Source organism: Misgurnus anguillicaudatus, chromosome 15 (genome assembly GCF_027580225.2).
Source record: "Misgurnus anguillicaudatus chromosome 15, ASM2758022v2, whole genome shotgun sequence".
Taxonomy (NCBI): Eukaryota; Metazoa; Chordata; class Actinopteri; order Cypriniformes; family Cobitidae; genus Misgurnus; species Misgurnus anguillicaudatus.
Genome location: NC_073351.2, coordinates 7116658 through 7188746, shown reverse-complemented (window position 1 = coordinate 7188746; position 72089 = coordinate 7116658). Strand labels below are relative to the sequence as shown.

Sequence of the window (72089 nt, the reverse complement as noted above, 5' to 3'; positions counted from 1 at the left end):
AAATAAACAATTAGCAGGGTAACATTGCAGGAGCCATATACATTATAATATATTTCCTACGATGTGATTTCCATATTATAGACGAGAGTAGGCTATTCAACGGCAATAAACGTCTCATATGGCAATAATATCCTCTTCACAAACATTATTATTTCTCAAAACTTTGACAAAAATTATTTTCAGAGGAACTGCATTCTTACAGTTATTCAAAGATGCAAACATTATTCCGCATATGATTCGAATATTAGACGAGAGTATAGCCTATTCATATAGCTAACGGCAGTAAATGTCTTGCAATAAATAACTTCACGAATATTAAACGAATAACGAAATTAATTAATTAATAAAATGAATAAACAGACAAGGAAGCAGGATTGACATGTAAATTGTATTATTATTACCGGAAAAACAGCAATATAACTGAAATAAAGGTAAATGCGCCAAACATGCCCTTACAAAAATTAACCATGGTTTTACTAAATAAGCAATAAAAGTGGAAAAAACATGATCTCTTAAACTTTATATCACAAAAATTATATTTAAAGGAAATGTATTCTTACAGTTATTCAAAGATGCACAAATTATTCCATATATTAATTCCTGTTTAAGAGCACGTTCATCTCTGGCCTCGCTCTGTTATGTAATAGCTGATTAAAGAGTAACTAAACCCCTGGTCAGAGCCTGACTCGCCCACTGGCAATATTTGAAAAATGCAAGAAAAGTGGGAAGATCCCAACGGAGATTTAGGGGACGAACTAAGCTCGTACCAAGTGTGTGGTGAGATCGTAACATGGTGAGCTTGAACCTGCTTACGTCACGAGTCATTTTTTGGACCCAACATCCAATAGGAAAATTCAACTGCAGTAGCCACCGTTCAACCTGAAGAGGCCAGCACTCAGACGTTTTTACACCATATATTGCAGTATTGAAACACTTTATATCCAAATGTCAAAAAACTTACTAAAATCAATGAACAGCACTAATAAAGCATCATTCTTACAGATCATTAACTTAAAAAAGTTGGTTTAGGGTTTAGTTACTCTTTAACAGTTACCATTTTGTAAAGTTACTCCCTTAGGAAAATTAGTCGTGATTTTATTATTGTGAAAATATATATTTTTTTTGGCAGATTGATTACGATTTTTATTACCCTAGTTTTACTACAAATACCATGGTTATGTATTTTTTTTACCATCGTCGGTGGTCTACGAAATTTCCCAGTAGATTTTTTGGTTCCACTCCGCCCCTGCTCCCGAAAGAAAGATTTTAAGGCAATAGTTATTTTAGAACGTTCCTCCTGAATGTTTCCATGGCAATGCGTCATATTTTTCACGTGAAACACCGCAGCCACAATAATAACAACTGTATGACAGAATCAGATGTAGGCTATTCTTTTATTTCGTTTTTCCTTTTTTATTCAAAATTCACAAACTTACCTACCATGTCATCAACTATCTGATATTCCGATTCTAAAATATGTGTGAGTGTGTTTGGTCGTTTAAAAACCTTTATAACAATACAGTAAACTTTATAGTTACTTGTTTGTCTGATATGAATAACACACGTCGGCAAATTATATTTGAATACATTTTTATTGCTGCTTCCACAGACATCAGTGTGTATTTTACAAACTAAATGTAGGGCTAGGCTATTGTTTTACCAGTGCTTATGTGTATTTAAACGTCTGAAATCTAAAACAAACATTATGAGCCTGAAAACACTGTTGATATATGACAGCGCTGAGCTCGTCCGATCTGGCTCAGCGCCAGCCGCCAATCAGCTCGAAAAACGTTTGAATTTGGCAGTAATGTCACGTCACTGAACATTCTAAATCCCATATGGGTGAGGTTAAATTATTATTTAACTCAAAAGATTGAACATTTTATTTTTTAACCATGAATGCAAAAATGAAACAGAGCGGGCACAAATCAGATCTGAGGGGGCAATGCCCCCTTTTGCCCCCTCGTGGCGCCGGGACTGGTTACACACCCGGTTACAACTCACGAGTAATGGCCTATCAACACTTGCGAGATGGTTTTGGAGCTGTGTGTCGAAACGAAGGAAGGCAGCATATTCAGCAGCATATTATTCAGCATATTAATAAAGCAGGAATAAACATCACAATCTGATTATCTGTTTATGATGACAAGCAGAGTTAGTGTCCCAGTCACACCAAGAATGGCCGAGGTTACCCATTATGATAAACCCCAACGAGGCGTTTAGCGAGGCGCGGGCGCATCCAGTTCGTGACTAACGCAATGCGTGTATTTTCTATCATTTCACTGTAGCACAGTATCGCAGTGTAACTTAAAGTTAACGTTATTACTTTAAAAGCAGCAGTAAAACTGTTTCTACTGTAATGGTTTGACTTTGCAACCAATCCATTGTTCATATTTATGTTTAAATTGACACTACGTTGTGCCATATAGTTTTGCCATTCAAGATTTAATTCTTGCGTGTTTTTTCGTTGTGAATGATCACAGTTCATATGTGTGGGGAAAGAAAAGCTATTAGAGTAAAAATATTGCATTAGGCTGCTTCATGAGTTAATAAGAAAACAGATTTTACAATTCCTGCAAATGCAGTGATGAAGTTCATGTTCTCATTATTTATTTTTATGAATTAAAATGTTTTGAAATGTGCTGTGGACAGAGACGCATTCATTCGTGCAGGTTATGTTTGGAAAGAAGAAGTCCTAGCTCAGGCACAGGCACAGGCCCACCTAAAACCTTTTTTTCCCAAAAAACAACTTTTACTATATTCTAATTTTGTCAAGAATTATAAAAAAAAATGTTTAGTTTTAAAACCATTTTAAAAAGCTGTTTATATTTTGATGTTTCTGCACAAGTTCAGCAGACAGTGATGTTCGGGTTTGTTCCGATCAGAGCTCGTGAGCTGAGAGCACATGTCTGAATATTAAAAATATTTTAATTAGAAATATAATTTTTTTTAAATTATAATGGATTTTTGTTAGGTCGGACAATGATTACCAAAATTCTCTCTCATGCTCCTCATAACCACTGAAAACAGTCAAAATTATTATGGACGGAAGTTAAAAGTGGTGGGTACAAAATGACTCGTGACGAAATGTCACTGAAAGACGCCTATGAAAACATTCCCCCCTCGGTTTTTTTCACAAATCGCACCCTGTATATAGCAACAAATAAAATACCACTGCAGAGTAGTATATATACAGTGGAATTAAATAATGCAAACAACAGTGCAAAATCAAGTTTAACCAAGCATCAGTCATTTAGCAGCAACGCTTATAAACCTACAATAATATTCCTGTTAAAGAAACAGGAAAACAGAGCATTAATAGAAATAGCCTACATCACTTAATAGTAACTCCTAAATGTGCAAAAAATAGTGATATATAGCAGGGGCGTAGGCAGAAATTGTATTTTGGGCGGGCCGGGGCAAAAGTGAGTGGGCCAATAGTTTATCCTAGAATAAAATGACTTAAATAATAATTAAACCTTAGAGTAGAAAAAAGAATAGACAATCTGCAAAAACAGGCACATCTTTCCTTTGCAATTTTTGGCGAAGGAAATAATAAAACACTGTCTAAACATGTTCAACCAACACATAGCTCAATAAAGGCTGGACAAACCAGGCCAGGCAGTCTTAGGCTAGTCAGTAGTGCAAAAACAGTTCACCTGAAATAAAGTAGGCTAAAAGTAACAGGAAATTTAAATAATGAAAACTCTCAGCAGAGCACGGTTTGAAATAAATAACAACACACTGCCTAATTTATATTAAATCAACCATATACAGTGCAATCAGCCTGGTGGAAATTAAGCTTTTGTGCCAAAAAATAGCAACTCGTTTTATATTAAACAATGTACCTTAACCTATAAGGCATACATCTATACACAACACACCACTTAGTTAAATCACTTCCCGAGCAAAAATTAAGGAAATGAGTTAAACAACAGGCTTACCTTTGTTGTTTTCATTCTACAAAACAAGACGCAAACGCCTGGGTTTAATGTTGAAAACAGAAATGATCTCATTATAGTCCAAATTATAGTCACAGAGTTATTTTTCAAAAGGCACAGGTTTTTGAGGCGAGTAGTACTCGTGGATTCAAATTAGGTTGTAGCCTACGTGGTTCATCAATTGCCGTTAGATCGGCGGGTCAACCTGTGTCAGTCTGACCGGAGAGCGCACTGGAACTGCCGCCAGGGAGCAAGCGGCAACCGGCGCCACCAGCGCGCCTGACTAGCCGCCTTGGGGGTTGATGAGTTTGAAGAACTGGGCTGGTAGGACTCCGCAGATGGAGGCAGTGGCGTATCGTCTTCCTCAACTCTTGCTTTTTTAAATAACACATTAAAGAAACTTAAGCCATTATTGTGGCAATTTTAATATTAGCTAAAAAAGCAGTTAGCAACGTTAGCTGGCTGGCTGCCAGAGCCCGTCGCTCCCCACAAAGTCTACCTGTCAGAACCCCTAGCAACCAATTACGTTCCGGAGGCTTCCTACAACTTGCTTTAACAACTCAATTTTATTTAGAAAGCAAATTATACACACACCGGTCAACAATAAATCAAGATTATATTAATATATTTTCTTAAATACATTTGAATAATAAAAATAAACAAAAAATGTATTTTGATTAAACTTGCCTGGGCGGGCCAGGGAGTTATGTGGGCGGGCCAGTGCCGCCCTGGCCCATTACTGGCTACGCCCCTGATATATAGGCTAGCCAATTATATTTAAAATATGTTTTTGAATAGATGTATTTAAATTTAAATAAATCTTGCATAAGGATTAGACTTGCCTGCATAACACATTCTTAAAACGTATCATGATCGTTGCATCATAAACAAGAGCTGAGGAGGAGAAATCACCTAGGTTTCAAATAGAAAGCTGCTAGCAAATGTAAATATTTAAAAAGAAATCATAAAAAATGTGTCATAATCTTCATTCCTTTGTAACCTCTTCTCCTGACGTGACATGAAGTGCTTTCTCTGGCAAGATAATCTTAATAATATCCTGTAGTGTGTGATGCACTAGGATTTTAAAATCCTGTATAGTGTGAGTATGTTTAGGATTTGAGAGAAGAATATCTCCTTATGACAAGATTCTCCTTATGTGTCTGCTGCAACCAGATTTCATAATCTGCCAGGATTTTAAAAATCCTTTAGTGTGAGCCAGGCATAATACACGATGTAACAACTCGTTGGAACTCAACATATGACATGTTAGAACGTTATGTGGAGCAACAGGCTGCCATCTATTCTGCCCTGATCGACAAGGATATGAAAAAGAAAGTCAAGGACATTTCCCTGTTAACTGACAGTGAAACAAAACTCGCAGAGGACCTCATTAATATTCTCAAACCACTGAAGCATGTAACCACCGTTATGAGCACAGAAACATCCCCCTCAGTTTCAATGATTATCCCACTGCAGATGAGGATACTCAAAGCCATGACATCAAGTGCAGAGGACAGTACCACCATCAAAGAAGCTAAGGTAGCCATCACTTAAGACCTTAAAGCCAGATACAATGACCCTATTGTTCAGGATTATCTACACAGAGCCACAGCACTGGATCCAAGGTTCAAGTCTCTGCCTTACCTGGAAGTACCTGAAAATATATGATGATCTCACCATGGACATTGAAAAGCAGGTATTGTGGTTTTCTTTTGTATATCTATTATCTAAAGTAGGCTGACATGTAGTTTATCAGCAATTATCCCAATTATAACTATTGTTTTCTTTTTTTTAGACTAAGCCAAGCATATTTAATCTGTTTGTGCCTTTTGTAATATTTTTCTATTTCCCACTGCCCAGTAGAGAATTATTGATTGCTGCCATGAGAGCTATTTATTATTATTAACATTTCCAAAATTGCTATTTTGTCTTATATTCGTCAGGTTCAACACAGTGAAGCCCATGCGGCCTGGGCAGCGGAGCCAGGGCCATCAGTGACTTCTCCTCCTCAGAAAAAATCTGCCATGGCAATGGTATTTGCAGATTTTTTTACAACAGAGGAAAGAAGCACAAAGTCTTTGTCCGACATAATTCGTGAAGAGGTCACCTCATACAAAGCCACAGGCTGCATCTCTGTGGATGAAGACCCACTAGCATGATGGAAGTGCAATGAGCATAAGTTCCCACACATTTCTAAGTTGGCACAACGTAACCTGGCTGTCCCAGGTACATCTGTGCCAAGTGAGCGTGTTTTTTCAACGGCAGGGGACATCGTCACTGCAAGTAGGTCTCGTCTCTTGCCAGAAAATGTAGACAAACTAATATTCTTGCAGAAAAATATGAAAATAAAGTGAACAGAACAGTGTTGTTTGATTTGTATGCAACATTTTATACTGATAGCCTGCATTTTTGTTTTAAATATTAAAAATATTACAGTGGCACTTTAGGTTTACATAAGGACTCCAGCTATGTTTCCAAATACTGCACTTTAATTTCAAGTTTAAAAAAAATGTATCCTTACTCTCAGGGAAATGAGGGAATAGAAGCATTGTTGATACTGTACTGTTTTTGTGTTGAGCTGGTTGAACTTATGCTTCACTTTATGTTTATGGCATTTGCTATGGTTATAGCCTCATTATAGGCAATTATGTTTAATATATTCTGACTTATTTAAAAGTCTGAGCTTTAAGAGTTAAATTCTTTTTCTTAAATTATACCATTTTGTAAGAGCTACACTGAAGTTTACACTTTGTGTGCTAAAAAGGCACATAAGTTCATGATGGCACATTTTGATTTTTTGCCAAATAAATGAAAAGCATGTTGAAATTATCAATGTCTTCCCTCTTTCTGTATCAAAATCTTACCTGGCATTCCTCAGAGATGGTCACAATAATGTGCTTAAACTTCTTAACTCGCACCGGCCCGGCGGCGGGCCCTAGGGGGCGTTTTTACGTGTTTTTGTACTTTGTGTAACATCAAATATTCAATCAACAATCATAAACTTTGCATTATTTGAAAGTTTAAACACTCCAAATTCATGTTCTGAGCTTATTTTTGCAATCAATACACTGGTGTGGAAAGGGTTAAATGAAATGCAGACGGAATGCATATAAAAATGGTTGTGGGTACTCACATGGCTTGCCATATGGTTCTGATAATTTCTGACAATTCCCAAAAACTTCAACGTACATTGCAACGTAAGGGTCCACTCTTCAAAAAGCATCCCACGTTTTAATGCAAAACCATGAAAAATAGTGAGAAATCCAGCAATATCCTCCTTTGTTAACATCCGCGCGTCCGCTAAGTATGATCGATCATGTTTATTTTCTATCAAATATCGATTTTTATCAGTGAAAATCCATCTCTTCCTCCTTCGTCAGACTGTTCCGATAAATATCCCGCCCTATTTTTCTGTTTTGTCCAATCAGAAAAGGTTAACCAACTCAAAATGCCATGCGATACCCGATTTGCTGAGTCAGATGTCCTTCAGCTCACCATAGGCTTTTGACTGGATTACGCCAAAACGAAGCCAGCCAATGCATAGCAAGCAAAGTTTGAAGGGCAGGGGTACTAACCAATCATGAAACGATTACAAGGATTCAACTTACGTCAGTAAAGTGTACTTCTGCGCAAATCTACAGAAGTGCATGGAGAGAAATGCCCACGCCCCCTCCGTGCGCGTTTGTTTGTTTGGGTAGCATAGCAGCTGGCTAGGCTCTCTGGAGCCGCTGAGGAACCTCTCCAAAGGTTAGATATAACAACGACTTTTTTGTGTTGAGAGTGTTTTGGAGAAGTTGATAAAGAGCATGATCGCGGAGCAAAAATGCAAGACCGGATATAAACAAAACCGCGTCGTCGAGGAGAGATGGACCGGACTATGAGCTCAGCTGCACTCGCTTGGATAAAGTAAGTTTGGATTCTTTTGTTCATTATTTATTTTACGTTATATTTCTTGTTTCTTGTTAGCTGTTTTGTTTATAAAGTAACATTGGAGATGACTAAGATACGAGTTTTACATGGTTTCATTTTTCTATGACATGTTATATAAATGCATCAAATGTATAGCTATATGAGTCCAATGCACAGTATATACAAACTAAAAACTAGAAAATAAGATATGTGGTGGAAAATATGAGTATTACCAGCTGAGAAATATAGGTTATTTGGCAAACATAAGACATTTGTAATTATAAATAAATATATTCATGTAGTGTGTGTGTGTGTGTGTGTGTGTATTATGTTCATGTATATTACATCATAGTTTCTCATACAAATAGTTGTATGTCTCTAACTTTTGACTCAAACTAAAATCCTCTCTTTGTGTGTGTGTTGTAACAGGGCTTCAGCTGACACAGAGGATGACTGGAATCTGGAGTGCATTCATGAGCGTCCACATTCAAAATAACAAGTATTTTGTTATAATGTGCAAATGGTTTTTTCTGAAATAGTTTTTTCTATGTGCTTTGGTGGGCAGAGAAGTTCTGAATTGATATACATCATGTAATATGTAGTCCTGACTCATTTTCTTTTGATAATCATGTAATTTTGTTATCATGTGTATATTTGGAGTTTCCAAGTGCACTTTTTCTGAAAGGACGCCTGGAATTTTTTGAAATAAAAGCTCACAGAAACAAAATTTTTTTGGAGTATCATTCTCAAATTTGAATCACAGCATGGTCAGACATTCAGTTCACCTATATGGTGTCCCCAGGTGTCTTACATGACCATTTCATACCTTTTTTGCTAAGTGAATGTTAATTAAAGAAAAACGGAAGTCATTTAATGTATATTTTACCTTGTTTTACTCTGTTTCTTTACTACTCTGAGTTGTTATGACTATTACGCAACAATATGTCAAGTGTCTAGTTTCAAACAAGACCAGAATTATGAATATAGACCATAGGGTTTAAGAGCTGCAGATGTTTTAGTTTGGAGTTGGCGTTTTTCAGAAAATGCTCAAAAATAGAAGTGCTGGCTAACAGGTTAAAGTCAAATTCAGTTTGTGCATGATTACATGATATAACTTTTTTAATACTGTATCCTAAATTGCGAATAATTAATTAAGGTATATATCATATGTTGAAGTACATTTCTGGAGTGTTAAAAATTAAAATTAAAAAATAACACGAACCGTACAGAACCGAAAACCGTGACCCTAGAACCGTGATACGAACCGAACCGAGGGTTTTGTGAACCGTGCCACCCCTAATACACGAGTGATTTTTGTAGGGTTGAAGCTGTCCCCACGGATCTTGATTTAACACTGAGCCCGTACCGCAGTATCTACAGGATTGAAAACGTATCTCTGTGTTATTATAATGTGACGAATGGGAACAAAACAATGTAATGCTGACTTTTTCTCCCGTTCGAAAGCCAGTCAAATTTCACTCATTCTACTTACCAAGGTTAGCTAGATGCTGTCATTTGCAGTGCGTAAACGCTTAGACCGGAAATACTGATGCGTACACTCAAATCACAGAAGTTAATACACGCCATCTTGTGCACCTAGTCAAATACAGATGTTACTGTAATAAATAAACTGTAGCCATATATGGCCTCCTAGTCCACACGCATTCTTCACATCCTCAATGAGGTCTTCCACAGCATCGGGAATGTGCAGCTCAATTCTCATGCAATCATTTTCACTGATGCTGACCAGCAAGCGCACAGGTGTTAGTTTCGCCATGGTGTCCTGAGAGAAATTAGTAATGACAGTAGATGGACAGAGTAGAGACAGAAAACCAGAATGGGAGAGAGAGAGAGAGAGAGAGAGAGAGGAAAATAGGGGGAGAAAGACCATAACATTTTTAGACAGTTAGCAATGTAAAGCCTAAACTTATAGGCCTATTCAAATAAAAAACGTGGCAACATGCTACAATAGAATGATGAAATACTAGAGCACATGCAAGGACAGTGATTTCCCAATTAGGCAGATAGACACATGAATCTTATTGTCGTCAGTACAAGACTAATATCATACATGCATGAAACTTAAATATTTAATTACCTTTTGGACTCATAGACTGTAAAAATAGATGGACGACGCCCATTCGCTCTCTTCCATTGGTGAAAAGTGAAGCCACCAGTGTCCCGATATGGCACTGACATCTTGGGTCTTGAGTCTGCGCAGTAGCGATTTCGGGACTAGTCCTGCGCAGTAGTGAGCAGGAAGTAAAGCCGCGAAATCAAGACCCGCCCACGTTCTCGCAGTATGCGCATATCACATGATATCACAGCTGTCAATCATGACGTGACACCACCTTTTTTATATCATTAAATAACTAACTAAAAACAAACTTATTTTAAAATCAAACATTGGAATTTACATCAGCGTGATAAAAACTACAGTAAATGACAGAAACCAGCTTCAGAAAAAAGATAATTGAAGTGTAATACATTTTTTTAGTTGGTCTCAAGTCCCATTGAATAACATGGGGAGGCGGGCTTTATGACCTATACTGGGACCAGTCACTGGGGGGCAATCGAGATGTTTTGGCTTCACTTTTCAGGGCTTGTGCGGCACACTTGTATGGACTCAAGAATTTTGTGTTGCATTTTAAGGGACACACGCAAAGACATAATACAGTACCATTCGATAAATTCTGACCTTAAAGGGGCTACATGTAGGTTATTACTTAAAAAAACTTTAAGATAGAGTTTTCATTTGTACATTTATGAGCCAACCATAATGTAATAGAAAAAATGACACCTTGACTGTCCAAAACAGTTGTCTCTATCAGTCTGTAGGCTCAATGTGTGTGTGGAGGAGTCGGGTCCGAATTGGCGCGAAAATTCACAGAATGTGACGTCATGCGCGTTCTCGTCTACTTGGGTTTACAAGCGTACGTCAGCGGCTGCGATTAGCAAGCAGCGGAAATCGATAGCACATTTGAAATGGACTTTACGGACGGAAAAAAAGCGACCAGGCTCCAGCAAAAACCAGACACCCACGGGAACTCCTCGTAAGTAAAAAAAAAAAAAACATCTTTATCTAGTGCGGCCAAATTAGAAAGTGACCGGCGTCGGGCGAAGACAAGAGTAAATTTAGGACTGGCGTTTGATTCTTGGAGGGAGCTCCGGTCAGCGCTGGGTATGAAAACGGACCCCGAGCTGGCTTTCTTTTTACTGCAAAGGTAAGACATAGTTACATACAGGCCATTTGCAATATATTATTTTTATTGTTTTTGTGGTGTAAGGCTAACGATAGCATGCTAACCAAGTGTGGATGCTAGGTAGCCAGCCACAGGACCGTTTCAAAAGTTACTGTATTATATGAATTATCTTTATTCAGAGTACGAGTGCATTAAGATACTCCATAGAAGTAATAAAACGGCCAAAGAAGTACTTGTTGGATTGTTATATATGTTGGCTTTTTTGCTAAATGTATTTATTAACTAGTAAGGCTAGGCATGACACAAACTTTGTAACTATATTAGGGCTGTCAATAGATTTAAAAAATTAATCTAGATTAATTGCATGATTTCATGAGTTAACTCGCGATTAATCGCAAATTTTTATCCTTTATAAATTTACCCTAGTTTAACACTTTTCAGGTTTTTAATACTCTAATCATATATACATATATAGATGCTTTATGCAAATGTATGTTAACAACAGACTGTTTACATTTTTAACAGAACCATCAAGCCATTGTTTTGTATATGAATTTTCCTTTCAGAATAATTTTCTTTCTCTATTTTTGTTTGCTGCTGCATAATTTGTGACCTGTGCTGGGAAGTTATGTCGGAATTAGCAAATGTTCAAAAAATAGTTGTTCATATTTTGACATTCTCTATTAAAAGATAGAACAATGCATGATTTGTTGGAATATAACAAAATAAGACAGAACTACACCTGTTTGAAGTTGAAAGAGTCAGCAAAATTACCACATCCATACATTAAAATCACTGGTAAAACGAATAAATTTAGCACACACAAAGCAAAAACACCATCAATATATGATAAACTTTTTTTCTTTTGTTTGATTGACATTGAGACTGCTTAAAATCTAAGTGATCTAATATAATCTTACACATCAGATATTTTTACCCAACAGTTAACCAAACATTTACTTAAGACATAACAGATTATAGATCCTACCTGCGTGAATTCTTATCAAAACAGATATTTTTAAAACTGTAATTTTGTGTAGATGTCTCCGGGTCGCGCACTCGCGCGTCTGTGTGCACGCGCTTCAGATGTCAGTTGTTAGCGGGAGGAAGATTGCTTTTGAGTCTTGTCGCTCTTAATAACTCTTTAACATTAATCAGGTACCGAACCTTATCTCTCTTAATGACTCTTTTAACATCAAGGAAGTCCTGCAGTCTATTTTCTAAGTCATGCATAAAAGGGAAACCAAAATGAATTGAGACGCATCTTTGTATTAGATTAAGCATTAGGAGGTAGGTAACGTTACACCTCTCAGACGTATACATAAAGATCATTTTCAGATGTCCAACAAGCATTTAAGAGCATTGGATTTGCTAGACGATTTGCTTAATGTTCTTATTTCTATGAAAACCTTTGACTCATTTAGACAGGGTCACATTTGTCTGTGTATCTGTTTATTCAACTATGGGCTGGACCAAGGGTCAAACAGAAATTGCGCGTTGCGTTAATCGTCGTTAGTAAAATTAGTGGCGTTAAAATGAATTTGCGTTAACGCGTTATTAGCGCGTCAATTTTGACAACCCTAAACTATATATATAAAAACAAACAAAAGTAATACTTGTAAATGCCGTATGTACTACCAGCTTTCTAAAAATGACTATTCGTTTACAGCTATGAGAAAACAACACTGTCAGGAGGAAAGGGCCCATCTACATCGACACGACACCTATTAAGGTGTTAGCATTGCCAGACCTTCCAAATTCCATAACTACAGGGGAATCAGACAGGAATGTTTTATTTTATCCTCCCCTTACTCTATCGAGAATGCACTTTAGAAATTAGAATTACTACTATGCATTATGGCAGTGTCACAATGTAATTTGACTGTTGATGACATTCTGTTCAATTCTGTTAATATGTGTGGTTTGGCTATGGCACAATGTGTTAGTTTGTAATACCAACTTTCTATTTAAACAGGGATGACTTCCAAATAGCAGGAGTACAACCGCTGACAGAAGATCCAGCATTGGGGCTATTGAATGAAAGGTAAACATCTGTGTCATTATGAATAAAATGCATATCTTTTCATTTTTCTATACTGTGACATTGGAAATTTTGTGTTCCACGTATTTATACTGTGTTTCTGTAGCATCAGATCACTGGAGTTGCTGGATAACTCGGTTCTCATAGATGAAAAGCAAGTCAACAGAGTTAAGCATTTGACAGTAATATAAATATTACAGCAATGTATCCAAATATAAATTGTTCGAAAATGAACAAAAATAACACAAAATTATATAATTTAAAATGAAAATAAAGATATTGTTGCTAGGGGGGAAACAAAATATTATATAAAAATATGAAAATAATTACATGCCTTAAAAATCTGACAGGCTTTCTGGTTTTTTGAGGATAATATTAGATCAACATAGTGTACAATTTCTTATTTTCCTACTGGATGTTGGGTCCCAAAAATGACTTGTGACGTACAGGTTAAAGCTTACCACGCCCTTGTTACAAGCTTAGTTTGTCCCCTCTATCTCCGTTGGGATCTGCCTACTTTTCTTGCATTTTTCAAATATTGCCAGTGGGTGGAGTCAGGCTCTGACCAGGGGTTTAGTTACGCTTTAAGTTATGTAAATTTTCTACACTAGTTCTCAATCACAAGTTTACAACAATGGAAGTAAACACATGCTTTTGATGGCGTCGTAAAGTTGCAAAGTGTGTTGCAAAGTGTATATGTCAAATCAGTAAATAAACTCCCTTTGCAATTGTGACAGTGGTGTCATTTTTGTTTAATGTAGAACCTCTTTAATACATTTTATCAGTTTTTTGAAGGTCCCAGAGTGGAGACATGTAGGCACTCTCAGACTTGAATACGGGACTTGAGACTCGACTCGGACTCGAACTTGGGTAATGGTGACTCGACTTGGACTCGACTCTGACTCTTCTTTGGTGACTCGGACTTGGACTCGAACACTGGGACTCGAGACTCGACTCGGACTCAACAGTTGGTGACTCGACTACAACACTGCTTCCATGGTATTATTTTTCTCCCTACTATGGAAGTCAATGGGGGTCCATGAACGGTTTGGTTACAAACATTTCTCAAAATATCTTCTTTTGTGTTCATCAGAACAAAGATATTTATGTAACAACAACACGAGAGTGAGTAAATGATGACAGAATTTTCATTTTTTAGGTGACCTATCATGAAAGTTGCACTAATACTTTTTTTAAACTTTGATATTGTGTGGGAACTGTTTTATAAAAGCAATAAGGTACTCGAGGCAAGTGCTGTATCGTGAATACGTAACTGCTGAATAAGTAACGGACTCCGCTTCACGTCTTGCCTAACAACCACCTTCAGCCAAAACAGCAGAGCCTCTCGTACCCTATTGCTTACTTCTAGCATGTCAATATTACAGTTTGTGTGTAGTAATGAATTATTTTTCCCTGGTTTTGCTTTCACAGGATAGAATTGCTGGACGAACTGGCCTCAGACCCATCTGATGCAGACTATGTCCCACCTATTTATGTGCGGTATGTATTGTGGCAATGTCACAAGCTCGCGAACTATCAATCAATGTTAATCAAGTTTTTTATATAGTTCTCTGGAAAATAGTCTATATTCATATTTTCACATGTGTTTTTTATGATTGTTTTATTTTTACACAGTGCTAGTGGGACATTACAGAAAAACATTGACAGCCTCCCAATCATTGGCCTTGAAGAGGCTGTCCTGGACATGTATGACCGCAAGGAGACAGTTCAAGAGCCAGACCTTTCGGCAGATTTTTATCATCCAACAACAGACATTCCCACTTTCCCTACCTTTGCTCGAGTCGATGCAGAAACTGACCTCATTAACCAGCCTGCAAGCATAGCTTACCACAAAAACCTTATCCAACTGGTCTCTTTTCTGAAACTGCCAATCAACAAATGTTTTTACATTGACCGAACCACGGGAGTGGAATGTGATGGGCTCCCACCTTTTCAGGTCAACTTGCAACCACGAGGCACTGCAGATGTTCTGGAATGGGTGAATTTACATTATCAGTTGTAACTAGCATAGTATCAAATTATTTGTAACAGAGAACAGCTGTCAAAAGAACCTGTAAAAAAAGCTGGAGTTTTTTATAAAATATTTCTGTTCTCTTCTCTATACAGCATTGCCCACATGGACATAAACTGTGGATGTGGAACAGCCAGCAATTACTAAAGCATAATATGCAAGGGGGAGACTTCATGTTATCCACAAACATTCTTCTGTCAACAATTATTCCAAAATCGCCCTCCTCTTCCAGTTTATGAACATGAAAATGGTGTCATCCACCACTTTCTACGCTATACAAGATGCCTACTGTGGAGATCCAATAAAGGAGTTTTGGGAGGAGAAGAGGAAGGCCATTATTGAAAAATTTGCCTCAAAAGACTGTTGTTGCCCTTGGTAAGTACTAAACTCTTAATTTGATTAACAAGGCGTCAGATGTTTGAAACAACAGTGTCAAGTAATTTACTACACTGTTTAACTAATTGAACCTTGATAATACATGTTCAGCTTCAGTTTAGACAATAAACTGAAAACAGTCAGAGTTTGGTGCAGGTTTACAAGGTTCTTTATTTCTTTTCTAGCTGAATGGGTCAGGGAATTTTGTCTCTTATTCGCCACATGCAGCAGCTTGGCATTACTAAACGATTCCCTGGGTCCAGACGTCCATGCTGCCAAATCGTAGTTTGGCGATAAGCAGAATATCGATATTCTCGGTTATCTGCCCCAGGGTCTTGGCTGTCATGGAGTGCAAGGATGTCGTTCCATGTCTGGCGAGCTAAGCGGAGGATGTCTTCATCCAGACAGTACAGTTCCATGTGGGCGCTCCTGCTGAGACAATCTTCTGGATTCTGTCTGCAGCATTTGTTCTCCAGATCAGTAGGCATTATTCTGCAGTTAAGACAGGTGCACCATGCTGGCTGACCTCTGTTTGGTGTGGCTGGTCCTGGTGTGGCCTGTCTGTATTCCATTACATCTAGAAAAACACGTGGCAGATGAGTGACCACCCTCTGAAGTACCTCATCCTTCTCCTCCAGGGATAGCTCCTGTAACTGTGCCTGAAAGTGTAACAGCAGTCATTATTTATTTTACATATGTCTATTTGGGTGTGTGCTGTTTTCTAGATGTGACCATTATGACAAACCTGTATCTCTGCTGTCCTGGCAGCAGTCAGCTCCTCCACTCTGAGTCTGTCCTATTCACTGACAGCTCCTGCTCTTCTTCTGCCCCTCCCCCGTCCTCTTCCCCTGCCTCTTTCTCTACTTGCACCTCTGCCTCGCCCCCTCCCTCTCACTCTTGCTCTCCCCTCCCCCTTCCAGAGTCACTGCTCTTCTCAGAACTCTCCTCCACGGGAACTTGAAAGTCTTCAGAGCTGTCCTAACAGAAAAAAACAACTTATTATTTACAATGACAAGTGTTTAAGTAAAAAAGTTGATGTGGTATTCTGAATGAAAATAAAGTATGACAATTTCATACATAAAGGTTAGAGTTCCTTTTAGGGCTGGGTGATATATATCAGGGGATTCTCATGCGTGTTTCATCAGTAAAGCCGGTTCTTTGATTAGAAGTAAATCGCCATCAGCTGCTTTCAGACGGACAAGCTGGGCCATATCACATTAATTATCGCAGGCAATACGTCCTCGATAATTAATGCAAAATTGCCCCGATTGTCAGGGAAGTAAGTCTCGGTGTAGTAAATGCTGCACCACCTGAAAGCAGCTGATGGCGATTTACTTCTAATCAAAGAACCGGCTTTACTGATAAATGTCATGGTCTTGTCAGACATCTGTGCTAGATTTAGGTCTGAGTGCATCTGACAGGACCATGACAGTATTATGTTCTGTGTGGGGACATGTGGAATCACATTGTGTGTGTGGCTTCCACATGTTCCCAGTGTCTTGTTGCTGTCGTGATCTTGCCAGACCTTAGTATAGGTTCAGGTCTATGTTCTGAGGGCAAGGTCATGGCAGCATTGTGGTCTGTGTGGGAACACGTGTTTTCACATCATGTATCTGTGTCACGTGTTCCCAATGTCTCGTCACTTTTACCTTGCTCCCTTATGTACTCGTGTCTTACGTAATTAATTATGTTCACCTGTTCCCCATTGATGTGGTGTCTTTATAATCCTCTCTTGTTCTCTGTCGTGTGCGCGTTCGTTTTGGAAAACTCTGTGTTCATGTTGAGATCTGTTCCTGTTGTTCCTGTGTTTTGTGTTTCATCACAGTATTGTATTTATCCTCTGTTTTACCCCTACGTGGGTGTTTATGTTCTGTTTCATTAAATACATAGTTTATTTTTACACATCTCTTGCGTTTGGGTTCGTCTTTAAGTTTTTCCTTTTTCGGTGTATAACACACCGTGACAATAAAACACACACGAGAATCTCCTGATATATATCACCCAGCCCTAGTTTACCTTACCATAGTGTTATTGCTATTCTACAAATAGTGTGGTAGTACAACTACAATAGTAATTGTACTGTATCTAAAAGTAAGCATAACGTCTTCAACTCATCTTCAACATGTTCAACTATATAATTTATTGTTACTCTACAGTAGTCAAAATAAGTAGACTTCAGTTGACAATATAAAGTACTGTTGCAACATTTTACTAAAATATGGTCTGTCAAACAATAACCTTACAGTACTGTAAATTTTCTTACCTCAGTAAACATGCCAGTGAATCTCGATGAGCCATCTGTGGTTGCTACAGCAACGCTGGTTGCTGTGGTCGTGCTCGTATGAGCATGCGCACCGAGAACGAGCATAAGACTGGCTGCAGTTTCTCTAACAGCCACTGGTGTCAGTAACTGTTAAAAAAATTTCAGAACCTATGTAGAGCTCCTTTAAACATTTATGTAATGAGCCTCATTCCTGCAACTGTGTAGTCCACCAATGGGTATGGATCGTTCAGTTCATTTGGAAGGAGTTTTATCTGCTTTTTGGGACATCGCTTCAGTTCATAAGCTCTATAGGGTTCCCAGAGCCATGCAGCCAGCTTCTTGACAATGAAAAACAGTGTATCCTGGACAACAACCATTTGTATAATTTCAGCAAATTCAGGCATCCCTGCCAATGAGCCATGTGGGACAATCATCCCGTTCCTGTAGTTGAGGCTGTTGTAAGATCCATTTTGAGTCAAGAACACTGCATCTAAGAGTCTGCGTATCTCCAACTGGCGGATACAATGAGCTCTTTCAAAACATCAAGGGGAACTGATGAACCATGTGTTACTTGTAAAGGCGATTTAGGTATACTGTAGATGTTAAGCTGATGCGCCATGGCAAATTGATGCCTTTCTGCTAAAGAAAGCAGCACATTTTTTGAAGCATCCTGTCAGGGAAAACTCCTTAAATCAGACTTGGTGTTCCGTGATCTTAAAGCTTAAGTATGAAAGGGATTCCTCAGTTTGCACGGGAGAAACAACAAAGTCAACAATGTCCTTCAAATCTGAGAGTAGTTGCTGGTTCTCCTGCAGGCACAGTCTGTCCGATTAATAGAGGAAGAAATCTGATTAAACTCAAATTTTCATGGCAGTTACCCCCAACTGTGCACCCATGCTGTTCCAGTGACGTTTGCTTCCAATTTGTTTTATCAGTCCATTGGTAAGGAAAATTACCCACATTTAACCTCAACACCAGAATAGCTGTTCAAACCATTGTCTTTAATGGTCTTAAGATGCCCTGTGTGAGTGTCTTCAGTTCTAAGAGGGAAACTAACAGCTCCAACTTTCTGACAGTCTAACCTGCTAGCTGTACAAAATCTGCAAAAGTAACTGCAAGAAAAGCTCTCCTCAAACCCAGTAATACCATGCGCCCCAAGATTGTCTGCAACAACACCCTGCACTGTACCCTTCAAACTTTTCCCCAACTTATTAAATAAAAACTCTGTGCTGTTCTAAGGTTATGAGATCATTGATCAAAGGATTTAAGACTTTGTCAAAACCATAATCATTGTTGTTAATCAGAGCAGCTAAATAAATGCTGGAAAAAGAGAAGTGGTAGCCATGGGGCAGATCGCCTAGAGTCCAATACAATGCACACACTGTTTTTTTTTGTAAAGTCCCAATGGGGTTACAAATTTCAAAATCATCAGTAAAAACACCAGGGAAGGAAAGAAGGAATGTGAGCGGTGCTAAATAAAAGAAATAAACAAAACCAAACAAATCTAACTCACGTTTAATTCTCTAAACTGCTTAAACCCAAAAACAAAGAGAGAAAATACAAGATCAGCGAAATTGCACATTCTTTGGAGAGAATACTATTTTTTTACACAGTTATTTGACTCCCAAAATGATCTGTAAAAACGTTCCCCCCCCATTGTGTTTGAAATGTTTCTTTTAAATGTACAGCCTTACTGAGTATTATTTTACAATTTAGCAGTTGCTGCAGGGATTTTAGTATAGGGACATACTGAAAAGACTTTTCTGTTCTGATGATCTTATATTCTACTGGTTCTACAACCTTAAAAAGTTTTTCTTGTAGTATGCCTTGCGTTTTCAGGCGCTTGACAGTGGAACATGGTTTTCTATTGCAGCCTGAATGGGATTCTCAGTGCAAAGAACAGTAGCCAACTCCTTTACAACTGATCCCTGAACTTCCTAATTTTGTTTTTGCAAAAAGTCGCAAATAGTCTTTTGAGTGAAAGATACTGAGTCTGTGTTACGTTATTGATAGTGTGTAAGTGGTATATGTAACACTATTTATTAAAAATATTATTTAGTGTGTCAGTCAATACAGAGAAACAAGGGTGGGATGCAAAAACAAGTGGTTTATTTATACAGTAAAAACACCAGGGAAGGAGAGAAGGAACGTGAGCGGTGCTAAATAAAAGAAATAAACAAAACCAAACAAATCTAACTCACGTTTAATTACCTAAACTGCTTAAAGGGCGTTTTGCAGGTAAAATTTTTCAACGAATTTGTGCAATTTGCTTGTTGATAATAAACATTTAAACTGTTATCCATTGTATTTTATGTTGTTGGGTATCACAAAACCTGAAAAAGTATGAAAAAGTACAGCAATTTGCAATGATTCTCCTTTCCCCCACAACGCACTGTATGACGTCACGCTGGGGAGAGAATTTACCAAAGCCGCCTTGAGAGCATTGAGAATGACTATAGAAAGACGAGTAAAGTACAGTTCTGATAGCGCAGATAATAGATAAATACATAGATAGATAGATAGACAGACAGATAGATAGACAGACAGATAGACAGACAGATAGATAGACAGATGGAAAGGCTAGTATAGAGAGATAGGCAGACAGCCAGATAGCATAACGTTAGCATATCTTCGTGTAGAAAGTAAACAAACAATTAACATACTAGTGCATGCTGGCTTGGGGGGGTCCATGATCCTGCCTGAAATGGTTGTAACTTTATGCGATCTTCAGCACAAACGGTTTTGGCAGCATGTCTCTAATCCTGGAAGGTGAGTGAAGCACGTCACATCTGTTCGCGGGGACCAGCGACCCAAACGCACTCACTTTCTTACAGCCAGTAGCGGAATGGCAATTAGGAGAGTTGGGACTTTCCCGGGCCGATCTGATAATAGTTATACATTTCGAGTTATATTAGCAACACCGTCTGGCGGCGTGATGTGCGGCCGGTTCCCGCAGCCCGCTGGTCAAACTGTGCAGCCTCTGCTCAACAAAGTATATAAAAGTGCTTAACCTGTTCGGCAGGTCCAAACATGTACAGGATTTATAAAAATACGGTGATCAATGAGCGGTTCCTCCTCAAATGGCATAGTCTGTCGTGATGTAAAAAGCCGCCGAACGCCTGTTTATTACAGTATGTATGCGGTCGGATCCGAGTATGCTGCAGCTGCTGACTGCTGCTCCATATAAAATGATCGTGTGATTCGTTATAATCGCATAAACAATATAACAAAGCATCTTTTTATTTCACAAAACAATATATTTGAGATATTATTTGATAGACTAGTAAGTGTGGATTAAGGATGTTTAAAAATCTCTAGCCTGGTGGTCAGGACATGAATGGATCAAATCAGCAGATTTGCGAAGTTTAATTTATCTCCACATACATCATAAATAATAATTAGCAAGGTAACTTTGCAGTATAACACATTATATATTTCCTACGATGTATATATGATTTCCAAATTATATACGTAAGTCTTAAACAGCAATAAATGTCTCATCTATCTCTATGGCTCTGGCTGAGTCTTTCTCCACTTCTCCCCAACGTGACGTCATCGCAGAATTGCGTTAAAAAAAACGTTAATACCAAAAACGTAAAAAAAGTGGTCTTTAAGACCATTTTTGAGACATTTTAAAAATTATACACATATCTTGAGTGATTTATGTACCTATTAATCGACAGTGGTGGTTAACCTGCAACACGCACTTTAATCCCCAAAAACAAATAGAGAAAATAAAATATCTTCGGCATCCAAGACGCCCTACCTAAACTACACTCTCTAACCAAAAAGTCAGGGAAAACATACAATGGGTGGCACTCGCTCCTTACCTGGTGTACTAATTCAATAAATACAGAAAAACCTACATGTTGCAAAATGTACATCAGTTGACAATCTTACCTGTTCACTCCTCTCCAAACATACAAAAGGGATTAACATGTAAACAGATTAACAAGGCAACGTACACACAAGATTACAAGCAAAAGTAATGTAATGTAACAATGAAGTATTAAAATGAGACTGGGTCTAGGGCGGCCGGTCTGTAGCACACTTTTATTGGGCGGAGCAATTGTGGGTTGGTGGACGTCAGCGGCAGAGGTGGAAACTGACAGGGATGTTAGCCAATGGCGGCTTCTGGGAAACATTAAAGGGGAGAGAGAGAGAGACGGAGGGAACACACTACCAGACGACATACGGACGTAACAGTCTGTACTGATTATATGCTGCAGCTCCTACAGAAGTTCATTCACAGCTGCACTTAGCACAAGATAAGAATGTTCTTATTTAAGCAATACTGAGGCAAATTCAGTTCAATGACTTTTGGGAATCTGTTTCTTCTGGTACAACAGTATGCTCCTCAAATGTTAAATCTTCATATGGTACATCATCTAGCTCAGCATCACCTTTTTCCAGAGACTCCAAAAGAGGGCTTTCAGATCCATGAATAGCTTCAGGTTTAAAACCTCTAATTGTGAAGGGAGTGTGTTTTCTCCATCTCTGCGTGTAGAAAGCTCCATACCCAGATAGCACACGTACGTTGCGGAGACGTCTGCTAAATATCGCTTCATCTTCTGTAGATCGGCTGCGAACATTAAAAAGTAAGACTTCTGCAATATCTCTGCAAGATGTCTTGGTGATGTCTTGAAACATTCGAAATCTTTACGAGCTGCATGCATCTTCTGGAGATCTTGAATCTGAGCAAACGCAGACGAATCAGCTGACCTCAATGCTCAACTAATTTTATCATGTACACTTATTTCTTTTTTAATTGTATTGAACACAAACAAGATTTAAAAAAAAACTCAGCTGCATATAATTTGCCAGTTTTTAAGAGTTTGGCATTTATTTTGCATTCATAAAATATTATTTTTATATACCCTACCTCGTATCACGTGTAATATAGAAACATGAAATCATACCCGTATGTATACTGTATGCGTTTAGTCCAGTTTCACTTGCATATTTTGCAGTAAGGACGAGGGGACTCCTGCATTTAAATTGCGTTTATGCTTCAAGTGCAGAATAAAACACATAAAGGTACTCAATGAAAGTACCTTGTACACAGAAATAATCTTACTGGCAACATTTTAACAAATATACTGTAACCAATAATGGACAGCAGTCGCACCGTTCTTTAACAGATGTCTATATAGATGAAGAAACCTTATACAATGTTAAAACACATTATACATGTATTCATTTGACCAGGTATTATCCAGCATCACAGCATTAATTGTTCTAACAAGTTTGTTTACCAAATTAAATTTATGAAACCTATGTGCTGAATGTTCTTTACATCCAGAGCCTACCCAATATACTGCAAAGCTATGACACTTACCACCTGTTCATTTAATCACTGCACAAGACCCAGAGCAGATCATGACACTTTACATTTTAGACTTTGCATGTTCTACATAAAGAAGGAATTCATTAAAAATGAATGAATTTATAATAAACCTAAAAGTTAAAGCATTAAAACTGATGTAGTAAGTGCTGAAAGTACCATGTGACACTGTGAATATAATCACAAATAATGGAGACTGTTACACAAGACTTAGATGCAACTTTAATTACAATACAACATTCAGTACACCAGGGGATTTTAAACTGTGGGTCAGGAGGACCCACTTGTCGATCACACAGTAGGTTAAGGTGTGTTGCACACCGTAATGATGCAACAAGAGTTTGGCCAAATTAATAATTAACAATGACAATGGTTTTGAAAGAATATAGCATAAAATATTTGGTTTTGCAAATAAACTTATATTTACTTTACATCAGTGGTTCTTAACGGTATTCCTTGAGGCCCATATCCTGCACATTTTGTATGTCTCCCTTATTAAACCCACCTGATTCAAATCATCAGCTCATTAGAAGAGATCTCAATGAACTGAACTGAGTTTGTTAGATAAGGGAGACATGCGGGGTGTGCAGGGCGGTGGGCCTCGAGGAGTGACGTTAAGAACCACTGCTTTACATTATGAAATATTATTAAAGTAAAATGACTCCACTGAAAGAGAACAAATGTGTTTTACCCCATTAAAAAAATGTATATTTAAAAATATTTTAGTGGGTCTAGAATAGATTACACTTGTCTAATAGGTTTTGAAATGAAAAGTTTGGAAACCCCAGCTTTACACAATACTAGTCGTCTCAATTAAAGTTAACATTAAGTTGTAATATAACTGAAATAAATAGCATTCGGCGGGTGAGGTGTGGGGATGATGCTGGGCCAGAGTTGAATCTGTGCATCTTAGTAGATCAGGGTGGTTCATCCTTAAGTGCTGCCTTAAAAAGAGAAAGGGTCTAAAAAGAAAAAAAAATTAAATATTTCTCTCAAATCAACATTGGACTATCAACCCCAAATTAATAATAATGCAATTACATGCAAACAAACCTGTCAACCGTCAATATGTAAGGAATAATTGACGACGGGCCATTGAATTATAAGAAAATAATGCACACCCAAGGTGCAATGTGGCACAACGCGAAGCGGACAGGAGTCAATTATTTATCTTATACCACGGTTACACGGTTACAAACATTGCTCTGGTGCCTATTTTTAAGACATTTGACAAGTTAGGTGTGCGGTTATCAGAAATTAATGCATACCCACTGAACATTTCTCAGCCAATCAGAATACAGCATTCAACAGACCTGTGGCCAATACATCAAGATTCTCACAACATTTTAGGGCTAGCTTATTACCACAGTTCTGGCTATTCTTCATATTCTGTGTGGTTGTGTTAGTTTGCAACTGTGACAAAAATCAACTTTTCATTAACATTACCATTTGTTCACTTAAGCTGACTTCCAAGAGCACAGTTATCTAACACAGTCTACTGTAAGTGTTTTTTAACATTAAATATAGATTTATTTTTTTTATTTTTTTTGGAGAGAAACAAAAGACAAATGTCTCTGCTTGCTGCCTTCATCCGTGTGACCAATCAATGGTTGTGTTAAAAACATGGGAGGATAATCAGGTGGTGACAATTAGGTGAAATATTGTGCAGTGTTACAGACAACTCGGATTTCTGATGTTATGTCATTAAATATCCTACCTCCGACCTCAATGCATTCCAGTCAATCACGTATCACATTTGCGTGTTTACCACATAATGAGACGCCAGGAGAAGTTTGTGCTCTGTGCCAATTATGGCAGAAAACGGTAACTGGATAATTTAACATTCATGTTCATAAATATTATGTGCTGTAAAAATTGTTTAAAGTTTGTTTGCGGCTCATGTAAGGCTGTGAAACGCTAGCCACCACCTTGTCTGATATGTCAAATGATGCATCTCGTTGAGGTCGGTGTTGATGGATCTGTCCCAAGTTGAGAGGTCGGATACTCAACTTTGTTTGCTGTTCCAGACTTACGGGTTTGAGGTCAATAATATCCAACATCCAAGTTGTCTCGAACACAGCATTAGTTCACAGACTCCAGTTCAGTTCTATCTGTAACAACAGAACACAATGAGAACATCACATCTGACAAAGTATTTCATTTATATAAATTGCACCCAAAGAAAAACCAAAATATTAAAAACATGAAAGATCAAAATCTTCATTTAAATCCAAAGGGGACTAGCCTGGTAATACCATTCTCTGCTACTTTGCTTGAGCGAAAGTACAAAGTCTGACGTAGTCAGGCTAAAAGGGGACATGGTCTTTAAATAAAACACCCAAAATGACTCTCTTTGTAAGAGTTTTCAATATCTCCACCACGGTAAGAATTCATTTCTTTCTCAATACTTAAACATTAAAGGTCACGTTTTTCCTGATCCCATATTTCAAACTTTAGTTAGTGTGTAATGTTGCTGTAATATCATAAATAATACCTGTAAATGATAAAGCTCAAAGTTCACTGCCAGACAGGCATTGTATTTTCTTTAACAGAAGTCCCCTTTCAATACAGCGAACGGCCGGTTTGGACTACAGCCCTCTACTTCCCGGTTGAATGATTTCAAAGCAAGTGTGTTTGACTAAACTCTGCCCCGGCTAAGCTGCTGTCAAATCACAACACACTAAACAAGCTACACAATCAGAACTCATTACGTATTTCTGAAGGAGGGACTTCATAGGACAAAGACGACATCAGCCCGTTTTTAGGACAGTGAAAGCACTATATAGATAAGTAGATTGTGTGAAAAATACTGCATGTGAAACATGAACACGTTATATTGCGCACTGTAAACACAATCGAAGCTTCAAAAAACAGGAAAAACGGGACCTTTAAAGTGGTTCAGTATTATGGTTGTAATCAATAAAATGATTTTATTTAGGGATCATATCCCCTTTGGGTTTAAATGCAGATTTTAATCTTTCATGCCATGAAGGCAATAACGCCGAAACATCTGTTCTCGTATTGTTTGATTAGAAAAACAGGTTTAAGCACCTAAAGCTGGGAGAGCATGGTGAGGGTGTTGATTGAACTAGATCTATTGACCCCTCATTGATCTCATAGACTATGGGTGTTTTCACACATACATCGTTTAGGTCGGCCCAAATGACGTGTCGCTCCGAGTACGGTTCGTTTGGGTCAGTGTGAACACAACAGCCGCACTCTGGTGCGCACTAAACAGCCGCTACGAGATAGCTCTAAACAGGTGGTCTCGGAGCAGCTCTCGCTGAACTCTGGAGCGACCCATCTGTGGTGTGAACGCTGCTCGACCTCGGGCCGAACCAAATACAGGAAGTTCTTCTCATGTCACTGGACTTCCGTCGTGACGTGAGCCGGATGTTGTATTGAGGGAAACAACAACAAACATGGCAGGGAGTAGCAATCGTGGACAATCTTGGTCAGCTGCTGAGATTCCCTGTCTACTGGATATTTGGGCCGATGATTTTATTAGTACACAGCTGTCTTCCACTCACAAAAACAGTGATGTTTACGGGGTGTTTAGCAAACGGCTCCGCGAGAAAGGGTTTAATAGGACGGTTGCGCAATGCCGCATTAAAGCCAAAAAACTTCGCACCAAGTACATCAAAATACGTGATGCACTCAATAAAACTGGAAGTGATGGGACAGAAAAAGAAAAATTTCCCTGGTTTGATGAGCTGCACCAAATACTTGGTACGAAACCCATCGTTGACCCAGTGATTGTCGTGGAGTCCATTGATAGTCCTGCTTCCTCCACTGTTAGCACGACTGACCTCTTGCCCACTGACACGAGTTTTGATGGTAAGTGAAAAACATTTTTGTCCTGCATATAGTAGCAAATGTTGACAGGCGGAGACGTTGTGTACAAATAACTGCATTAGATTTTGTTTTTGTATTAATATGCTGTAAGTAACAGTGTTCAATACACAGGGGGAATAGCTCATCCAGTAACGTTACTATTATACGGATAAAATATGCTACCCATAATGTATGGAATATGATAAATATAGCCTACTAAATACATTTTCTTATCTATCAAAAAGGGCTCTTCAGTGACTTCACAAATTACACATATAGTTTTAACAAAACGTAATAGTTATAACTTTATTCTTTATCAATACCATGGCCGTAACCTACCTGGCATTTCGGGATCGTGGTCTGACGAAGCACATGAGGGTACCTAACCCTAACCCTAACATAACCCTAAAATTTGGCATTGCGTCCTGTAATGCATCAGCACGTTCCTCTCCCGACACAGACGGGTCTCATTTTCAAACTGAACAATTTGCCAAAAGTTTGATAAACAAATTATATAAAAACTAATAGCCAGTGCCAGGGTCAACAGACGTGCTTTGTTTATCTCCATCTCGCTAGCTTCCTCGTGTCAGGCTGGTTGTCACGGAAACGTGGGGGGGGTGGTCATGAGGGTCAGAGCTGTCAGAGACCAATGACAGCACTGACAGTTGTCACATGGGTGTAAGGTGCGGCGTTTCGAGTACGGTAAAAACAACATATGTGAACACGGACCGCACTAACTGAAAAATGATACAATGTATTTTGGTGCGGTCCGAGGCCGCACCACAGTGCGCACCAACATATGTGAAAACACCCTTACACTGTCAGTTTAAATCTGATTTTTGTGTATATCCAATTTGAATGACTGACTGTACACACTGTGTATGACAACTCTTCGTGTTTGATTTGTGTGACCTGAGGCGCATTATCTTTTATCCAAAATAGCTGCATTGGTTTATAGCAATGATGTTGCGTTGATGTGTTTGAAATAAATGTGCTTGAGTTCATGCAGCAACAACCAGTTTTCATGAATGAAAAATAAAATAATGTCTTTTTATCCAATTCATCCGAGAAATCATTTGGTAATTAAAATAATGTACCCTAAAAAAAACTTTCATTTGTGAGACCGCATTCATTACTTTACTAAATGTGGGAAGAGACTCACAGGTGGAGGTAGAAGTTTGGTCTGCACTTTCCATAGCTGGTGCACAGGGATTGTGGTAGGCTAGTGACACAATTGAAGAAGACTGGTTCAAAATCTGCTTCACAACCAGAGGTTGAATTAAACTTTCTTATTGGCTGTCATTTTGACAGATAAGGCTGTAATAAATCTGTCATAATCAATTAGGACTAAAATATCAACAAAACACTGAACAAATGAACAAAACCAACTATCTGAATCTGTTCAAACTCTAACCTTGATGTCTGGATAGACAAAGTGAGTGTTTATCTGTGTAAAAGTTAAACCATCATTGAAGACTGATGCAGTTGTCATTAAGGCTGATTTAGTCAGACCTACCCCAATGCCTCTACACAGTAGGCTATGCGCCACTTTTCATTTACACATTTGCGTCGTTGTTCGCATCGATGTGCATTTACACATGCAGAACGCTAGTAGCCAATGTCCATAGGCATTTACCAATGTAAAATACAATATCAAGGCAAAAGCTGAAAAAATAAAAAGCAGCAGAAAAAAACCCTTGTTGGGGGCCAATCACACCAAATGCGTTTTAAAGACATGGAAACACAAGGTGCACCTTGATTTGGTCACTTTATAAAAAGCAGTGCAGCGCAGCTTTTTATATTGCTATGCAAGCACTGAGGCAGCTGTCCTGTCAATCAAATATTGAAGCGTGAGCGCTCTTTTTCTGTTAACTGTCATATAAGCAGAAACTTTAAAAAGAGGACCCTTGCACTGACGTTGTGTTTATGCACCTCTCACCTTCGATCACAGGAGACAGTAAGTGACTGAAGTACGGTTGTTTCAAATAACTGTAAACATCGGCCCCTACAACGGAAGGCCCACCTCTCCCCATATTCAATTGGACAATGGAAAGACACAAATGACGTCGGGTGCTTTTCCGCTCTTAGCGCTCCTTCAAAAACGCATGTTGCAGTAGGGGGCAAAAATGCAAGGCGTTTTGTGTGCATAAACAGCGCACATAACGCTCAATGCTGCAGTTAAAAAAGATTTACCTGATAGTAAAGACAACTGGACCTGTAGAGTAATGATGGTCTTCAGAAGGCCTCTCATGGTGGTCTTGATTCAGAGGTTTGAGAAGACTAGCTATCACCAGAGCCAGCTTAAAAGGTTGACGATACATCAAGCCAGAATTCTGCATGAGTCAGGTAAGCAGAATAAAAGACACTGTAAATAAACAATAATAAAAGATGGTCAGTAATGACTTAATGCTTTCATATCTATGTTAATGCTTTGAAAATTATCTTATTTCTTTCAGAATCTTTTGATAATATTGCCAAATGCAACCAGAGATGTATAAAGTACTAGTGACCCAGACTTGAGTAAAAGTACAAGTGCTCTATCAAAAAAGTGACTTGAGTAGAAGTTGAAGTGCTCTTTAAGCACAGTACTTGAGTGGAAGTACTAAAGTATTAAACATGTTTTGTACTTAAGTATTGCAAGTAGTTTTCAAAAAAATATACTACTCAAGTACTGAAAGTAAAAGTACAAGTATTGTGTAATGTAGTTATTAAAGAAAACAGTCAAAAGTTTGAATATAATATTGTTTATATAATTTCAAATGTTTAAGCTAAAGGACACTCACAATTCCTTTGGCTGTAGCAGGAGTACAAGGACATGAATGTTCAGATAATTCGGATTAATTTAACTGATATGGAGATAGAGAATTCAGAATTAATGAAATATTAGTCGATATAATTGTAATAGGTAAAAGTAAAAGGTGTTTCAATGTATTTAGGTTTCCTTCTTTCGCGCACACTCGCCCTTTCTCGCGCACTCTCTCTCTCTCTCTCGGTCTCTCTCGCGCACTTTGGTTCTCTCTTCGCTTCACATTTTGTCCACAACCCCGGCTCATATTTGTGAGTGAGAGGGAGGGAGGGGTCCGCCCTTCACTTTCTCTGATAGGTTTAGACCACGATCTGTGTGTGTTTCTAATGTGTATCACCGCTCCGGCAGTGATAATGTGGGTTTGGAATGATTCGTAACATTTGAGTGTAACGAGTAACTATGCAGCACATAAAAAATGTATCGGAGTAAAAGTATTAAACTCATCGAAAATATGTACTGAAGTAAAAGTTGAAGTAGGAGAAAAAAATAATACTTCAGTAGAGTACAGATACTGTCTTTTAGTACTTAAGTACAGTAGTGAAGTAGTTCTACTTCGTTACTATACATCTCTGAATGCAACAAATGGAAAAAAACATGCTCTATACCTCAGCAGCAGAACCCATGACTTTCTCCTGGGTAGACGAGAAAAAAATGTTTGGTATTAACACCCATCTAACAATTAAGGTAAAAGATAAAGTTTTATGATCCCTTCATTCAGGTTAGAGTATGGGGTAATTTGACCGTTCTATGGGTTTCTCAAATGCAAGGTTGCATCCAATGGAGGCTGCGTCCATCTTAGACCTGTCCTTCTGGGATTTTGAGGTTAGAAAAAAGCCAGAATGAGATGGTTTAGTTTGATGTCCAAGGCAACGTCATAATGGTTTCCGCCCCAGTGGTCATGGCATGAATTAGCCTAGAAATCTAGACGCACCCTAGCGGCCGCAAAATATATTTGCTGCCAGGGTTTAGTCTAGGCACTCACAATACACTTAACAGCTCCAAAAACCAAAATTTGGTTAGGCCAATCACATCGTGTGTAGCGTCTGTGGGGCGGGCTTAACATGATGACGACAGAGCTGCCTGCGACGGTTCCTACTTGAAAACAAAGAATGGCTGCTGCTGCTGGCGAACAGCTTTCTTTTGAAGCGGCTTTGGCCGCGACTCTGGAGGACTTAGACTTATGTTTTTCTTTGAGTGAAGAGCAAATAACCCTACTGAAGTCCTTTTTAAGCAAGAAAGATGTGTTTGGAGTTTTGCCGACTGGTTACGGTAAAAGTTTGATATACCAATTAGCTCCACTGGTGGGGAAACGCATGGGACTCATACGTCACCTTCTTCGTTGCTCTGATTGGTCATAGCGCTATCCTATTGCGTGCAGAGGCATTTTGAGGGACAACCTTATATCCCGCCCCTTGCATTGAGCCGTTTGTGTGAAGAGTTGCCAGACCTTACATCTTGATGTAGGTCTGGCTAACCAGGCTAGGCATGAATACTTTAAAGAGAGAAGTTGAAAATTAGCAATGCATCACCCAAAAAAAATCCAATACTGTAGTACAGTGAATAAAAGTCATGTATCAACTGTCTTTACAACATGGACAGTCAAAGATTTTGTAATTAAATTAAAACAACAAAAGAGAAAACAAGCAGATTGAGATGTCCTTCGACGATGCTTGATGACGTGGCAGCCGAGACATGCAGCCTTCTAGGACGGAGCCTTATTTATTTTTATTTTATATATTTATAATGTACCCCCTGACTGAACTATTGTATTGTAACTATTGTATTTGTATTTAAAAAAAAATATTAAAAATAATTTTAAAAGGACGCAGCTGTGCATTTGAGAAACGACCGGAAACGACTTATGTCGCGAGGCCATCACGTGACCACAATATTTACCAGAAGACCGTTATTTGCTCGATTACCCTTAACTTTTTTGTCGCAAATAACATCATTAATAACCTGTAAATAATAAAATTTGTACACATAACGTTCCTCTTCACTTTGTAATAGTATGTTTTTAGTTTAATAGTCGGCTTTAAGTTAGTTTTTCTGTCAGTTTGATCGTCAAAATCTTGTTAAGTATAGCTTGTCATTCCTGGGTTTTAATTGCTAGAAATACGAATTAAAGAACAGATATAGCTAATATAACTGAAACAATTAACGTTAATAAATACAACGTTAACGGTTTTGAGTGGTTTCTAGGAAAAGGTCTGACTGACAGTAACATTATCCGTATAAGGGCCATTTTAATGTAATGTGAAAGGTTTGAGACATAATAACTCTATTAAACTGGCTGGTTTGTCCCCACCAGTGCGTAACATGTAAAGTTAACGTTACAACGTGGCTTCGGGACTTTGCAGACCCCGGTCAAGTGAGCCGTCATCTGCAGATGCACGGTCAAGCCAGCCGCCGCCTAAACTGTGATGCACGTCGTTTCCTGAAATTACGGTACGGAAAAAACTGAGACCGACCTAGACGATTCGACTTCGTGCGACGCGGAAAGAACTGACGACCGGATGACGTCAAAGTAACGCGAGAGGGAGTCGAGAAACAATACAGAGGCTAATGTCTATTCGTTCTCGCGGTATTTGACGTCATCCGTCTTTCTTTTTTTCGGCGCACATCAAGTCAAACGCACCTCCTGTGTATTCTATCACAAGTTAAACGTATTAACAACTCTTTTTATATTAATCATTACGAAACATAGTGTAATCACAGTCGAAGACATTTCACTTACTTTCAATGTTGGACAAAAAAGATCACAAAGTGTTTGTAATTGTAACATTCCTGTATTGCTTTCCCTGCAGGGTTTACATTAACCTTTTAATGGATTGTTCTTCAGGATGACCCTCACTCTGTTCCTTTCAATTATTAAAACTGTTTTACTGGACATTTACAAAGAAAACTATAGGTAAAGTCTGTCAACCATACACATGAACATACTGTACATCATTTTGGCATTGGTATTATTTAGAATCCTTATCATCTGACATGAACATTTTAAGAATAACTTCTTCAGGAGGACCCTCTCTGTGTTCTTGTCAATTATTAAAACTGTTTTACTGGACATTTACAAAGAAAACTATAAGTAAAGTCTGTCAACTATACATAAACATCATTTTGGTATTGGTATTATTCAAAATCCTTATCATCTGACATGAACATTTTAAGAATAACTTCTTCAGGAGGACCCTCTCTGTGTTCTTGTCAATTATTAAAACTGTTTTACTGGACATTTACAAAGAAAACTATAAGTAAAGTCTGTCAACTATACATAAACATACATCATTTTGGCATTGGTATTATTTAGAATCGTATACAGAGGTGTATAGTACTTAAGTATTTTTACTTTCTACATAAAAGTAAATTTTCAAGTATTCGTATTTTATTAGTGTTTTTCTTTGGAAAACATACATTCCAAAGCATATTATCAAAATTTTTACTCCACTACATTTCATATTTTCAGGTTTTTGGTTTATATTTAATATTTAAGTACATTAAACATCTAGTGCATTTTTTTTTGTTTTTCTTAAGTAAAAAGTACTTTTCGTACTTTTACTCAAAAAGTAAAAGTACACAATATTTATGTAATTGGGGTTTAAATGAATTTTAATATGCAATATAAAAGGAATACACAGTATGATTCTATGCTTTAGAATGTAGTGAAAGTTTTTTAGTAAAGTAAATTTTTTCCCAAGACAAACACTCTGATAAAGCACAGATGCTTAGAAAAAGTAACTAAAATACTTAAGTAGAATACACCTCCGCTTGCATAAATAAAAAGTTTAATATATATATTATGGGTCAACATAAAACATAAGTCAACATCCTGTGTCTCATATAAATTAAAATCATTCACCGTGCCTATTATGCAAAGTGTAAACTTTCAAAAATGTACCCTGATGTTGATGATGAGGTGTGTGATCGATATAAATGTGAAAAAGCAGACATGGTCCACATGTTTTGGCCTTGTCAAAGCTGCCTAGTCTCGCATAGCCAGACCTTTAATACTGAAGGCCAACATTAGATGGAATGAAAATGCTTTAAGCAAGATAAATATAAATAACACTAATAAATGAAAAAATGTATACACAATGTTATAAATGAAGGACATTGATAATAGTAATAATAGTAAATACTCAAATAATCAAGCATATGGATATCTAATGCTTAGAAAATGATTATGTAAATAAATGATTTGGAATAAATAAAAAGGAAAAAACATTCTGCATGTAAGAATATAAGGTAGGATCCATCACTTAGATTTTGTATAACCTCCTAAGACCAGAGATTTGGTTTGTCTTTTTCAGATTTCTACCAGCTATTTTGCGGTTAGTAAGAACCACTGATCTATATAAATGACTGGATTGCACATAGAACGCTTAACGTAACAGCGTGAGGTGAAGCCAGCGCAGACTTCGAGCCGCCATCTTGGTATACCCAACCGGCAGACGGCGTCATTGACTTCCATTCAAAATTCATGTTCATGTTTTAAATTCACCCGCTTTACAGCGTATCAGTCACGCAAGATTATTTTTATGATATGTGTACGTAAATTAACTGTTAATTCTGGTGTTATTTGCAATGTTTATGCTTTGATCGGGCAGTTAAATGAATTTATAAAAAAAACGTTAAGGTGAGTGTGTCTGCTGCATTCTGTTAATGACACGGGTATAAATAAAGTTTTTTTTGACATTCAGCTATACGGTCAGCGTTATCTCTCTAAATAAGTTTAGGTAACTTGTAAGTTTAGGTAATATAAAACCAGCAAATAATTGCATGCACATACGGTACAAAGTATGATTATTTATTTAGATTTCAGAATGAGCACGTTTGTCATTAATACTAAATATGTTGCAGTCTGTCTGCTGATCTGATACTGTAATGAAGATGAATGTATAATAACTGATTAAAACCTAAAATGTACAACTTTCAGTAAATAACTATGTACATGCTTAGGACATTTGTGTTGTAATAATGTACAGGGTAACTTCAGATATAAAAACGAAGAGTAGTAAAGTGATGTTTTATCATTAAAATCTGATCGCGTCCATTGATTTAATAGAATGTTTGGGTATACCAACATGGCGGCGCGGTGGCTTCACAGTTGTGACATCATGCGCAATCCAGTCATTTATATAGATCAGTGGTAAGAACAAGTTAGTATAATAACAAAATATTTTTCTTAGAACATGAAGCAGTGTATTTGTCCATGTTTGTGTACAACAGGTTCCAGTTGCACAGAATTAAGTATTATGATGCAAAAAAGTGATCTACATATGTGGACACACCAGGTCTTCAATTCAATTTTATTTATATAGTGATTTTCACAATTGTTAATTGTTTCAAAGCAGCTTTACATAAGTAGATGTAGGTGAAAACACAGAATAATCAATAGATAATATAAGTAGAATACAGCGGCTAAGAATAAACCGTACAAGCGAGCGTAGTAATAATGTAAAGTATACAGTAAAGTGCTAAATTAAAGCCAATGTTGGCTGACTCTCCCGGGGATGAAAAACCCCATAGGAGAAAAATCCTGTGGGAAAATTCATAGGACAAAAACCTGGTAGCCAATGAAGATGCCAGAATTGGACTTATGTGGTCACTCTTGCAGCGGCTTAGGAGGATAACATTGACTATATTCAAAGGGATTAAACTATACACAAGTCAGTGTATGAAACGTGCTATCCAACTGAACTTGCCTTGCTTGGCTCACTTTTTACACAAACAACAATTCCAAGTGGTCTCCTTCATTTCCTCAATTTGGGTTGTGTTCATATTCACGCACTGCCCATGGAACCATCTGCCACAGCTGTCACACTGAATCTGAAAAGACATTGAAGACCAAATATTGTCAAACTACTTCACAAAAACGGTTTTGCTCCCCTCATTGTACTATTATTCCTCTAAATGTTGCATTGTTATAGTCTGACTGGTTTTCCTTTGTAAGAATAGTTATATACAATCAATGCAACAGTTATTTAGACCTTAACATCTGCCAGAGAGTGCAAGTGATTTATTAATGTAGGGTAGAAATTGCTCAATGTGGGCTGCTGTAAATGAGCGTAATACCTCAAGGTAGTGTAATGTACTTAGTTCTCCTAAGATAATCTTGTGTACAACATTGTATTACACACAAGCCATGTATTAAATACATTACACCTTTCAGTATGACAGCAAATGTTTTCATTTTGTGGCATGCATGTCATGAGCAATATCTGCATTCTTTTTTTCTTGCAGATATGAAATGTATATACACAAGGCACAAAATGCAAACACTTAATTTAACAAACCCAAAAACCGCTGCTGCTGCTAATAATAATATTCCTCCTTACCCAGTCAGTCAGGGAAGGACTTGGTGTTTTGGATGCCAGACTTGGTGGTTTGGATGACGAACACATGGCATAGTTACTCTGTGTATCAAACACTATGGAAAATGAAGAAAAAACATGTTGCTTCAGAAATATGTATTGTATATAAAATCTGTGACACAAATTGGTTACACCAATCACAGAAAGTAATTGAAATCTTATCCTATAAGGATTTCAAACCAGAAAATCTTTATTTGATACTTGGCCAAATAAAGAGCATATTAAACATAACTTATTTTGGCCTGGAAATTATTGGAAGTTATAATACACTGAAATTGAGTTGCATTCAGACGGAAGTGCAAATATTATAATTTTTGAGGCTTATGTGGCCATAAAAATACACATGACACAGAGTCACAGACCTGAAGATTCCAATATTTTTAATGCCCATATCATGCGTTCCTGGGCCATCTCTTCTTTTGTGGTGCCAAACTCCATTGTAGGCATTTTTGGAAAAGCCTCCATGATTGCTTTTGCCATCTGAGAAAACAGGACATGTGAGGTGCTCTTATGTAAAAGTCTGTAAATAGTGCATCTGACAAAACCGATATAACAATATAAAAGGTGCAGTGTGCACATTTTTGCAACATCACTATGCTGCCAATCGCAACCAACAGCTCAGTCCACAGCTCACACCTCGCTTCTGAACGCATAGAGAAGCTACCGTTGCCGCCACTGGACAAACATGTCATTGTCGAAGACAACTAAGTAAACAAAGTTTGTCCGTTAAGGGCTTCTGTAGAAACATGGTGGCACAAAATGCCGATCCATGTAAGGGGACCTCTGGTGTATGTAATGGTACATTATGAAAGGTCTTTATACACCCCTGATAAAATAGTTATGTACATTAAGTTACATATTAATTGCATATCTGTCAATAGATTTTTAAAAATTACACCCTGCACCTTTAACCAAATGCTCTTGACTTGTAATACAACAAAAGTTTTGGTTCAAATCAAGGGCTTAGGCTACTCAGAAACACAGCTTTGTTGACTACATTCAATAAGAGGATGCAAACAATTTTTACAAGATAACATGTACTGTAGGATGCACTTAAAAGACGTTGCCTCCAAGCTTTTATGTAGACTTTACCAATGTTGCATATTAATGCAAGTACTCCAAGTAGATCACAACATACTATATGGTTCACACGCACAGGAAATACATAGTCAAAAACATTGAATTAAATATTGTTATTATACCATGAGAACCATCACACCACAACTACAGCCATCTTGTTGAATTGGGTGTTGCATTATAGCCCCTCTAAATTGAATGTCCACCCAGTCCCTTGGAAGGTGGTGGATTGTCCTGGTCTGAAAGTATTCACTGTAAGACAATACAATGACATTACAAACATTTTATTTTGTATTAGTTCAGATGATGCCCATGTTTGCTATAGCCTGATCTTTAAAATATTCAAGGCCTATAGGCCAGGACAACTTCACTAATCTTATATAAATAAACAGTTAGAACATAGATGGAATGCATTGGCTATGATTAGCATTGATAGCTAAAATTGTACCAGAATTTAGTGGCAGCAACATCTGACTCCTCCTGTTCTGCAAAGGTGGTTAATGGATCAAGTATAAACACAGATCCTTCAGCTGCATTAATGTACTGTAAGAACAACAAATAAATTCAACACCTCTCTCAACCACAACATTAACAACAGGAATGACCAAATTGTATTTTAAACCACACCAACCAGAAGCTTCCATTGGTTGAGGTCTACGTTAAAGAATGAAATAATGGCCATGTAGTCATTAAATTTGACCTAAAATACATCAATAACAAATAGAATTATGTGATAAACACAGAATAAGTATACCAGTTTAGTAAGTCAAAGTTTAACAAAATTAAAACTGTCACAGTGTACCTTGGACAAACTCTGTCTCCTTACTGTTGTTCTGTCCTTAAACAGAATTACACTAGATGTGTAGTGGTTCATTATGTAAACATTCTTCTCCAAATGAAGAGCAGTCACAGTTTGATATAGGAGACATTCAATAGTCTGACATAATCGCACATTTGTACAGGGAGCACAAAAAACTCATTACAATACAAAATTTTGTATGTAGTACAAACATGTGTACCTACTGTTTATTGAGCATCGTGCATCAGAGCTCCGTCAGAGCTCCGTCGAGTTTATCATCCAAATCCTATTTTCTGACTACCTTGTTCCTATTTATATAATATAACATATTCGTTTATCTCAAGAATACTTTACCGTGTCGACTATTGAGCAGTACTACCACGTGAAACGATTTATCACTGCTAAACACCCAGTGTTAGCATATAGCCCGCTAGCATCAACAAACAGGTGCCGGTTTTAGTTACCATTTTGCCGATCTAATGGCGGACTCATCCACTGTATGATATTCAGACCTGTCCTCACCTGAGCGGGAAGCTGTGGAGCAGTTGATACCCGGTTATCGCAGATCCTACGCGATGTACAGCGCCCAGTTCACCCAGGCTCCAGACATCCACAAGCGACCGAGAAGTGCAAAAAGCGAACACCCTACGCGGTGCAGCTTCACGGACCGCGCTCGAGGGAACGGAGACGCAATCGCCCAGAATGAAAGCGATCAGGAAGCCGTGGAGGAGCCGCTGCCCGGCCGTCACAGATTCAGCGTGCCTCACATCACACTGGCTACAGACGTCCGCAGGCGATCGGGGCGTGCTGCAAGTGAGCTTCCCTCGCGATGTAGCTTCACGGACCGCGTCCAGGCGACCGAAGACGCCATCACCCAACATGAAAGCGGTAAGACTGCGCTTGTTATTGTAATCTGCATTACTTGCCACATGTACAGTTTAGCTTCTTCCATCAGCACAGAGGGGTTTACTTGTGCTAAGTGTATTGAAGTAGTAAGGCTGACGGAGAAGATTGCAGAACTAGAAGCACGCATCCAAACGCTAGTTGATGACAGCAATACCGCTAATGCTACGAACGCTAATACCGCTAATGCTACAAACGATAATACCGCTAATGCTACAAACGTTAATACCGCTAATGCTACAAACGTTAATACCGCTAATGCTACAAACACTGTTTCGGGTGTGCCTAGTGTTAAACGTAATACACATAGCTCGGTTCCATCATCTGAGTCAAGGGGGCCGACTAACTGGGTGATTGTCAGGCGGCAAAGTCGTTTCCGGTGCCCACCCAAGACCCCCCCTGGTAATTTCAAACAGGTTCGATATCCTAAGCAATACACCAACTAAGACGTCTGTTAAAAGTGCCTTAGTCATTGGAGATTCGATACTTAGGAACGCGAACATTGAGGCACCAGCCACCATAGTCGATTGTATACCGGGAGCCAGGTCTTCAGACATTAGATCAAAACTTAAAGTGCTGGCTAATGCTAAGCGTAAGTTTTCTAAAATTGTTATTCACGCCGGCACGAATGACACCAGACTCCGCCAGTCGGAGATCACCAAAGATAATATTAAAGAGATATGTGAAATCGCTAAAACAATGTCAGACAATGTAATATGCTCTGGTCCCCTCCCCGCCTACCGGGGGGATGAAACTTACAGTAGATTATTGTCTTTTCACGACTGGATGTCAAAATGGTGCCCTCAGCATAACGTAGGGTTTATAGACAATTGGAAGCATTTTCGGGGGAGACCTGACCTGCTAAAGAGAGATGGCCTCCATCCATCTCAGGAAGGAAGTGCGATTCTCTCTATAAATCCGACCAATAGTCTTACTTCGAATACAGTCTGACTATCCAGGGTACAAGTCAGGCAACAGACGGATCGGCTTAACCGTCCATCTGTTAGCTGCCGTGATATGTCAAGATCACTTATATCCCAGCACTTCGAGTCAATCTTACCAGAATATCAACACATTTCAACTGTATCTGTTCCCCGAAAAAATAAATACAGAGCACCGCTTGCCACATCTGGTACAAATCTGATTAATATAAAATTAGAAAACAATTACATTAACAGATGAACCTCGAATGTTAAAATTCGGCCTTCTGAACATTAGATCGCTTACCAATAAAGAACCTATTGTCAATGAAATAGTTACAGACCAAAACTTAGATGCACTCTGTTTAACAGAAACCTGGCTTAAAGTAGACGACTACATTAGTTTAAATGAATCCACCCCACAAGACTATTATTATAAACACGAACCTCGATTAAAGGGGAGAGGGGGTGGTGTAGCTACAATATACAACAAAATTTTTAAAGTAAACCAAAAATCTGAAGTAAAATTTAAATCATTCGAACTAATGTTGTTAAATATGGATAACTGATCGTAACCACAAACAGCTCTCTTTTGCCTTAGCTACAATCTATAGACCTCCGGGCCACCATGCAGATTTCCTTAAAGAAATAGCAGATTTCCTGTCTGAGCTTGTAGTCACTGTAGATAAAGCTCTTATCGTTGGTGATTTTAATATTCATGTGGATAACCCAAAAGATGCACTAGGACGTGCATTTATGGATGTTCTAAATTCTCTCAATATTAGACAAAACGGGACAGGGCCAAAGCATACTCGTAAGCACACATTAGACTTAATTCTGTCACTCGGGCTCAATATTAATGACATCAAAATATCACCTCAGAGTGATGCAGTTTCTGACCATTACCTTGTGTCATACACTGTACTTCTAGATAGGATCACTCAATCCACAACATGCTACAGATTAGCCAGAACAATAATTTCCACCACTAAAGATAGATTTATTAGCACTCTTCCAGACCTGTCCCAAATTAAACATGTACCAGATAACTGTGACGATCTAGATATTGTAATAGAAAACCTAAACAATGTCTGTTCTAACACATTGGATGCCGTTGCTCCCATTCGAAAAAAGAGAATCAAAGAAAAACCGCCAGCTCCATGGTATGATCATCACACCGCAGCACTCAAAAAGGCAACTAGGAAAATGGAAAGAAATTATAGAAGCACAAAGTTAGAGGTATGGCGTGCAGCATGGAAAGAGAGTGTTAAACAATACAGACAGGCTATTAAAACCGCCAGATCTACCTATCTTAGCAAGCTTATAAATGAGAATCATAATAACCCTCGTTTCCTCTTCAGCACCGTTGCAAAACTGACTAGAAATAAAGAACAAACAGAAACCAATAGTAAACTTCAACACAATAGTAACGACTTCATGAACTTCTTTTCTAACAAAATTACGGCTATAAGGGACAACATCGTATCTACCCAGGCAGCCACCACTCTACCCGTTAGTTCACTTAACACTAGACTACCATACGAACATCTTGATTCATTTAAACCTACTACAATAGATGAGCTCTCTAGACTAGTTACATCATCCAAATCATCATCCTGTATATTAGACCCTGTTCCCACAAAACTGCTTAAAGAGGTATTCCCTGTAGTGTCAACCCCGGTTCTAAATATCTTTAACTCATCGCTTGAAATAGGATACGTTCCAACAGCTTTCAAACTAGCAGTTATTAAACCGCTGATTAAAAAACCGCAGCTTGACCAGGGAGAGCTTAATAACTTTAGACCAGTCTCAAATCTCCCTTTTCTTTCGAAAATATTAGAAAAGGTAGTGGCAAGCCAGTTACGCACATTCTTGACAAATAATAGTACATATTAAAAGTTCCAATCAGGATTCAGGCCCCACCATAGCACAGAGACAGCGTTGCTTAGAGTTACAAATGACCTCCTATTAACATCCGATCGTGGTGAAATCTCAATTCATATATTATTAGACCTTAGTGCAGCCTTTGACACAATAGATCATACAATCTTACTCAATAGACTAGAAAACTATGTTGGTATCAGTGGTCAGGCGCTAGCCTGGTTTAGGTCGTATCTAACCAATCGCTATCACTTTGTTTATGTAAACGAGGAAGAGTCATATCACTCCCTGGTTAAATACGGTGTACCGCAGGGTTCGGTTTTAGGTCCTATCCTGTTCTCGTTATACATGTTACCTCTGGGAGACATTATCAGGAAACATAACATAAGTTTTCACTGCTATGCGGATGATACCCAGCTTTACATCTCCTCACATCCCAGCGAAACACACACGTTTTCTAAGCTAACAGACTGCCTTAGCGATGTTAGTGACTGGATGGCACATAACTTTCTTAAGCTGAACTCCAATAAGACAGAGATACTTATTATTGAACCGAATCGCTACAAACATAATATGTCAGATTACAAGTTGCACATAGATGGCTGCACTGTGGTGCCATCTTCCACGGTTAGGAACTTAGGTGTGATGTTTGACAGCAACTTATCCTTCGATAGTCATATCGCCAACGTCTGCCGCACAGCATTCTTCCATCTTAGAAATATCTCGAAAATACGCCATATACTGTCTACATCTGATGCAGAGAAGCTTATCCATGCTTTTATGACCTCTAGAATAGACTGTTGTAACTTGCTACTCAGGGGATGCCATGCAAATCAAGTAAACAAGCTTCAGCTAGTTCAAAACGCTTCCGAAAGGGTACTTACTCGATCTAAAAAGTATGACCACATAAGCCCAATTCTGGCATCTTTACACTGGCTACCAGTTAAATATCGCATACAATTTAAAATATCACTAATCACCTACAAAGCTTTAAATGGCCTAGCACCCTCATATCTTAGAGAATTACTATCAGAATACAATCCATCACGCACACTACGGTCGCAAAATTCTGGTCTCTTGATTATCCCTAGACTATCAAAAGTGTCTAAAAGTGGAAGGTCATTTTCCTACTTAGCCCCTAAGCTCTGGAATGATTTACCAACCGATGTCCGAGAATCAGACACAGTCGATAATTTTAAATCTAGACTTAAAACTTTTCTCTTCAACAAAGCATTCGCATAATTTGTCTAGTAAAAGTACTTAACTCGAAATAGTTATCTGTACGGAACAAAGCACTCGCGGTCATAACACAGACCAACCAAATAAATAAATAAAAACCTTATCTTAACCTATAGTCGGATTGCGATTTTGGAACTTTTGTGTTCTTGAGAATAGTATGCCATACAAACCCGTTTGCCACTGAACCTGCATTAACGACAACAGTGGGGCCTCCAGCCTTAGTCAAACGGGTTGGCACATATGGTTGGGTTGTGATTTTGGCGCTTTCTTTGTATTGCAAATAGTATGCCATACAGACCCGTTTGCCACTGAACCTGCATTAACGACGACAGTGGGGCTTTTGGCCTTGGTCAAACGGGTTGGCACGTATGGTTGGGTTGTGATTTTGGCGCTTTCTTTCTATTGCGAATAGTATGCCATACAGACCCGTTTGCCACTGAACCTGCATTAACGACGACAGTGGGGCTTCCGGCCTTAGTCAAACGGGTTGGCACGTATGGTCGGGTTGCGATTTTGGTGCTTTCTTGTGTCTTGTGAATAGTATGCCATACAGACACGTTTGCCACTGAACCTGCATTAACGACGACAGTGGGGCCTCCAGCCTTAGTCAAACGGGTTGACACGTATGGTCAGGTTGCGATGTTGGGCGTTTTCTCGTGATCTTGTAAATAGTATGCAATATAGACCCGTTTGCCACTGAACCTGCATTAACGACGACAGTGGGGCTACAGGCCTTAGTCAAACGGGTCAACAGGTTTAATTTTCTCTTAAAAATCGGAAGGTGACCCTTAGTTACCATATATACCGTCGCAGTGGGCCCCCAATTTGCAAAATCCTCAACTGTGGATAAAACAATTATGCCTCAATAGTTAGTCTGTCTGAAACTAAGCTGATTAAACCACATCACTGTGTGACACTTGCATTACATGTGAACGGCCCCTACGCTAATATGATTTTGTTTTTCTCTCCCTGTCTCGTCCCTGGGTCCCATTGACCCTGAGGACAATGGGACAAACAGACCCAGTTCCGGTAGATGTGAAAGTCGGCACACCTCTGATCTACTGGTCGTCCTTCAATGTGATGCCCAGCTGATGCCTGACCAACGACCACCGGCAAGACCCGCTTAATATCCGCTTAATCTCTGCTTAATCTCCACTTAATCTCCGCTTAAGCTCCTTATCCGTTTATATGTGTGTATATACATGTATATCTCCCAAGGGTTTTTCCCTCCTAGGACTTTTATTTTTATTTTCTCGGCTAAACAACCCGGGGTTTTTGTTTTTTTTCTCCTAGGGGGTTTTTTACCCCGGGGAGGTAGCCTGCTTGGGCTTAACTTAGCTTCTTCTTCTAGACGTTATATTAGTAATATGCTCGCTCATAATGTCGCGTCATAGCCGCAGCAAATTTGACTGCTTATGCTATTGTGTATTATGTTATGCTTTCTGTCGTTTTTCTGTGCTTTTACTGCTTCTATTAATGTAAAGCTGCTTTGAAACAATTGAGTATTGTGAAAAGCGCTATATAAATAAAATTGAATTGAATTGAATTGAATTTTAATTTCATAATTTCACACCTCGCCTGCAAGCCAGTTGTGCGATTTAAGAGGTAGTAGCTCACTGTGATGAACTAGAAAGCTGTTCCCTTTTATTTGAGAGGGAATCACTGAAACAAACACTTCCGTTTCATCCTTTTCCCACAAGGCTTTTAGCTGAGAGTGAAGACTCCAACATATTAAACACATACATGCATGCACGTGCGCCACACACACACTTTAAATTGCTATCTCACATACGATTCTACATTATACACAACTGAAACAATTTCACCAAGTAACTGTTGGATTTGTTTGATTCGTCAGCACCTGTGATAAAGCGTCATTGAAGGTGTTCTTTGTGTCCTGTTGCTCAGTCAAAGTGGATGTGGTTTGAGCAGATGATTGAATAATTTCTTCTGAATCCTATTAAGAAATGATAAGATTCACATGATCTCTCCATCATATATGTTAACACTACAAAAACAATGTAATACATTAATTAGGACTACATTTAATAAGTAGAACACAATAAGAGTGCAATATTGCATTACAATTTAGTTAGGAAAATTGGTAATGGTTAAACAAATAACACTATACTAGTAACTTAAATAACCTGTGTTTGGATGACTGCGGGTTCCTCATCTTGTAAATTTAAGTTTGGCCATGTTTTTGGCAAGCTGGTGGTTGTCTAGGAAAAAATTGACACCGTATCAAACCTTAAACCATAACTGCAAATTATCTTCCCAATTTCTACTACTGTTGATGTAAGCTATTGTCAGTGCCCCAGAAAATGAAAAGACTATGAATGTACGAAGTCAAATTCAAGACAAGTTTGTCTGTTGGCATCATTTTAATTATACCTTTAATGACAGGTCCAATGGAGAAACATAGAAAACTTTACGCTTCCGGTCTCTTCGACCTTTCCTCCACACATCCATGTCCACTTTAAATGACTGCAAGAATAAAACACAAATGTAATACAGTATTGTGTTAACAGCGTGATTAAAAGAAATCAGTTACTTTTCCTGTACTTTTTTCCGACATCTTTCCATGTCTGTGTGTTCCAGCACCAGGGCATCATGCATTTTTTGGTTTGTTTGCACAAAGTCATCAAGTCTTGTGACTCGGCGTCTTTGGAATCGTATCTTCTTTAGGTCCCATTGACTTTTTTCCATAATGCCTTGGGTCTGGTTATCTTGAGTAAAGTTCTGAAATGGGACAGTTTTAAGTGAGGTCTGGAAAAGTCAAAGTACATCTTACCTGTCGACAGTAATTACAGGAAAAATGTATTAACAGACAGAGATCTTAGGTTGGTAGTAATACATTACCTGTTTCTTGGACTGTCTCACTTTGTTGTAAAGCTTGCTCAAATGCTGATACACTGGACCTGACCCATGCGGTCCCAGGTCCCCTGAAGACCATTTAATTTGGTCAAAACACTTGAAAAACTGCATTACAGATTAATTAACAATATCAAAGCAATGAACATCATTCCAGACCACAGTGTGGCATGTGGGAGGGCATATTTGGTGGAAAGAGTACTGAAAATTTGTACTCAAGTACAAGTACAAGTAGTTGCTAAAATAATACTCAATTACAAGTAAAAGTACTGGTGTTAAAAATGTACTTAAGTAAAAGTACAAAGTACCCCTCTTAAAAACTACTCAAGTACAAATTACTTTTTAGCCGGTGATATTTATTGAATAAACATTAAATCCATTGAATGAAATCAGAAATATGAATGGATTAAAAACAGGCAATTTGTGTTTTATACGAATAAACACATAGTACAGGAATTTTGTCTGTTTAAAGAATGTTAAATGATTTTAACAGCAGCTATATTATTTCATATTGTTTCTTCATATAATTTTTATCAAGTTATAAAAATGGTCTAATGTTATTATTATTAATGAATTATGATGCAACATAAATAAGCTTGTTGTGTTATTTTATTTAAAAACAGATTTTTTTACATAAACTCATTTCCTGCCAGCCATTTTTCGAAAAGTTGCCCGCCAGCATTTTTTATGATTTTCACAAAAGTTTTACAAAATGCCTTCCAGGAAAATTTTCTTCTAAAAATATATAAACATACAAATTTATCAAATGAAAGAACAGACCCTCTACTTTCAAACAAACAATAAAAAAGTGAAAAACTGTTTCATCCTATTTTTTCCCTGCGTATAAACTCTTAAATATTGGTATTTTTCTTTACAAATATGTCACAGGGTGACTTCAGGCGGAACCAAAAATGGAGAGGAGAGGTTCCGCCCGGACATTTTTTTTAATGCACCAGTTTACTTCCTGGTTTCCAGGGCAACGCTATCAGGGCTTTACGAGCCACAGGTGTGAAGCATCCATGAAGCAAACTGTGATTGGAGGCTGGGGGTCGATGAGACACATAAATAGCTCTAAAGGAACACAAGTAAAGCAGCGATGTACACGAGAGGCGATTGACACGGGGGAGCTCCTTTGCCAAAGGCAAAACAAAGACACGCACCTTTTGAAGAGCCCGAAGGCTCTGTTGATCCGGGGATCGCTGAAGCGAGCGGAAAGAGGACAGAGCCACAGGAGGCGAAAGGAAGGCGAGCCGTGGATCTTTAAAAAGGAGCACCCCGAAATAGTTCATGTTGTTCCTGTTGTTGGTGTGTATCGTAGCACTGAGTTGGGCTCGCCTGTTACACTTATTGAATCGCTGTACTTGCTCTCTCTCTCGTCTTGCATCGTGGACTTATGCTGATGGAGATACCGAAAACCTTATAGGTCGAAGAGCACACGGATATTGACATTTGGATGAGAGAAACAAAGGAAGAAGAAACGTACCATTGTGAGACGAAGAAAGTGCAGTAGTCGTGAGTAACAAAACCCATTTATGGAAGCGAATTGCATGTACTTGACCTGTATGTCTTTTTGAGTGTTTCCAAGAGAGAGTGGGTGGCCCTACCCCTGAGTCAGTGTGGTGGGTGAGCCGAAGGGTCCTTGTATTGAAACAGCTACAGTGATGAAAACAAACACTAGGCCGTGTTACCATCTCCATATTCTCGCACAGAGCGAAGTGAAGGAAGACGGGTGTCTATTGTGTGCACTGAGCGTGGTGGGTGAGTCTTTGGATGTAGAAATTTTCACTTGAAGTGGTGCTGTGTAATGCTGTGTATCGCAGTGAGATTGCTGTGTCTTGTCAGACGTAACCCCGCCTCCAGTCACTCATCCTGGGACGACGAAGAGGAAAGCGGTCCTAGAGTAAAACCTGTATATGATTATGCTGTGAGTGTGTTTCAGTCTTAAAAATCACGGAGTGGCATCTCGAAGTATTTCTCGCAGCCAACGCTTGGCAGACTTGTGTTTTGGAGTGGCGGTGAAGAACTGTGCGATTGGCGGTGTGTGAGTATCACATATAATATTGTTACCTTACCTGTGTCTTTTCATCATCACAGAGCTAGAGGCGAAAGAGATCCGCCGCCCCGAGGTCTCGACGAAAGGGCGCCCCGGTCCAGTTTTCGATTGACCAACGGGTCTCGAGTAAAGGGCAGCGCTCGACCCGGCGTGCCGGCGTGACGTTCTCGCCCCTCTGTAAACCAACGAGCGCCGAGAGGGTCTTGGTCCCCGGCGTCCCATAGAAACCACTGTCCAGTCGACGCACTGCGTAGCCAGCCAGCGTAAGTCCGCCACCCTGCAAAATACCACATAACCTGTTAAGTCTGCTGATTAGCAGGGAAGAGGAGTGTGTCGTGAGAGCTGTGCAGAGAGCCATACCTACCCAGGAGCTGTAACCAGCGCAGAGGTGAGAGAAACCATTGGAAACGATTCACTGTGTCCCTGTGTCCCAGCAGTCGTCTGTGGAGAGAAAGAGAGCTAGCGTGAACGCTGAGATACTGAGCTGTGAAGAGAGTCATACCTACCCAGAAGCTGTAACCAGCGCAGAGGTGAGAGAAACCATTGAAAACGATCCACTGTGTCCCTGTGTCCCAGCAGTGGTCTGTGGAGAGAAAGAGAGCTAGCGTGAACGCGGAGATACTGAGCTGTGAAGAGAGCCATACCTACCCAGAAGCTGTAACCAGCGCAGAGGTGAGAGAAACCATTGAAAACGATTCACTGTGTCCCAGCAGTCGTCTGTGGAGAGAAAGAGCGCTAGCGTGAATGCTGAGATACTGAGCTGTGAAGAGAGCCATACCTACCCAGAAGCTGTAACCAGCGACGAGGTGAGAGAACCACTGAAAGTCGATTCACTGTGCCTTTTGTGTCCCAGCTGTCACCTGTGAAGGAATAGAGAGAACAAGTGTGAGTGCTAAAGGAACGAGTTAGGAAGGAGAACCATACTTACCAAGGAGCTGCAGTCGGTGGAGAGGTGAGCGAACCCTTTGAGACCGATCCACCGTGCCCTCGTGTTCCAGCTGTAGTCTGTGGAGAGAGAGAGAACAGGGAAGGAGAGTGAGTCGACAAGCAAGGAGCTGTGTGAGATAGGCGGTGAACCGCCGGGAGCTACAGACAGGTACACGGATAGGAGAAATCTATGCCAACACTGATTTTGATTTATTCTGCCTCCAGGAAGGAAGAGGAGCGCGCCACGGGCAGAGGGAACCAGAGGCGGGAGCCTGTTCCTCAACGAAACCCCCCCACCCTATGTCATTCATTCGGCCGTGGCCCCCTGGAGGGCAGAGCCTGGCATTAGTTTTAATTTCCCCTTCCCCAAGCCCCAGTACATTTTAAATATTTAAATAAATAAAGAATATTGTTTTATACTTACCTGTCCTCGTTGTTGTCTGGTCATTGGGTTGGTTTTGGGGACCTCCTCGAGGTGGAAGTTGAGAAGGGGCGTGGCTTAACCACTAGCAGCCAGCCCCTGGCTTGTGACAAATACACTTTTTTTTAGCAAAAAGCTGAAACAATTGCATTTTTGTGAAGGAATTTAGTTAGAGATCAGATTCAGAACGAATATCAAACATAAAATTAGTAAATAACGTTTTGGCTTCAGTTTATCCATAAATTGGGTAAGTCCCCTCTCTAGTGGACAATCGCGGTATTGCACATTAACATATTCTTCAGAAACACGTTTTTTATTCAAATGTTTCTTTCTGAAGATAACTCGTCAATGGCGGGGAAAAGAGTTAAAAAAATATTATTGGACAAGAAAGCTTTGAAAAAGTACCCTACTAATATTTCAAAAGTTATCAGCATTTAGCACTGACATATGTGTAATTTAGACAGGCTGTCAGTGCAGTTGCTACGCCAGTGGGACGCGGCAACAGACGAATTTGATAAAAGAGTCCTTATTAGACTGTTTATTATTATAAGCTTAAAACACTGATTCAATATGAATAATACAATGTTGACAATGACATGAAATTTAACTTTGAGCGCCATTTTGCAATGCTAAATCTTTTTTACGGTCTATGTGCTCGTCACCTAGGTAACTGAAGCTCATGTTTCAAGTGATGTTTTCAGTCAAATTATCGTGAGGTCTACCCAACATTAAAAACGAAAACGATCACGTAAATATGGTTATAAGTCTTCTTACCATAATGTGCTTTTTGAGATTAGAGGCTGAAGTATTGTAAACCGAAATCACTGCAGATGGCAAACAAATTTTGCATTACATTTGCACGCTGTCTCCTTTCCTTCCTCTGTTTGTGAACAACTCCCAGGTGCGGCAATGGGCACTCATCATCCGATATTTCTTCGGATTTTTTTATTATTAATTCAGCGTCCATAACGCCAAAGTTCTTTGACAATAAAATACTAAATACAACGTCACAGTGAAGGACGCGCGAGGATCTATTGAATAGCTTTCCAGAGACCGAGCTTTTTTCCCGGTCCAAATACAAGGGTTTTTATGGGTCCGCCCACGATCAATTATTTCTATTGGATATCCAAATGCTGTCAAAGATTTGAATATTAATTTAATTAAAATTCTACAAGTACTTAGTAACGAATGTGATTTTCAAAGTAGTGAAGTACATTACTTACCTTAATTTGTACTTAAGTACAAGGGAAATTACAGACTTAAAAATTGACTGAATAAAAGTACAAGTACACGAAAAAACTACTTAATTACAGTAACGTGAGTAGTTGTAATTCGTTACTTCCACCTCTGTATTTGGCTAAGCTGGAAATGAATGCTGGTGCATAAAAAATGTTTCCTTGACCATTACGATCAAGCACTGCACTTTCTATAATTTCCTGGAAATGCTTTGTGAGTGGGGTGCTTGGTACATCATGCTGAAAATATTCAACAAATGTTAATGCATTTACAAAAAAAAGGTAATACTAATTATTTATTCTCTTTTACACTAATGTCACTCAGCGAAGCATGCCAGAAATTAACTCATACATAAAGCTGAAACTATTACTTCATTTTCTGATTGATGTGAGGGACTGCTTTATTGCATGTTTGGTCTGCCCAGAGTCACAGAATATTGCCTTTTAATACCTGGTAGTCTTCAGCAATGATTTTATCCACAAAGATGTTCCTCTTTGTTGAAAAAGCAACTGGAGATGGTTGTAGTGCTTAGCCACATTTTCTCCACTGCAAGGACTGCAAAAGAGAACTGATGAAATGTGCAGCACATCGTCCATCTCTTTCAGTGTCCTACTGCAAGCAAGGAGAACAACTACATGCATAGCCAGCTTGTAGTGTTGTGGAATTCTACAAAGCAATAAAAAGGTTTTAAAATCACAGGTAAAGTAATGCAAGTAAATGAGACAGTAAGATATCAAAAATATGTACTGTTTTTTGCAAAGATCCTTGGCATTTCTCATGAAGTGACTAAGGCATCTGTGAAGAATAGGAAGGTCAAATACTTCAGAAGTATACTGTCCACTATTTAAAGCATAGTACTTCTGCAGTAAATCTTCCAGACCTGTCCTACAGAATGTGATTGAAATCGCTTGCAGGAGCACAATGGAGCCATCACACATGATCATGACTGGCCTTTTATATACAGATGTTCCATACATTCTGACAAGATGTGTTTGAAAAGACTGCAGGAAGTAGGTCACGAATGCTGTTGTGTGGTCGCATGTGACATATGTTGCCACAGGTAAAGGGGAGGCACCTTTGGATGGATTTCTCACTATTAACTCATACACATAGTATGGTGGATTTCCTGCCCTTGGGTTTTGAATAATACTCCCTGTAGCATCATTATAGACTATATCCTCCTTACACCTTTTGAACAACACAGAAAGTGTTTTTCTAGACCAAAGCATGATCCCTTTTGGGTGCATGTTAATCCCCTGCAGGACGTCATTGTCGGTACCAGTCTGTTGGTCAAGCATTTCTTTTACACTAATCAGATCATCAGAATGAAGTCTGGATTTTTTTCGCTCACTCCATGAAATGTTTTTTAGGACCTCTTTACTCGGCGCATCATCTCTACACCCTGAATCAATGACCTTATTGGGAAGATTTTGCATGGACTCCAAATAAAGGCTTCTTGGAAGCTTTGTTGCCAGGACTTCTGCTATAGACTCACGTGCACCTGCACGTACTGGCCTACTCTGCACTTCCGTGGTGTTATGACAGACTTCACCTCCAGAGAACACAACAGCTGCTTTCAGGGTTGACTCAACAGCAACTTTCACATGTACAGTAACAGGGCAATCTCTGAAACGACAGTATCCCATACATGTGAAAACAGGTGCTGATGTCTGTGATCGCAGGGATTTAAACACAGTGTCTCTTTAAGCCGAAGCTGCATATGGGATGCACAGACTTGATGCCCTTGGCTATAATATTGGTCTACTGAAGTCTTTGAAAATGTCTTCCCTTCTGGTTTTGTCTTAGCCTTTGCCTTTCTTTTCTTTCAATAAAAAAGAAACAGGGCTGACATGGCAAAGAACATGTGAAGTAATCATCTTCCTCACTGCTTTGTGTAGATGGGACTTCATTTAGGTTCATGTCCTTGCCATAAGCCTGAAATACAAAGAGTTATTAACATGTATACCAGAAGTTAATTTAAAATGATTAGGAATTCTTAAACTGACTTGTTTCTTAATTTGTAGACCAAGGTGTTTACATAACGTTAATTCACACAAAGTTATTGGTGAATGAAAACCTTTGTAGACATAAAATGAATATGTATTTGGAAATTTACAAATCATGTATAAAATGTACAAACACAAATCTTCAACCATTGCAAACACCACACAATAAGGTTACAGTACTATTTCTTATTAGCACAATGGGTATTGGCCTTTAGGCCGCTTGCATGTATTACTTAATTGTGAAAAAATAAATGACGACATTAAAGTTTGTTTGCAATGGTTAACCTGGATCAACTCCGAGGACAAAAGTATTGGTTGAATTGCATTTGTTGTACTGGAACATTTACTACATTTCTCCAAGCTGGCAAAGCTAACCTTTTCACCCTCAGATGCAGATTGTGAGTGCAGTTCATCAGCTGAAGAGGTAGACATGTCCCGGCCATGAGGAGAAGTCTCCAACGCATCCTTACAACATAAATGCATGTGTAAACCAAGATGTATTTTGGACAAAGTAGGAAGAATTAAAGCTCACGTAACACACGCTGTTTCTGCATTTCTGATGTTAATCTGGAGTACATATAGAGTAGTATGACATCCTTTATACTGTATCTCCGAAGAGTCTTTAGTTTAATCAGATTTATAAAAGAAAGATTAGCTTTACCGAATCTTTCCGATAACGTACGAAAAAATGAAGAAGGAGGAGTTATTTTCGCAGGAGGAGCGAGTACGAGTCATGCAACACTATACAACACTGTTTTAACTTATGATTCACTACATGTTCATGTCATTTATATAATATACACGCGACTATTTCCAACATAAGACAGAAGTCTTACTTACCGCGTGCAACTCGTCATGATCCGGTTGGGAAAATCCACTGCATCAAACACACACGCAAAACTCCGCTGCTACTCCGGATAATAAACTATATCCATTGTTTCCATAAGGCTGGATGTCTTCTCCTTACATCCAAAAACACACTTCTTCTTTCGTGCAATTGTTGACTTTTGAAATTAAACAAAGCTGAGTGGCGTGATAACCTGTTAGCAGCTCTAGCGTCTCCCGCTGATTGACGGGTGGCGCGGGGTTTTCCGGGGGAAGTTTTCCAGTGGAAGCCCATATAAAGAAGTGATACGTATCGAAAACCCCTGAAACGTCAGTTGGACCTGTAATCGAAAAAAACTTGCCGAAACTTGTACGAACCCTGGCGAAGTGCATTCGGCACAGAAATACTCTGTAACACGCCCAACTGCGGTTTTGACACTTTGCCTACGTTTAGCATGAGGAAACAACTCTATAACTGTGTTAATAAATCAGAATGCTTGAAATACCATTAAACCCCCCTTTAAGACTTTTAAAGAGTCATCATTTTAATTAATTACTACATTTCTCCAAGCTGGTAAAGCTAACCTTTTCACCCTCAGATGCGGATTGTGACTGCAGTTTACCATCTGAAGAGCTACACAACGTGTCACAGCCATGAAAAGTATTCAACACATCCTAAAAATAAATCACAGCATGTCTAAAACAAGATGTATATAGGAAAAATGCTTACAATATGAAAACTAATTGCTTTAAGACAACAGTTTGGCAGATTGAGATTAAGCTTCTTGACATGGACTAATGAATTTGATCAACATGTCAACAAAATATCCTAATAGATTATCTCCATAAAAGCTAAATTCACAGACACAAAAAAAATAACCAGTCCTGTATGAGCAATTTTAGATACAGAAACCCAGGAAATACCACATTTGTAATTACAGTCATTAGAAGGTCAGAAGGTCTATCCTCAGTCACTTTGGAATCACAACTGTCTTCTGAAGGACTCTAATATGAACAAAACAAAGAAATTTCTAATTCATAAAGGTTATTGGTAACAAATAATACAGTTTTTGCCTACAGCAAAACACCTGTTAGGAATCACCCCTGATCTTAAACATGCAGCATGTTTCCCCACATCTGAAACTTCTCATCTAACAAAAAAATATGAGAAAACATGCATGACTATATCAGAACTGATTTCAAAACAAAGTCAATTGTAAATACCATCCAAGAAAGTTGGTATGTCAGGAGGATCTTTTTTCGGTTTACAAGTGTATTTGGAACGTGTAAATCTTTACACACATCTGTCCAAAAGCCTGCAGCACGGTGAACACTGTAGTCCTTTATGTTGCTACCAAATGGTAGAAACTTGGTGATGCTTTTTCGGAATTTCTAGTGAAGTCTTTGTAGTTCTCCGTGCCTTTAAAATTATGTAATGCAATGTGATAAAGATATTAATTATTTAAGACACATACTTAAAATATGCTACATTTTTGCAAATACTGTAGATCACAGCCGCATTCACTTTCATAGTATATTTTTGTCCACATTAATGATGCCCCTAATCTGTTTGGCTACAAACATTATTGTGTAGTGTAACACTTGCCTTTCCAAATGTGGAAAAAGTACAGAATCTGGATAAAAAAAGTTCAGTGTACATTAGCATATATCAAATATTTATACAGCATTATGTGATTTACATATAAAACAGTATTTGAGTGAACCATTTCTCACAAGCACAAATTGTAAACTTAGTAAATGTATATCATTTAGTTAATTTACAATTCATGAAACTTTGAAATGCAAGAATGATAAAGTCCATATATTTTCAATACATGGAGTAATTAAACACACCGGTTGACACCATGTCCCTGCATAGCTCATTTACTGGAAATGCTATTGAGGAAAAAATCTGCAAAAGGCATATTTAAAGATGAAGAAAAATATATAGACACATCCAAACTTTGAAACACTCAAACATAATAAGCTGGAGTTAGTTAAAAATATAGTGCATCCACATTTTTCTATAACTTTTACATGGAATTTAAGCAATTGCATACATTCCTTAAAATTCTGTTTATAAATAAATACACTATGGGGCGGTTTCCCAGACAAGGATTAGACAGTCCTAGACTAAAATAAATGCAAGAGCTGTCCAAACTAAAAACAGCTTGCCCTGACATATCCTAAAATGCATCAGTGCAATTTGTTTTGCCTCAAAATGCATACAAGTAAAGCTTATAGTAAACTAGTTTTAACAAACATGCCTATATTTCCTACTTAAACTAAGGCCTAGTCCTGGTTTAAGCTAATCCCTGTCTGGAAAACCATCAATATATATTTAATTTTCTACATAAATCCAGCATATTATTTTTGTATTTTTTTAGCTACTTAATAAATTGCATGCAAAACAGGTGTTAAACATTTCAATGCCTGGAAATTGTAACTTTCTAAAAATTTAAGATAAACTAAAATTTAAATCATTGACTGACCACTAACATTCAAAAGACCTACCTCAATACATTAACATATAATGATTCTAATAATCTAAATGTATTACACTGAAAATGCATAAACTTGCAACATCTAGAGATCTCCAAACATAGAGAAAGGAATGGCCTAGATCATGGACTAATTAATACCCTATGGATTACACCAAGCAGCCAATGGTAACACTAATAAGGCATAATGGGTTGCTTTCCATTACGACATAATCTACCAGGGCTGGGTTTCCCAAAAGCATCATAAGGCTAAGTGGATCTTAAAAACGATCCTATGAATCATCTTAGAATGACTGAAAGACATTGCCTATAGTTTTCTTTGTAAATGTCCAGTAAAACAGTTTTAATAATTGACAGGAACACAGAGAGGGTCATCCTGAAGAAGATATTCTTAAAATGTTCATGTCAGACGATAAGGATTTTGAGTAATACCAATGCCAAAATGATGTACAGTCTTGTTCAAAATAATAGCAGTACAATGTGACTAACCAGAATAATCAAGGTTTTTAGTATATTTTTTTATTGCTACGTGGCAAACAAGTTACCAGTAGGTTCAGTAGATTCTCAGAAAACAAATGAGACCCAGCATTCATGATATGCACGCTCTTAAGGCTGTGCAATTGGGCAATTAGTTGAATTAGTTAAAAGGGGAGTGTTAAAAAAAATAGCAGTGTGGCATTCAATCACTGAGGTCATCAATTTTGTGAAGAAAAAGGTGTGAATCAGGTGGCCCCTATTTAAGGATGAAGCCAACACTTGTTGAACATGCATTTGAAAGCTGAGGAAAATGGGTCGTTCAAGACATTGTTCAGAAGAACAGCGTACTTTGATTAAAAAGTTGATTGGAGAGGGGAATACTATAAAGAGGTGCAAAAAATGATAGGCTGTTCAGCTAAAATGATCTCCAATGCCTTAAAATGGAGAGCAAAACCAGAGAGACGTGGAAGAAAACGGAAGACAACCATCAAAATGGATAGAAGAATAACCAGAATGGCAAAGGCTCAGCCAATTATCACCTCCAGGATGATCAAAGACAGTCTGGAGTTACCTGTAAGTACTGTGACAGTTAGAAGATGTCTGTGTGAAGCTAATCTATTTTCAAGAATCCCCCGCAAAGTCCCTCTGTTAAAAAAAGGCAAGTGCAGAAGAGGTTACAATTTGCCAAAGAACACATCAACTGGCCTAAAGAGAAATGGAGGAACATTTTGTGGACTGATGAGAGTAAAATTGTTCTTTTTGGGTCCAAGGGCCACAGGCAGTTTGTGAGACGACCCCCAAACTCTGAATTCAAGCCACAGTACACAGTGAAGACAGTGAAGCATGGAGGTGCAAGCATCATGATATGGGCATGTTTCTCCTACTATGGTGTTGGGCCTATTTATCGCATACCAGGGATCATGGATCAGTTTGCATATGTTAAAATACTTGAAGAGGTCATGTTGCCCTATGCTGAAGAGGACATGCCCTTGAAATGGTTGTTTCAACAAGACAATGACCCAAAACACACTAGTAAACGGGCAAAGTCTTGGTTCCAAACCAACAAAATTAATGTTATGGAGTGGCCAGCCCAATCTCCAGACCTTAATCCAATTGAGAACTTGTGGGGTGATATCAAAAATGCTGTTTCTGAAGCAAAACCAAGAAATGTGAATGAATTGTGGAATGTTGTTAAAGAATCATGGAGTGGAATAACAGCTGAGAGGTGCCACAAGTTGGTTGACTCCATGCCACACAGATGTCAAGCAGTTTTAAAAAACTGTGGTCATACAACTAAATATTAGTTTAGTGATTCACAGGAAAAAAAATGTTTGTACAAAATAGTTTTGAGTTTGTACAGTCAAAGGTAGACACTGCTATTTTTTGAACACACCCCTTTCAACTAATTGCCCAATTGCACAGCCTCAAGAGCGTGCATATCATGAATGCTGGGTCTTGTTTGTTTTCTGAGAATCTACTGAACCTACTGGTAACTTGTTTGCCACGTAGCAATAAAAAATATACTAAAAACCTTGATTATTCTGGTTAGTCACATTGTACTGCTATTATTTTGAACAAGACTGTATGTTTATGTGTATGGTTGACAGACTTTACCTATAGTTTTCTTTGTAAATGTCCAGTAAAAGTTTTAATAATTGAAAGGAACAGAGTGAGGGTCATCCTAAAGAACAATCCATTAAAAGGTTAATGTAAACCCTGCAGGGAAAGCAATACAGGAATGTTACAATTACAAACACTTTGTGATCTTTTTTTGTCCCACATTGAAAGTAAGTGAAATGTCTTTGACTGTGATTACACTATGTTTTGTAATGATTAATATAAAAAGAGTTGTTAATACGTTTAACTTGTGATAGAATACACAGGAGGTGCGTTTGACTTGATGTGCGCCGAAAAAAAGAAAGACGGATGACGTCAAATACCGCGAGAACGAATAGACATTAGCCTCCGTATTGTTTCTCGACTCCCTCCCGCGTTACTTTGACGTCATCCGGCCGTCAGTTCTTTCCGCGTTGCACGAAGTCGAATCATCTAGGTAGGTCTCAGTTTTTTGGCCGCTGCAAGTATCCGTACTGTAATTTCAGGAAACGATGTGCATCACAGTTTAGGCGGCGGCAGACTTGACCGTGCATCTGCAGATGACGGCTCCCTTGACCGGGGTCTTTGCAGCGGCCTGAATAGCATTGCATTGATAAACGTTAATAAGCTTTTAATCGCGTATAGAACATATTTACAATATACGACGATCATTCTGTAGGTCGACTAACTTACATGCATGCATAAGATATTTTCTGTTAAAATGGTAAACTTACCTCAGACCTGCAAACTCCTCAGAGTAAAAAAGGTGACAGTGTCGTGTCGTGCCGGGGGGGGGGGGGTATTTGTGGGGGGGTTACCCGCAGCTCTATTTTTTGAGATTTTAATATGATTCTGAGCGTGACTTAACAAAAATCAGCATACTTTAATCAAAAATCAATGTTAAAACATCCTTGAAGCTTAAGGAGAATGACACATTTAATATTTTACAAATGTTTTTATTTACAACTCACAGAAACGCCTGGAAGTGTTGTGAAGCATGACACTGAAATAAAAAATAACAAGAGACAGACAGAAATGGAAAAATATATATATATTTTGCCGATGTTCGCGAAAGCTTCGTGCGACAGAGCCACTTTGTCCTCAGCCGGTGTTTGTGCAAGGTTGACGATGATGGGCCATTCTGAATGGCAGTGAGTGCTCCACCTAAGTGCCCAGAACCATTGCCTGAAAGTAAATTAAAATCATTAAAATATAACCTTGCAAACTATCATACATAGGACTAATATGATAAAACAACGTGTCTTCATACTGTATTGCTGATATGCAGTGAATATCAACATACATTTCTGTTCAATAATTATAATAATAATAATGCATTTTATATGTAGGGCTCCTAACAATCTCAAAGTGCTAGTGTTCATAAGGTAAATTCAACTAACAACACAATGTAAAGATTTCATTGACAGACTTTGATGCAAAATGTAGCCCTTTATTATACAGAAATTTGCTGTTGGTGTATTAGCCTAGGACAACACGCTCGCCAGATTGTTTTATCTAAACAGCCCTATGTTGTTAAAAATTACTGTTTACCAGGTATAACTACAGCCACCAGGAATGAATGGGGCTAGGCTAAATCCTAACACATTCACAACGCGATGTACAAAGATTAAGTGCATGCATTGAAAAAAGATAGGTATGTATTAATTAGTCTAAGTTGAGGTAAGAACATAGTAAAATATTGAAAAACGGTGGGTTTTCCTTTAACATTACTCTCGCATCAGCTATTGTGTAAACAGTCACATTTACCCACATCACCAATGTTTGCCTGCGCAAGCGCGCACCACAGCCACCGTAATGAAGTTACTCAGGGTAACGTTAGCTCAGAATTCGAGTAGTAGCCGTATATCTCGGAACTCAGGGCAGAGCACCCGGGTAACGATAAGCCTAGCTAACAATCGTCCTGCTAAGTTAGCTAACATTAGTCATTTTGCTCGAAGCATAGGCAAACTTTATGCAAGGTCTACGTTTGTGCATTACTCGGCGTTGAGTCGTTCCTAAAAATACAATATAAGCGGTAGCTAACGCTAATTTAAATCAAGCAAGCAAATAGTTGTTGTTTTGTCCAAAAAAGTTGACTTACCTTGAATAAGATGTTTCCTTCACGTTAAAAAGTGTCCATCGGACTTGCGCGGTAGCCAGGTGTCTCATCCAAAGGACCGCGCTGTCTTCCAGATTCTAAAGGAAGTGCTAAGATTCCGATTGGCCCAGAGAAATGTCAATTATAAGAATTATCCAATAATGTTTGGCAATTCTAGCCCGCATGGCATTCAGATAGAGGCATCCTCCCGACCCGACCCCCCCACCACCTCAAAAAAAAAAAACTCTCCGGTTCTACGCGATTCACGTGAATGACCCAATTGACCAAGAAAACGGCGATTGTCGCCGAAAAGCTACAAGTTTGCAGGTCTGTTACCTTGACACTGAAACTCTGCCGTCAGCACTGTTGCTTCACCCGTTGGAACATCCTACTAGTTCAGGGAGTTGAAAATCGAGTTGGAAAAGAACAAAAAATCGTTCTGCGATCGTTCGACACGACACTCAGAATCTGCAAAAAACGATTGAGGTTACACTCTACTGAATGATCGCAACGTTTAGAGCAGGCAGCCCACACATCTTTCAGATGTGTTCGACTTCATGCTGATCTACGCGCAAACCGATCGCGACACTTTGATGTCATACCACGTGCTGTCTGCGCATCTCGGTGTTAAGTCAAACACACCTGAATGTATTTGTTGGCTGCACTCCCTTGCGCTCAGTGATGTAGGTGTAACGAAATAAATGTATTAAATTGATATTATATAAATAAATATTGTAATAGAAATCTTTATAAAATGATTAGCTGTCATTAATAAATTAATATTTGATTTGAAACATCAGTATACATAAATTTCCCTCAAGTTATGAAATGCCTAAATAGGATCAAAATGGTGAAAATACAACAATGTATATTTGACCAATTCAGCATTTATTAACTTTTCTCTTTTTAAATTGACTTCAGAAAGTTATCTACAGCCACACATCCACTGTATACCAAGTTATGATGATCAATTATGAGAATGCAAAAGGATTGATAGATCAGTAAACAAGCAACAAAAAGGTAATGTCTTAATAGATTTCTGCTTTTTTAATTATTCATGTATTTGAATTACATAGTTCAAAATCAAACGTTAATAATTATAGGGTTTCAACTTGTTGCAGCTTTACAAAAAATGTAGAATTTGTAGGAGCACGGACAACTGAGTAACAAAGTCATATTATGCAGATGGGTGCTCATGGTGGCCTCCAAATAAATACATGGACAGGCTGCTAAAGAGGGTCAGGATGATGGAGATGCAAGAGCCAAAGACAGCACAGACCAAACACCAGGCCAGAATTCTGCATGAGTCAGGTAAGCAGAATCAGTTGCACTGAATAAAATAATTAATTAATAGACAGTACAATTAATAACACATTATTTTTCATAGCTGTAAAAAACAAAAAAATGAAACAGTACCTGCATTTTAGTTTCCAGCCTTTTTCACAAATTTGCCGGCAACTGGAAGAATGTCCCAAATTGCTGCAAAAAGAAATTCAGTAAGTCCTTATAAAAGAGACAGTTTAAAAAGTAAAACAGCTTCATTTAACTTCAAAAATACCCCTAAATCCTTAAAGGAACACGCCCACATTTTGGGAACTTAGCTTATTCACCGTATCCCCCAGAGTTAGATAAGTCCATACATACCTTTCTGATGCAGCCCCCGCTAGCTTAGCACAAAGACTGGAAGTGAATGGCTCCAGCTAGCATACTGCTTCCAATAAGTGACAAAGTAACGCAAACATTTTCCTATTTATGTGTTGTGATTTGTATAAATTCACTACCAGTCTTTTGTTCCAAGCTAAGCTAGCGGGGGCTGCGTCAGACAGAGTTACAGCACGCACGGATATGAGAATGTTATGTATGGACTTATCTAACTCTGGGGGATACGGTGAATAAGCTAAATTCCCAAAATGTGGGCGTGTTCCTTTAAAAATCAGCACCCCTAGTTAATTTGGATGCTAAAAGGTCCAAGCCTAGGATTTAGTGTGTTTATTTGTAAATGTAAAAAATGCAGCTAACCATTCCCAGCTCCAGTGGGCAGGTTAAAGAGTATTTCTTATTATGAGACAGAAAACAGAAACACATTTTTAATGACATTTAAAGACAACATACCACTTCATAAAACTACATTTTCTGTTTAATCCATAGATTGAGTAATTTTCACTCTAGAGACCCTGGGGTGACCACCAAGGACGAATGCAAAGTAAGTGACCTACAAAACAAAAAACATTAATATTTTACGACTGTTTCGAGATAAGTACTCTGCATATCTATAGCAATATGCAGATTCTTGAGTAAGAATTTCTCTCAGACAATATACACTCAGATGGCTTCATGGTTGACCATATTTGTAGTTTAACAATTTCTATCATGTTAAAGTTCTCACACAAAAATTGCTAGTCAAAGAATGCTACAAGAAACCTTGTTCCCCACAAAGGCCTGATGGGTTGTGCAACTTACCTGCTTCCCATTTACAGCTCCAGTGAGTGTCTCTAAGGTAGATCCTAATGCAGATGGATGGAATGTTGATCCGCCTAACATGCAAGGTAAAAGAGCATTTGATACCATAGTGGATAAACAAATAGCTTTTTTCATTTTCACAGCATTTTCAAAAACAACATAACACTTGCTATTACATTGTTATATATTACATGACAATGTCTAACTCTGATCCATACAAAACAGATTTTCTGTACCGAGAACTTTGGAAGACCATCAAGACAGTATGTTTTCAAAAATCTGACCTCAATTTTAGTAACCATTAAAGGATTGTTTTTCTTCTACTTGATTTAAATAATACCCTTAAGTCCTCTGTTCATCTTCGGAAACACAGTTTAAGATATTTTAGATGTAGTCCAAGAGCTTGCTGACCCTCCATTAAAAAGGTATGTACGATATACTGTTCATGTCCAGAAAGGTAATAAAAACAACATCAAAGTAGTTCATGTGACATCAGTGGGTCAGTTAGAATTTGTTGAAGCATCAAAAATACATTTAGGTCCAAAAATTACGACTTTATTCGGCAGTGTCTTCTCTTCCGGGTCTGTTGTGAACCGTGTGCATGACACTGCTGCCGTACGACGCTGCTGGTGTGTTATCTGGTGCACCCAAGCTTTTTCCGTTTACAGTCTGAGGGAGAGGCTGTAAACAAAACAATCTTCGCAAACATGTCTGAGGATAACACATCAGCAGCGCCACTGTGCATGCGCATTCGCAACAGACCCGGAAGAGAAGACAATGCTGAATATATCGTTATTTTTGACCAAAATGTATTTATGATGCTTCAACAAATTCTAACTGACCCACTGATATCACATGGACTACTTTGATGATGTTTTAATTAACTTTCTGGAAATGAGACAGTATACCGTACATAAATTTTTTTTGGAGGGTCAGAAAGCTCTCGGACAAAATCTAAATTCAATTCAATTCAATTCAATTCTATTTATATAGCGCTTTTCACAATTGGTGATTGTTTCAAAGCAGCTTTACATTAATAGAAGCAGTGGAAAGCACAGAAAAACGACAGATAGCACAACATAATACACGATAGCACAAGCAGCTAAATTTGCTGCGGCTATGAATCAACATTATAAGCGTGCGTATTGCTAATGTAACGTAAGAAGAGGGTGCTAAGTTAAGCCCAAGAAGGCTGACTCCCCGGGTTGAAAAACCCCCTAGGAGAAAAAAACCCCAGGCTCAGCCGGGGAAGTAAAAAAAAGTCATAGGAGGGAAAAACCCTTGGGAGATATATTTATATATACATTGAAACGATTAAGGAGATTAGGCGGAGGTTAAGCGGGTTCTGCCGGTGGTCGTTGGTCATGCATCAGCTGGGCATCACGTTGAAGGTCTGCCGGTGGGTCAGAGGTGTGCCGACTTTCACATTTACCGGAACTGGGTCTGTTTGTCTCATTGTCCTCGGAGACAAGGACGAGACATAAAGAAAAAAAAAAAAAACCAATTAGCGTAGGGGCCATTCATATGTATACACATGTACATATACACAAACATATATCTATATCTATATATAGATATATATATATATATATATATATATATATATATATATATATCTATATCTATATCTATCTATATCTATCTATATATATATAATATATATATATATATATATATATATATAGATATAGATATAGATATATTTCTATATATATATATATATATATATCTATATTAGGGCTGGGACTCGATTAAAAAAATTAATCTAATTAATTAGAGGCTTTGTAATTAATTAATCGAAATTAATCGCATTTTAATCACATATAAATATTTGACCTGAGAACATTGAGAAGTTATTTTTTTACATGGATTTTTAGTATACCATGAATAATGACTGAATACATAAGCTTAAGCAACAAAATATTGTTTATTTTTGTTCAACTAAGTCGTTTTACTCGGAGTCTTGCTAATGTCCACGCAAGCTGCTATATTTTTTGTGTTTTTATAGTGTGATAACGAAAATTTTACGAGGCTTAAACTAACTTGCGTGTTCTGAGCAGGTGTTGTCAGTGAACAGGCTGTAAACTGTTGGTTAAGTTACAGACACTCGTGAAAAACTGATGCTGATTATCTGGGAAACATTCTCTAACAGCAGTCAAGTTGTCATTGTTTGTGTCAAAGTTGTGCATTTATTGTAACATTAAAACAGGAGATCAGACTTACTCTGTGCTGCTTAAAGTGATGCTCGGAGCTCCATTCCTCTATGGGTGTGCGAGGCTATGCTTTTTTTATTGGTTGTTGCGTTAAATCTTACCCAGATACAACACTGCTATTTAAAGACTGAAAGCACGGCTATTATCAGACCAGCCCTCGCAGCCTTAAAACACTACCGGCCCACCGGGAAAAGTCCCGACTCTCTCGATTGCCACTCCGCCACTGCACGGGCCAACCAAAGCGATCTCATCAGCTTCTTCATTCATGTTCACTGTGGTTTATTGTGGTCTGAAGTCATAAACGCTAGTTGGTGCTCCAGTATAATCGGTCCGCCGAAACTCATCCAATAAGAAATGTTCCGCGGTGCAAAAATAAGTGCGATTAAAATGCGTTAAAAATTTTAACGCGTTATTTTTTGTGTAATTAATTAATCTTAATTAACGCGTTAAAGTCCCGGCCCTAATCTATATATATCTATATATATCTATATATATATATATACATACATATACATATACATACATACACATACATACATACATATATATACTAGGGCTGGGACTCGATTAAAAAAATTAATCTAATTAATTAGAGGCTTTGTAATTAATTAATCGAAATTAATCGCATTTTAATCACATATAAATATTTGACCTGAGAACATTGAGAAGTTATTTTTTTACATGGATTTTTAGTATACCATGAATAATGACTGAATACATAAGCTTAAGCAACAAAATATTGTTTATTTTTGTTCAACTAAGTCGTTTTACTCGGAGTCGGGCTAATGTCCACGCTAGCTGCTATATGTTTTGTGTTTTTATAGTGTGATAACGAAAATATAACGAGGCTTAAACTAACTTGCGTGTTCTGAGCAGGTGTTGTCAGTGAACAGGCTGTAAACTGTTGGCTAAGTTACAGACACTCGTGAAAAACTGATGCTGATTATCTGGGAAACATTCTCTAACAGCAGTCAAGTTGTCATTGTTTGTGTCAAAGTTGTGCATTTGTTGTAACATTAAAACAGGAGATCAGACTTACTCTGTGCTGCTTAAAGTGATGCTCGGAGCTCCATTCCTCTATGGGTGTGCGAGGCTATGCTTTTTTTATTGGTTGTTGCGTTAAATCTTACCCAGATACAACACTGCTATTTAAAGACTGAAAGCACGGCTATTATCAGACCAGCCCTCGCAGCCTTAAAACACTACCGGCCCACCGGGAAAAGTCCCGACTCTCTCGATTGCCACTCCGCCACTGCACGGGCCAACCAAAGCGATCTCATCAGCTTCTTCATTCATGTTCACTGTGGTTTATTGTGGTCTGAAGTCATAAACGCTAGTTGGTGCTCCAGTATAATCGGTCCGCCGAAACTCATCCAATAAGAAATGTTCCGCGGTGCAAAAATAAGTGCGATTAAAATGCGTTAAAAATTTTAACGCGTTATTTTTTGTGTAATTAATTAATCTTAATTAACGCGTTAAAGTCCCGGCCCTAATATATACATACATGTACATATACGTATTGAAGATACAGATGTGGCCTTTAAAAATGCGCGTTTTCTCCCGCGGGATTCGCCAAATCGTCTCGCGGAGTCCCGCAGAATTCTGCAAGTGTTTTCGGGGGGGCTACTTTCCCTTTTCCCTTAATGTGTTTCGCTTCACAGAAAATCCACCAGGTGGCGCATAAAAAACTCAATTTGTATATGCGTTGTCATTGCGGTTTTTTCCAGAAGTTAATAAGGGCATTGCCGAATATTTAACATTGCTATTAAAACAGCAAAGTGACGTCAACCCCTTCTTGCCAGCATAACAGCGCATACAACTAATAAGATGACTGTGTGTGCAATGCATTTATACTAAGTGCAACAGAGAATTTAGCCTAATACACTTAACTCTATTTACAATGAATATCTTAATTATTTGTGTTGTCGAATTTTGACACAGTTTCATTGTTTGTTCATAATATTTATAATTATGTCAGTTTTTCTAAAAGTATCAATATTTTAAAGAGATTAATGTGGTATAAAAAATACATGTTTTAAAGTTACAAAATGTTGTAAAAATATATTAGTATTCTTATATATTAAGAACAATAATATGACACATGTATATTGCGCTAAAATGCTTTACATATGGAAAGAGGAATTCTTCTCAACCACCACCAATAAAGTTTAAAAATTATTCTTTAGAAAAACAGTGTTTAAACCCACGCAGAGCAAACAAGAAAACATAGGCCTATGCATACTGTACAGTTGGCATATGATATCTTTATTTAGTTTTACATATTTATATTTATAATACCTTTAATAATACCTTTTTTGCGCATTTAGGCAGTGTTGTGATTTTTTTTAAATCCTTTCAGCCGTAATTCATATCTGTAAAAATATCCAGGGGCTTTGTAAATATCACTAAAATAATGGATTAAAGTAACTTTATAAAATCTCTTAATGTCACTTATGTATTTTTTAGTTGGTCAAATATAAATGACTAAAATAGAACATACATTTTTATTTAAAATTTACTTTATATGTAGCCTATACTACAGCTAATAAATTAGCGAACAGAGAAACTGCGCCTTTTACGTAAAAAAACACCCCCGAAGTGTTGAGTTTATGAATATTTACACCTACAATTTGTACTTTGTGAAATGTGTGAGTAAAATAATAAATTTAATAACATGTGGCTATATAGACAAACACGCCGCGTCTCCTTCCAGATATCTTATCTCAGACATTCGCATTTAACACTTTTCAAAACTTATTTATATATAATCTAATTTATAAATTAAAAAAACAAAGTTTTAAGTTAAGACAATAATAAATATGTTTATGTTTATTGAAAGAAAAACGTAGAAAATGTTATTATGGGTATAGTTGATGCAAATAAAGTGTGCAGTATAAAGAAAAATGCAAACAAATTATTTCTAAAAGTAGCAATATTTTAAAGAGATAAAGGAGGTTTAAAGAAAGACATGAGAAAATTAGATGTATGCAAAAGAGCACAGTTCAGATATTGTTAATTCAAGCGGTTTTATACACCTTTCAGCTTTGTTTGAATTGACAAGCATTTTATTCGGCAATGTCAACACATTTTGTGATTGATTTACTGATTTATTACAGAAACTTGTTGTCAGAAGCAAAGCTATTGTACTAAGCATCTTTGTATGTATGTTTTAAAGTTAAAAGTGTTGTAAAAAAAAATATTAGTATTCTCTTATATTAAGAATAACAATATGATTATATTGCGCTAAAATGCAATATAAATTATTCTGCAATATAAATTATTCTCAACCTACACCAATAAAGTTTTAACATTATTCTTTAGAAAAAAACGGCGTTTAAACCCGTGGAGCGAACAAGAAAACACATGTTTACATGCTCATTCGGTATATCATATGATATCTTTTTTATTTCGTTTTACAGTTTTAAAAGTGGCAAAAAACTTAAAATCGAACGAATACTGGTCTCTGTAAATATAACTGCAGATGACAGCAGATTAGATTCAGTTCACCTACTAAGAAATAGGAGAAGCGATGATTTGTGATTGATTGGGGCTAATAGAATGACTGCCACACTCAAAATACACCAAACCAAATGAGCACTTTATAGTAAACTAAAGCAACACACAATGTGCAAGTCATGACCATATAACTTTATTTTGTATATAAATATATTATTGTTAATAGACGTCAAATATCAATTGATTTTTTTATATTTTTATTAAAAACTGTCACAGCAAACATCACGCTAGCTTCTACTACTTACAAACATGCACACGTGGGTATGGGTTAATGATTCTGCCGTTTTCTGAGGGTATCTGCGTGCGTGGGTTCCGGGCATATGCTTTTCCTCCAGAGCTGGGTTTCCCGATAACGATTGAACTTAGCACTTAAGAGCGGTTTCTACGAGCTAATTCACGAACATTCGTTGTTCATGTACGTACGTTTCCCGAAGATGCACGTTAAACGATCGCTCGCAGCTGAGTTTTAAGTGCTACTTACGAGTCGCTATCCGTTTGTCAAGTGCTGAAATGTCACCTATAGAATGACTCGAATTTGTAGCAGAAGCTTGTTTAGGCTAATGATCTTCAGCCGATGTGCACTAATGTTTTTTTATAATATTTTCCATTATTGTTTAATGAGTAAATATTATAAAGTTTAGTCATTAAACAATTATTGGTTTAAAATTATTTAAATGTTTTAAAAATTTGTGCCTAATGAAATATTCTTTTCCGTATTTAGTTAGGACTTCTCCCACTGCGAAATGCCTTCTGCATTTTATGAAATAGTTTAGATTATTATTATTATTTGTTTTTATTATCTATGTTTTTTATTATTAGGGATTATTGCATTGTACCGTACATATTTATTTGGTTTCCTTAATCAGATGCCATTTCACTTCAAAACAATTATTTTTACTGTAGATTAATTATAGAAGCAAATTGGTAGGAACCATTTATCAATTTGCTAGTACCAACTTTTACCAAAATTTACCAAATATGTTTTACTTCTTTATTAATTTCTGTATAGTCATTTAAATTTGATTTCTCATTTTAATTTTAAATATATTATATTAAAGTAATTTAAACAAATAAACAATGAAGAACCCAATAAATAAATAAATATACATTTAAAACATTACATTATCGTCATTGCTGGAGTGCAATTTGTTGGTTGTCCTGCAGGTGACCTTGTAACTCTATTAACGACTACTCCGGATCACTCGTAGATCTACGATGATTTTCAAGTGCTAAGTTATGAAGCTTTTGCGAAACGGTCCGTAATTCTAAGATGATTCGTACAATCGTTTTTACGATCTACTTAGCCTTACGATGCTTTTGGGAAACCGGGCCCAGACCTTGACGCTTTGTGTGTTCGACTTTAAATGGTGCGGCGCTGACTGGTCGGCTTATGACATCAGAGTACTGCGAGAGCAAAGGTAAAGTCGGACCATTTGTAACATTTCGACTTGCTCTCGCGGTACTTTGATGTCTTCGGTGCCGAACTGTCTGCGCAGCGCCACATAGAAACGGCCTTTGACTCTTTACAGCAGAGTACCAGCAACATGAGAAGTGGTGGCACGCAAAAGAAAGTGAAGGTACGCAGTACGCTAAAATATAAAGTGTCTGTACTGCGAACACTGGTTTAGTTATTTACATCGTGTGTTGCTCTTTCACCATTGTGCACCCGCGCACTCGCTCTGTAGTTTGTAGCTCGCGCTCCGGCTTCTGTAAACAATGGCCGTTTCTCAAACCAAGTAGGGGGGTCAAAATAAGCCAGTGGGTAAGTTAACCCACCCCCTTTATCTAGGCAACCAGATTTGTAGCCGTGTGACCACAAATACAGGTAGCAACCATAATTTCTGTTTGGCTATGTTAAAGAGAAGGAAAAATTAAAGAGTTATGATTAAAGTGATTTTTTTTTACAAAAAATCCTATCAAAGTAAAATGTATACATACCAGGTCGTTATGTCAAAGTAGATTTATTCAGGTCTAATTATTTATACCATAAATATTGGTGATAGGCTAATGTATAAAACCATGTGAATGATTTAGCTAAAGATTAGCCTGAATTACTAAACTAGGCAGTTTTCCCAAAATGGTGGCTGTGGGGCAAAGTGAACCAGATGGGGTAAACTGAACCAGCGGTTCAACCCCACCATGAGGCACTGAAACCACTGAATATGTTTCATTAAAAAATATATATCTGTGTAGTTTCGCACAACTGATTTGTTCATTTTTAAACATTTTAGAAAACATATCATGCCAAGACATTACAATATTACTTCATTTTTATTTTATGCATTTGGCGTTTTGGTCCATACTGAAAAAACAAACTTACCACTAAGAAACGTCCATTGACAATCTCCAAACAATAACTTGTTCCTCAAAATCTGTATTTTTATCTGATACAGACTCAAACATGAGTGGATGACATCAGAGTACCGCGAGAGCGATTGAAACCAACCTCCACTGCCTTATTTCTCGCGGTACTCTGATGTCATCTGCTTGTCGGCTCTTGCGGCGCTGCGTAAAGTTGACCACACCTAATGCTCTGTGTATACCAGCACATCCTTTATTAGGAAAAGTTCTATTTTACTTCTCAGCGTGAGAAATAGCTTACACGGTTTGGCGTGTGACCGTGAACTCACAGAAATGCGCGTGTCTCATGGCGAATGCGTGGGACTTGAGAGCCCAGGTTATATCAACATATGTCAAATTACGTTACCCGATATCCACTTAATTTTATAAGTTATAAACATTCATTTAAAATAACTTACAGCGCATGTAGTAGGCCTAGATTTGCATTTAAACAAAGGAACTGCAAGGGTGGGAAATAAAACGCCAAACGCTGGTGAATACTTGAAAAAACGGTTTTCTTTTGATTCTCTTGCAGTTCCTTTGTTTAAATAGCATTGGGGGTTGGCAAAGAATTGGCAGACCTGGGGGTGGGTGGTTTTTAATTGTCACTGGTAGCTGCTAAAACTAGCAGCTTAACCATGTGCAATAATTACATTTTGGAATTAACTTCCTTCATGTCGTTTTATTTATTCACTGTAAAAATATTTTCTGAATTTGTAAGTAAAGTTAGCATTAAATTTGTTTTACAATTTTAAATGAATTTTTGCTTTTATTATAATTATAACTTAAATAACTGTAAATATTTATTAAAAATAATATTACATTTTTTTTATCAAAAAGACAAATAACTTGATTCTCATTAATAATAGCCATGGAAAACAAACTTCTCATTTTCAAAGCCTCATACAGCTTGTGCCTATGTGCGTTGAATTTGAGAGCGCTTTAAGCGTTTATTGTGTCTTTCAGCACATTACATATATGACCCATTCTGTCTAAATGAGTGGGATGTTTTCAAATACTCTATTAATTAAACATCTAATACGTTTTCTGAGAGTGAAATGATTAATACTAAGATGCGTGTCATGTCAGACATCTTGGTTTCGGTTTAAAAACATGCAGGAATTTGAAAATAAAATGCAGGACTTGCTTGATGTTTAAATAGTTATTAACAGAGATAAAGTTCGGGACTGATTTATGTTAAAAAGTTATTAAGATCAACAAGACTCGCGCTGACTGACAGATCCGAAACGCAACGCACAGACACGCAAGTACCTGCACTGACAGAATAGTAAAAAAACATCTGTTTTGGAAAGAATTTATGAAAGCATATTAAGCATTACAACAAACTTGTTAAGCTCATTATTAAATATGTCCATAGCCTACAGCGTTTGCGCGAACAGAACGAATTGTTTAAAAAAACTTTCTCATTAATCTTCATCTAAATTAATAAATAATCAGATATTCGTTTATAATTTCAAATAACAGCTCTATTATTTAAAGTCAGCTTTGACTTAGTTCAAAACAAGCAAAATGATTTTAAACAATAAGGTAATTAGAAAGATGTAATATAAATGTTTCAGTTGTTATTTACAATTACAATTTATC

General features: G+C 38.0%; 2 protein-coding genes and 3 long non-coding RNA genes across 8 annotated transcripts; 1 reads left to right on the top strand and 4 right to left on the bottom strand.

Annotated features, from left to right (window-relative positions):
* Nucleotides 1-24702: 24702 nt before the first annotated feature.
* LOC141349774 (uncharacterized) lies at nucleotides 24703-28827 on the bottom strand. The gene is made up of 2 exons (XR_012357804.1): nucleotides 28105-28827; nucleotides 24703-25219 (listed from the first exon to the last, which is right to left on the bottom strand). It is a non-coding gene; the product is annotated as an uncharacterized lncRNA (long non-coding RNA).
* A 2815-nt stretch (nucleotides 28828-31642) lies between these two features.
* Nucleotides 31643-62688, top strand: LOC141349772 (uncharacterized). 2 transcript variants are annotated; one of them, XR_012357801.1, is made up of 6 exons: nucleotides 31643-31822; nucleotides 60877-60975; nucleotides 61141-61266; nucleotides 62104-62158; nucleotides 62433-62501; nucleotides 62641-62688. It is a non-coding gene; the product is annotated as an uncharacterized lncRNA (long non-coding RNA). The 2 variants fall into 2 exon arrangements; XR_012357800.1 differs by lacking the exon at nucleotides 62641-62688 and having other exon boundaries at nucleotides 31647-31822; nucleotides 62433-62574.
* LOC129419045 (uncharacterized) lies at nucleotides 35051-47009 on the bottom strand. The gene is made up of 10 exons (XM_073853324.1): nucleotides 45804-47009; nucleotides 45507-45683; nucleotides 45336-45428; nucleotides 45089-45163; nucleotides 44803-44898; nucleotides 37648-37742; nucleotides 37325-37451; nucleotides 36485-36602; nucleotides 36087-36178; nucleotides 35051-35577 (listed from the first exon to the last, which is right to left on the bottom strand). Exons 1-10 carry the CDS (start codon nucleotides 45927-45929, stop codon nucleotides 35464-35466), a joined length of 1113 nt encoding a protein of 370 aa, XP_073709425.1. The 5' UTR covers nucleotides 45930-47009; the 3' UTR covers nucleotides 35051-35463.
* On the bottom strand, nucleotides 50593-54451 carry LOC129419043 (uncharacterized). 2 transcript variants are annotated; one of them, XM_073853949.1, is made up of 5 exons: nucleotides 54223-54451; nucleotides 53869-53958; nucleotides 52834-52923; nucleotides 51200-52387; nucleotides 50593-51118 (listed from the first exon to the last, which is right to left on the bottom strand). In XM_073853949.1, the coding sequence occupies exons 4-5, from the start codon at nucleotides 52096-52098 to the stop codon at nucleotides 50896-50898; spliced, it is 1122 nt and encodes a 373-aa protein (XP_073710050.1). In that variant the 5' UTR covers nucleotides 52099-52387; nucleotides 52834-52923; nucleotides 53869-53958; nucleotides 54223-54451; the 3' UTR covers nucleotides 50593-50895. Both variants share the same exon structure in this region, with proteins under 2 accessions (XP_073710050.1, XP_073710051.1).
* On the bottom strand, nucleotides 60826-62623 carry LOC141349773 (uncharacterized). 2 transcript variants are annotated; one of them, XR_012357803.1, is made up of 4 exons: nucleotides 62416-62543; nucleotides 62068-62167; nucleotides 61372-61434; nucleotides 60826-61253 (listed from the first exon to the last, which is right to left on the bottom strand). It is a non-coding gene; the product is annotated as an uncharacterized lncRNA (long non-coding RNA). The 2 variants fall into 2 exon arrangements; XR_012357802.1 differs by having other exon boundaries at nucleotides 61154-61285; nucleotides 62416-62623.
* Nucleotides 62689-72089: the final 9401 nt, after the last annotated feature.

Bases quoted from the DNA above. Each gene is read 5' to 3' on its own strand.
- LOC129419045 (XM_073853324.1), bottom strand. From the start codon at position 45,929: ATGCAGTTTTTCAAGTGTTTTGACCAAATTAAATGGTCTTCAGGGGAC. The intron at 36,603-37,324 runs GTATAATAACAA...CTGTTTTCTCAG, and splicing joins GTGGTGTGATGGTTCTCATG to ATGGCAAAAGCAATCATGGA. The intron at 35,578-36,086 runs GTAAGGAGGAAT...ATGTCTTTTCAG, and splicing joins GTCCTTCCCTGACTGACTGG to ATTCAGTGTGACAGCTGTGG.
- LOC129419043 (XM_073853949.1), bottom strand. From the start codon at position 52,098: ATGGGATACTGTCGTTTCAGAGATTGCCCTGTTACTGTACATGTGAAA. The intron at 51,119-51,199 runs GTACATATTTTT...ATTGCTTTGTAG, and splicing joins AAGGATCTTTGCAAAAAACA to AATTCCACAACACTACAAGC.